The 69,135-nt window shown below is 54.8% G+C and overlaps 1 protein-coding gene across 1 annotated transcript; it reads left to right on the top strand.

Moving 5' to 3' along the window:
* Positions 1-14,576: 14,576 nt before the first annotated feature.
* Positions 14,577-59,355, top strand: EFNB1 (ephrin B1). Its single transcript, XM_066182138.1, has 5 exons — positions 14,577-14,784; positions 43,004-43,281; positions 56,450-56,542; positions 57,472-57,600; positions 58,539-59,355. Exons 1-5 carry the CDS (start codon positions 14,669-14,671, stop codon positions 58,925-58,927), a joined length of 1,005 nt encoding a protein of 334 aa, XP_066038235.1. The 5' UTR covers positions 14,577-14,668; the 3' UTR covers positions 58,928-59,355.
* Positions 59,356-69,135: the final 9,780 nt, after the last annotated feature.

Here is a 69,135-nt window from a genome sequence, read left to right as displayed (position 1 = left end):
CTCTTTCCTCTCCTGGATCATTTAGGGGGGCACCAGAGGAGGTTTCTGGCAAAACTCCTGTGGGACCATGTTGAAAGTCCTCTCTCCTGCTCACACAGGCTGTTCCCCAAATCCTACCTTTCCTAGCCAGGGATTAGCATTCCTGTTTATCCCTGGGCCACTCTTGCCTCACCAGCCTCGCCTGAGCAACCTTGCAGAGACCTTTTAGAAACCCCAAATATTGCAACTTCTCTGCCCCAAGCCTCATCCAAGAGCTCAGTTACAGCGTGGCTGGTGTGGACAGACCAGCCCAAGAACTGCCAGGGTTTGGTGCTCATCCCACTTTTCTCCTGGAGCACCTGAAGCTGGAGACTTGGCAGGTCTCTATCCCAAACAGTGCATGAGCTGAGTGACCTAGAAATTCATGGACATCTTCAGCTGCTGGGGCAGGAGGGATGATCCTTAGGATCACAGAAGCCCTCTGGGACTGTGGAGTCCAATCATGCCCCAGCACCGCAAAGGCCACCACTGACTGTGTCCCCAAGTGCCACATGCACATGCCTTCTAAACCCCTCCAGGGATGAGGGCTCCACCCCTGCCCTTGCCAGGGCTGGACAACATTTTCCATGAGAAATTTTCCATAATATCCAACTAAAACTTCCCTGGCAGAGCTTGAGGCTGTTCCCTCTCATCCTGTCCCTGTTCCCTGGGAGCAGAGCCCAACCCCCCCGGCTGTTCCCTCCTGTCAGGGAGTTGTGCAGAGCCACAGAGTTCCCCCTGAGACTCCTTTTCTCCAGGCTGAGTCCCTTTCCCAGCTCCCTCAGGCACTCCTGGTGCTCCAGACCCTTCCCCAGCTCTGTTCCATTCCCTGGACATCCTCCAGCCCCTCAATGCAGCAGTGCAAGAACAGCAGAAGGTAGAGAGGGAATTGGGAAAAGCTCTTTGGACTTGAAAAAAGCTCTTGAGGTGCTGCTGACAGTCCTGGTTCCTTTGGCCAACACCCGCCCAAGTCGGACAACTGGGAGGAAGGGGGTGGCCAAAGGGCCTCTTTTGATCCAATTTTTCTCCTTTCTTGAGTGAAGAGTTTGATGGGAATATAAAGTAAACAGAGGAGTCCTTGGGGCAGTCTCTGCAGGGCTGACAGGATCTGCTGGGGTTGGTGCTGCCCCAGACAGGGAGGATGAGGCGTGGGATAATTCCCAGCATCCATAAGATGTTAGTTTTCGGACTTCATCAATAAGACTCTTCTCCTGTGGCTCCCCAAAATGTTTATGGAAGAGATACAGGAAGGGAGGAAGATCAAACCTGCTCTGGCGAAGCCTCGCTGGCTTTATCTGTGGTTTATGAGGTGACCAGACCTTGGCGGCTCCGTTTTAACTTGTTTTGATCTGGCCGTGCTTTATGACGATAATTCTGAAATGTTTTGACAGGCACGAGCCTCACCCGTCTGGGCTGCTCTGCTGGGAGTCCCAGGGCAGTGATCCCACCGCCCAGCTTTTCCATAAAAACCCAAAAATTCAGAGGGGGAGATGATGATGCCTGTCCTGACGATGCAGCACTCGTGTCCACCCGGGAAGACTTGACTTGCTCATGGCCCTTCCCTCTGCTTGCAGCCTTTGTGGGGTTTGCTGGTGGTGCCTTTCTGAACTTTGGGAATGGTTTTTCCAACAGATGTTTGGGCTCTCAAGTTGCATTTTTGGTTTTCCCCCCAAAACTGTCTCTCGTTTGCACACATTTCGTTCTTTTAGTTAATAAATTCCCAGCTGCAAACCACATTTCTGGGAGGATCATTCCTTTGTGCTTCCAGTGAAAATGGGAACATTTCAATAAATCATTCTTGGGTTCTTTTAAAGTATTTTTTATGGACAATACTTGGAGTTGTTGGCTGGATTTGAGGACAAGTCAGATGTACCCGTCTGGAGGGGTGGTGGGGTGAGCTGAACTGGGCTCCCAAGGCCAAGTGAGATGAGGGAAGATGCCGGTGGTTCCCAGGGATCAGCAGGATTACATCAGAGGCAGTACCTTCCCCACCTCCTGTTTACAGCCCTTCCAGCCTGGTCTCCATCCCGGACTCCTCAGGAACTGGAGCCACACAGGAAATAATCATGGAATCACAGCACGGTCTGGGTTGAAAGTCACCTCAAATTCCATCTTGCCCCACCTGGGTGGGACAACCTTCCACTATTCCAGGTTGCTGCAAGTCCTGTCCAACTTGGCCTGGGACACTTACAGGGATGGGGAAACCACAGCTTCTCTGGGCCACCTCCAGGCACTGGAAGGGGCTCTGAGGTCTCCCTGGAGCCTTCTCTTCCCCAGGTGAACAGCCCCAGCTCTCCCAGCCTGGCTCCAGAGGGGCTCCAGCCCTTGGAGCAGCTCCGTGGCCTCTTCTGGACTCTCTCCAGCAGCTCCGGGTCCTTCCTATGCTGGGAGCACAGGGCTGGAGGCAGCTCTGCAGGCGGGGTCTCACCTGATCAGGGCAGAATTCCTCTCTTTCTACTTCCCATTCCAGGGATCAGTCCAGGCCTCGAGGGGATTCTGGGGCGCCCGGAGCCAAAGGGGCTCCAGCCTCGGGCTGGTCCCGCTGGGTGTGCCCAGCCCTGTTGCTGGAAGCTTGTCGTTGGCTTTTCCCAATCAAGGATACTGATTCCTACTGGGAATTAGGGATGTGTTGCCCTCAGCACGGGGTCTCCTCTGTTCTCACCTCTGGCGGACTATACCCGCCCCTCTTTGTCATTTGCCTTTCGGGGCAGAGTGCGAAGGATTAGAAGACAAGGGTAAAATTTTCTCCTGCTAATTTAGGTGGATTCCCTCCCCTCTTCCTGGGCGCTGCTGCCCATTCCCCTCCGGCTGTGCCCGCTGCCCACCCTTGGCAGTGCCCTGTTCCCTGAGCATCCCATGCTGTGGGATTTGGCATGTCCTTCCTGGGCAGTCCACCCCGGGATGCTGGGACAGAGGCAGCGGGTGGCTCAGCGCATCCCTGCACGATCCCAGCTGGAATAAGGACGAGCCCAGGTGGAAGAAGGATGGGCGGGCAGCGAGCCGCTGCCGCGTTTGCATCTCCGTGGGCGTTTTCTTCATTAAAATGCTGTGGGAAGAGGTTGCCTCTCCTGCCTCCGTGTTTGCTGCTCGGAGCTGGAAGCCAGAGCCTTTTGTCAGGGAGAATGGGAAGGAATTTTGGCAGGGAAGGCTTTCCGTGGGCTGCCGAGGGCGTGTGGGCACTGGCTGTGGCTGTGGCCTCTGCCCACGGAGGTACCGAGGCTTTGGCGGAGGGAGGACGAGGCAGGGGACTTTGGGCAGTGTGGGTTTGATTCGGGCCACCCCGACGGCAAAGCTCGATGTCCCTCTTAATGGCCAAACACTCTCTGTGTCTGCCACCTGCATTTCTGAGCGCATCTCTCTGAGCATCCCCCCTCCATCCTCCTTATCTCCTGGGGGTGGTTACCGCCAGGAATAATCATCTGCCTCAGAGTTGCTTTGATCTGTTGCTTCCGGAAAAGGAAAACACGCGTTTTCTCTCTTTATTTTATTTTAAGCATCGTTTATCAGCGTAGCAACACCTTTAGGTGAAGGGGCGTGCGGGCAGGACCCACAAACCATCCACCCTCTGAGGAAAAGGAGCCCTTGGAAGGATGGGATGACTCGGGATGAGGGCGGCAGGGACCCCCTGTGCCCCCCACGGTGGGAGGTTTCACACAGCCGGGCATCCATCGGGCTCCCGATGCTCTCCCGATTCTCTCCGTGCCTCCAGGCAGAGCTTACCGGCGCTGGACATGCCTTGGAGGCAGCGCTGGAATGGATGCTGCTCACTGAGCTCCTTAATTGCTTTTAGTTGTAGACTTATTAAAGAACAAGATTTAAATAACGTCGAGGGGGGAGGAAGGAAAAAACACCTCAATAAAAACAAGCTGAAGGAGGGAGCGGAGAAGCTTCCCGTGGTGCCGAGCGGAGTTACCACGAGGAGCCGTCAGCTTCCAGGTTTCCTATTTTTCCTCCAAATCTGCTTTGAGTTTTAAGCAAATCCCCTAAGATTGCCCATGAATAGTCATGCGGGAGCTGCCCTTGCCTGTGCTCCAGCCGCTATCCCAAAACGCAGATTCCTGGCAAAAAGGAGATGAGAAAAAGCACCAGGTTTTCCTTGAATATTCCTTTATTATTCGCGCAAGGCTTGCAGGCACTTGCGCTGAGATCTGATAAAGGAAAAGATTTGCCCAATTATGGAATGGAAACGGTCCCGGGGGTCGCAGCCAAGGGAGGGAGCGGCTCCCGAGGCTCCGCCGGCCCAGCCCGGGCACGACGCCCCTGCCAGGCAGGGAGAGCTGCCCCTGCCCCTCCTGGCACAGCCCGGCTAGTGTGGGTGTCGAACTCTGAGTGAACAAAATAATCCCGAGCACCCGGGGGAAATCCAGACGCCGAAAGGAGCCAAAACACTGCGGGGAAAACTTTCCTTGATGGCCCCTTGGTGTGCTCAAGGGTCGGGGAATGGGAGATGGATCACAGGCTCGACATGAGTGATGGAGGCAGATCATGGGATTCATCCCGAGAAAGCACCCTGGAAAGGGCATTAGGAGAGGGACTTGTGTCTCCTTGGAGCTAATTGGGATCACGGCGGGAGGTGGGACGAGGGTGCTCAGGAAGCCAGCATAAGCAGGTGGCTCATGGTGTGCCCGGGGGTTCTCGGTGGGATGAAGGGATTCACTCAGGGCTTGGAATTCACCCCAAATTGTCCCATCTTTTCTTGGTAGGAAAGACCTTTCCCCCAACGAATTTTCTGGAAGTTGCTTTGGACTTGGGTGTTGGGATTTCAAATATCAAAGAAATAAAAAGCCGTGAGTCAAGCGTTTCTTTCCACCGTATCTGGTAATTCTGCCAGCCATCCCCTTTCCGTGGAATTCAGGTTTTTCAGTGGAAATTCAGGTGGAAAATGGCTCAAAGAGGAGGAAAATAGCTAAAAAGGGGGAGAAGATGAGATGGTAAACGAGAAGGAAATGGGAGAATGGGATGGTGGCAGAGCAGGAGCTCCTGCACCTCTGGAGCCAAACGCTCTGGGTTTGGGGTCTCTTTCCTCTGTGCCGAACCCAAAACTGCCTGGTCTGATCCCAGAAATTCTTTTGCCCATGAAGTTGGGGGGGGGGGGGGGGGGGAAGGGAGTGCAGGGGTGTCCCTTGGCTCTCAGAGATGTCCCTCGGCCCACAGAGGGGTCCCTTGTCCCTTGGGTCACCAGGGTGTCCCTGGGCTCTCGGGGTGTCCCAGTGGAGCCAGGAATGGCAGCCGGAGCCGGGAACGGCTGCGGGAGCAGGCGGGGAAGGGGCTCGGCAGCACGGGGCCGGTCCCTGCCGTAGCTGCAGCTCGTTAAAGTCTGGCTGGAGGCGAGAGAGATCTCTCGATAAAGATGTGAAGCGAAGTCGAGGGTAAGTACAGTAATCTCCCAACTTCCCACCGGGGTGTGAGCGCCCAGGTTGTAAATACGCTGGAATCAAAGACTCATAAACCATGCAAATTGCTCGCTGTGTGTTTGTCTGTCTCCTTCCCATGTCTTTACCCCTCACCTCCTTCCTCCGAGTCTCTATCTCTCTATCTCTCCTCTATCCTTGAGCTGTGCTCTGCTCCCGACGAGCCTGTTCGGGCGAGGGAGGGACGATTTAAAAGGCATTTTTGTGGTTCTGGGCAGCAAGTCAAAAAAAAAAAAATCTGCTTTTTTTCCCCCCTGCCACCCTCCCCATTCCAGACTCAGGGACACGTCACCCCAAACCTACATAGCCAGCAAAATAAACATTAATTAAGATATTTCCAGTGATCTTCACTGTCACAAATTACCAGCCCCACAAAAGCAGCGCTGCAACTGCTCAGGATGTTCAGTTTATCCCTTTTTGCGATTGCTGAGAGATAAAACCGAATTTCTCCACTTTCCTCTTCTGCCTTTAGCCCATCCTGCTCCGCACAGGGAGCCATCAGCGGCACCACGGGGCTGCATCCCCAAAACCTGCAGTGGGGCGTGGAGTGATGTCCTAGTGGGAATCACGGAGCTATGATCCACCTAAATGGGAGGATTATACAAACTTGTGCTCTGTGAGAAACTGGGATTCCCTCCTGGGTCCTGGCGGGTTGAGATGGGGTGTGGGAAGCAGGGGGGCTGGGGTATGGGAATGTGAGGATGCAGGGATGCAGTGTGGTTGGGATATAGGGGTTCAGGATGTCAGGCAATGCAGGGGTGTAGGGCGAAGGGATGCAGGGGATTACAGGATTCAGGGAGGCAGGGATGCAAGGGCACAGGGATGCAGGGGTACACGGATGATGGGAAGTACGAGTGCAGATGTGGAGGGTGTGGGGATGCAGGGGATTAAAGGGGAGACAGGATGCAAGGGATGCAGGGGCACAGAGATGTAGGGATTCAGGGGCACGTGGATACAGGAATGCTGTGTCACAGGGATACAGGATTGCAGGGGGTACACGTGTGTAAGGGTGCGTGGGTGCAGGACTGGGGATGCAGCGATGCAGAAATGTAGGGATGCAGAACCACGTGGGTTCAGGAGCACAGGGATACAGGAGTGCAGAGCTATAGGATTGCAGGAGAGCAGAGTACAGGGGCACAGGGGTGCAGCAGTGAGGAGTCCAGGGGGGCTGGATCTCCCTGTCCCAGCTCCTGCAGCCTCCCGGGAAGCAGCGTGGGCCGCCCGGAGCAGGCCGGCTGCCAGGAGCAGGAGCTGGCAGGGCAGGGTGGGGAAGCAGGAAAGGGAGCCCCGCTCCTCCTCCCCTCGGGGAGAGCTGTGGCTCTCGGCGGGAGGCTTGTGAGTACTCACAGACTCTCTGGAGCCTCCCATGTAAATCCTGGCAGGACGCAGCCAGCTCTGAGCTCATTCACGTGAGATCACCGGCTCGTTCGGGACACGCGGGTGGGGACCCTGCCCCGGGGGGCTGCCCGCCGCTTGGGAGCTGGGAGAAGAGCTCAGCGCATCCAGCCCCTCTCCCACCAGGTCCCTCTGGCAGCAGCACCGTGCCCGTGTGGCCTCACACAGCGTTCCCCAGACTCCTGCAGCCAGCTGGCCGGATCTTGCTGTCACGCCAGGGTGCTGGCTCTGGTCCTGGGGGTGGCACGTGAGACACTGGGTATGGCAGGTGTGACAATGAGGACCTGCCTCAGCACTGGAAATGGAAGGTCTGGCACTGGGTATCAGGTGTGACCCTTGGGATGGGAGATGGGATGCTGGAGAAGGCAGGTGTGACACTGGGAATGGCAGGTTTGACCTTGGACACGGAAGGTCTGATCCTGGGGATGGAAGGTCTGACATTGGGAATGGCAGGTCTGACCCCGAGGATGGCAAGTCTGGCACTGGGAATTGCCAGTTTGACCCCGGGGATGGAAGTTGTGACACTGAGGATGAAAATTGCAACACTGGAAGTGGATGATCTCACCGTAGGGGTGGATGGTCTGGTCCTGGGAATGGTAGGTCTGGCCATGGGGTGGCAGGTGTGGCACTGGGAACGGAAGATCCGGCCCTGGGAATAGCGGGTCTGATGCTGAGGGCAGGAGATCTGATCCTGGGGACAGCAACACCTGGATTTTCAACCTGGCCAAGGAGCAGAGTTCACGGCAGGTTTGGGAGCAGCCCTGGAAGCGGCGATGCCTCGGGCACAACCATCGGCAGCTGCGTATCCCGGCACAGCCTCGGGCTCCCGGCACTTCCCGGGGATAGGACACAGCCCCAGGTCACCTCCTGCTCCTCTGCCACCCTCCACCGCTTTTCCTTTGGTGTTCGAACCCTGCGGGAGCTTTGTCTGCAGTTGCGACTTCCCCCGGCCGCTGCCGCTCCAAAGAAAACAGATCCGTGTGTTTGAAAATCTCGGCTTACACAGCATTCCTCCAGCTTCTGCTCCTTTCTGGGGCTTCTCCTTCTCTCTCTGCCTCGCTGACCTGAAAATGCACTTTGTGTTTTCCCTGGGAGAGGTGGATGAGGAGAGCTCCGGCATAGCTGCATATTAAACCCCACGGATTTTCCCGAGGTGCCGCTGCCGCTCTCCAGCTCCAACAACTTTTAAATCACTCGCCCCAGATAGACCCGATTAGATTTATTTTTTTTCCCCCCCGCTAACAAAATCATGGCGCTTCCTGTGCTCCTTTCTGGCTACTTAGGCCCCTTTCATGTCTCCCTGCCGGTGGAAAGGACGGCCGGCCCCGCACACCGGGATAGCGGCGGGAATTTCAGCGGGAATTCCAGGGACAAGCTGCTTATCTTCCCCGCCAGGTCATTAACGAGCTGGTGGTGCCTTTTGCAGGTCATTAAGAGAGATGTTAAGGAATGACCTCGGCAGTGTCCCCTTGGATATTCCCGCCTCCTCCAGCAAGATCTGCACATTGCTACCTCATATATATATGCACATTATATATACACAAATATATAATATATTAAAATACAAAAATTCCTGTATCACATGTAAATACATAAAATCCATGTATACCCACATACAAATATATACTAATACATGTATACCTGTATATCTATCTACAAAATTTCACACCTATATATGCATACATTAATATATATGTAGATATATGTATATCTTATACATATATAATTAATACATCAGTATCTATCTATATATAGATAAATGTATATATCTATACATATTCCTCGTGTAATCTCCCACTGTGCTGCTCAGGGCTGCTCCTTCTCCAGCCAATTTGAGGCATTTTCTTGATATTTTCAACAATAATGGTCAAAGAGTTAAAGGCACCTCCCCGGCAACATCTCACTCCTTGCCTTTGTTCTTACAAGAGTGAGGTGATTCGCTTCTGGTGGGGTTTTTAGGATGCATTTCTTGGTTTTCTGGAAATATCTGGATGCTTAGGACCCTTCTGTTGCACTCTCTCCATGTTTAGGGTGGCACCAGCTGCCTGCCAGGGATTTTTCTTGTGGCTTTTGTTGTCCCTTCCCTCTCCCTTTGTCAGCCCTCAGCCCCACTCTGTTCTTTCCCAGGGCACAGGCGAAGTCACGGATTTGCTGGAGATGGGGAATGATGTGTCCTGTCCTAGACAGCAGCGGGAAGGCAGAGCCAGGAGGGAATTCAGCCTCTCTCACCCATTTCTGTGGCCTCATTCATTGAAGCCAATATTCCTCCCTTCCCAGAGGTCCGGAGGAAAGGGAGCTGCTCCAGTGAGGATGTTTAGGATTAAACCTCTACTCCAGTTCCATTAAAGCTCTTGATTAAAGGGCTGTACTCCAGACAATACTTCCCTGACTTCCCAGAGCCAACAGCTGCTCCCCCAGCTCCCACTTTCCATCTCCAGCCCAACCCCTTTTCAGCCACCTTTGAATTTTTCCCTTTCTTTCAGGGTTTTATTATTTTTCTTTAATTTTTTTTAACCCCAAATTCATGAGTGGCCACTTCTGCAAGCGATAAAAATCTTATTCGCTGTCTCTGGTTTTTTTTTTTTTTTTTTTTTTTTTTTTTTTTTTTTTTTTCTTTTTTTTTTTTTCCTTCCCCTGGCAATTGTAGCTTGCAACACCTTAATTATCACGGCTCTGAAAACCGGTTAAAGATTTTAATACTTCCTTCCCCAGCCTATTATGCAGTGACTTCTCAGCCCCATAAAATGTTCCTCTGGAGCCCCATGGCCTCGTGCTGCTGCATTTCCCTGCTCTATCCTCCCCCGAAGGATTAAACACTCCCAGCTCCCCCTTTCCCTCTCCCCTTGGGGCAGGTGGGAAGCGCCCGGATTTCCAGGTGGAAAATGGGGCACTTTTTAATTGAAATCCTATGACACAGCCAGCAAAAATGTTGCATCATTTTAATCAGGCAGCACATCTGCAGAAGGTGCAAGATTCCCGGAGCCTGAGCGCGGGAATGATGGGATAAATCACGGGAAAGGCAAACCCTTGACATCACCTTCATTCCTGGTTTTGATGCTCTGATTTCTCTGCTTCCCTGGCACCCATCCTGGCTGGCTGGCTGTTATTCCATAGGTACAAGGCTCTATGGATGTCTCCGTGCAGCCCATATCCTAAAAAAAAAATTTAAAAAAAAATCTCTGTGTTGTTTTGTTTTGTTTCATAGTGATTTGGGTTAATCACAAATTCTGGCCCCATCTGTGCAGAAAAGCTCCTCGGAAAATTCTCCTTGGAAAAACTCTTTCCAGGGAGAGGGGCTGTGCCAGGGTGTTGGGGATACACGTGCCAGCCTGGTGGGAACTCATCCCTTTCATCCTAGAAAGCTCTTAGGGGGAATATCTCCCTGATCCCACGGTGCCTGTGGGATGAGAGAAGTTTATTCCCCACCGATCTTTTATTTAGGTGAGTTTTAAATAACTACAGCGCTTTCCTGGGGGAACCATCCCCCAGATTTCTGCACTAAGCACTTTCTTTTTCCTGGTGTTCAGCCGAATTTTTCTTTTATTTTATTTTTTTCCCTCTGTTTTATTCCGTCTTTTTTTTTTTTTTTTTTTTTTTTTTTTTTTTTTTTTTTTTTTCTTTCCCCCGCTCGGAAATTTCTCAGGTAATTTAAATGCGAAGTGCCTGTGGAATACATTGGGCTGCAGCTCATCACTTGATGAGGGGCTGATTGGGCTCGGAGAGACTCTGCCAGCAGGGAGGGAGTTGGGACAGCCCGGAATTTTGGGCATGATGCTGGGTGTCACCAGTCCGGTCTTTTTAGAATGGAGCAGGTGGGGGAAAATCAGCCAGATCATCCCCAAAAATGTTGTTTTAATGAGGTTTCAAGGGAGGTGAAGAGGGAGGAGAGGGAAGCCAAGAGTCTGAAATCCACAAAGCGTGGCAAGAGCACAGTGGGGTGTGCGGTAGGAGGGCATGGATAGGGCACGAGGCAGCTCCTGGGCTCCAAAAAGGTGAAAAATTTGGGAATTCAACAATGCCTTTTCCTGTCCCGCACCATTTGCAGGTGAGGAGTCTGGGAAGCACCAGGTCTGAGCCAGGGTGGCTCTTGGATCCCTCATGGAATGGGAATCTGGAGCAGCACCCCAGGATGTAGCAGTGTAGGAGCTGAGTCCCGCAAAATTCATGACATCCATATGGGAATGTCCATGCCAGCCCCAGGAATGCTGCAGCAGGGCAGGAGAAGGGAAGGGAGATGGAAAACCCAGTAACTCCTTATGGAAACACAAGGATCATCCACCATGCCTGGGATTTTGGGCATGCATGGGGTTTGTTGTCCCCTGGACCTGCTCAGAGCCCCCTGGCTCAGCCACCCAGAATATGGATCCCCTACTTTTCCCACCTGGACCCCAGCCCAGATCCCGGGGTCACTGGTGCACCAGAGGCAGGGAACCATTTCCCATTTAATTTATTGGTTTTTTTTTTCCCCCAAACCATCCAAGGAATCACTCTGGTTGCTCACCACAGATTACTTCCCATAGCTGGGTGGGAAAATCAGGTGCTCCAGTTCCCTGGGCAGGTGTTTCCTGCTGTGGGACAACACCAGGAGGGCTGGGAAGGAGTTTTCCTGCTCTCCCACCTCTCCAAGGTGTCCCACTGCCCTGGATGAGACCTGTTCCCGTTGCACGGGGCCTCTCCCACCTTACAAGTGTTTGATTTGGTGTCGCCGACACATTCCAGAGTGAGCAGAGGCCACAATCCGGGTTTTTTCCGGCGTGCCAGGTGTGGCTGTGCCGTGAAACTCTCCATAAAGTGGTGACCTTTGGAAGCTTGTGCCTGGCTCACATGTGCCCGGCTCACCTGCTCCTTCCCCTCATCCCAAACATCCACATCCCCTACAGCGCCAAACTGGTTCCCCACTGGGGCGAGGCCACGGGGTCTGATCCCAAAGTGTTCCCAAAGTGATCCTGAAGGGATCCTGCGCCCTCCTGGCTGGGGGAGGCGTTGGGCACAAGGGAGTTGTGGGGACACCATCCTCCTTTCCAAAGGATTCCCGGGCTCCCGGTCCCCACCTGAGCCTGTGCCGGGAGAGCGGCATCGCCATGGCAACGGGGCCTGATGTCATCGGCAGGGATGGAGGGGCAGGAGAGCGGGAACGGGCAGGGAACGGGCAGGGAGAAAAGGAACGGGAAGGGAATGGGCAGGGGGACCCAGGAAGGGGCAGGGAGTGGGTAGGGAGAGGGCAGGGCAAAGGCAGGGACAGCCAGGAGCAGGCAGGAAGAGCCAGGGATGGGCAGGAAAAGAAGGAATGACAAGGAATGGGAAAGGAGAGGGCAGGGAATAGGCAGAGAGACCCGGGAATGGGCAGGAAGAGAAGGAATGGGCAAGGAATGGGCAGAGAGACCCAGGAATGGGCAGGAAGAGCAGGAATGTGCCGGGAGCAGTTATGGAGAGGGCAGGGAATGGGCAGAAAGAGCCAGGAACAGACAGGGAATGAGTCAGGAGTAGGCAGGGATCCAAGGCCGCCATCCCAGGACACAGCCGGCCACTCAAATATATTAAAAAAAAAAAAAAAAAAAAAAATCACATTTTTGGTTGGTTTTCCTCTTCCTTCCCCTGGTATTTCCCTCACCTTTGGATAGGGATGGTGCTGAAGACCCCAGATCCCAGGCTGCTCCCCTTGCCCAGGGAGCCCCACACTCCACGTGCCACCCCCAACTCGGGGTTTTCATGGAAAAGACAGAAAAATCAAGTTTAAAACCTTGAATTTTTAGTAAGTTTTATTAGTATGAAGCCAAATTGACCTCTTTTTTTTGTATATATTTTAAAAATAATTTTCTCAATAGAAACAGAACTGACTCCGCCATTTTTTTGACTTTTTGAGCTTTAATTTGAATTATTTTAATAAAAAACCAAAGGGACTCCGTGTGTGTGTGGGGGGGGTGTTGGTTTATTTTTGTACTCCAAAGTGACTTTTTTGTTTGTTTTTTTAATTTTCTCAACACAAATGAAAGTGACGCCAAAATTTGTTGGTTTATTTATGTAGCAGAGAGGAACTGACTCGAGGTTTTTTTTATTATTACTATTATTTTTTTTAATTCCTTAATAAAAAGTGAACAGACTCGGGAGGGGGTTTTATTTTATTTTTATTTTATTAATAGAAATTAAACCAACTCCAAAGGGGTTTATTATTGTTCTTGTAATAAAAAGTGAAGTGACTACAAAGTGACTACAAAGATTTTCTTAATAGGAAGAAAATGAATTCTAGATTTTGGCTCCTCTCTCCCCACGGCCCAGCTAAAAAAATATTAAAAAATTACAAAGCCTCCAAAAAGTCCAGAACGCCTTAAAAAAAAAGCCACAGAAATAAACAAAACCACCCCATTTTAAATAAAATTTTAAAAGAATCCTCAAACTAGTCAAATATAAAAGAAATTTTTAAAAAGTTAAAAAAAAAGGAAGAAACGATTCTGGGGGAAAAAAAAAAAAGATTAAAACAAAGTTCTGAAGACTTAAAAAATAAAGAAAGCTTTGAAAGAAACTTAAAATCCAAAAAACCAGAAAAACTAAAAACCACCCCAAACCTCCAAAACCTAAAAAAACCCCCAAACCCCTAACAAACACCAAAGAAAAAAATCAAGAAGATTTAAGAGACTTTAAAAATGTAAACACCTCCAGAAATAAAAAAACAAAAACAAAAACAACAAAAACCTCAAAGAATTAAAAAGAAAATTGAAAATACTGAAAACTTTGAAATACTAAAAAAAATCCAACCGGATCAGAAAACTGAAAAAATACATGAAAAGGGAAAATTTTACAAGAGGTAAAAAGAAATCAAAAAAAAAATGGGGAAAAAAATTTTAAACCCTGCAAAAAAGTAAGAAACGCCCTAAATCTTAAAAACTGGTAAAAGGAAAAACCAAAAGGTTAAAAAAAATCTTGAAGCAAAACCAAAAAACTCAGAAATTACTTTAAAAACCCTCAAAAAAAAAAAAAGTAAAAAGAAATGAAAAAATCTTTTAAAAACATGAAAAAGTTTAAACACCTGAAAAACTCTCTCTCAAAAAAAAAAGTTAAAATAATTTTAAATCTTTGAAAGACCCTCCAAAAAGCCAAAGAAATGGAAAAACTTCATTAAAAAATGGGGGGAAAAAAGGAGCAAAACCTTTGAAAAACCCCCGGGAGAAAAAAAAAAAAAAACCTGGAAAAAATTAATTCTATTTTAAAATTAAATAACTTAAATACTCTCCAATCAGTTGGAAAAAAAGCCCCGAACCGGTCGAACCCCTTTAAACCCCTCCCAATCCAAGGATATTATGGAATATTTCGGTTCCGTCCCGGCCCCGCTGCCGCTTCGAGCACAGCCGGCCGCGTCCGCTGGGCGGCGCTGTAGGATCGCGGCTGAAGGGCAGGGCGAGGCCAAGCGCGGCGCGCAGCAAGGGGTTGACGGGCTCGACGGCGATGGGGACGGCCCGGTAGGGCGGCCGTGCCGGCGCTCTGCCAGCTCGTCCCCAACGCTGTCGCCTCTTCACCCTCCCCCCGGTAACCCGGTAGCAACGGCCGGCAACCGAGGGTGAGGGGGGCGGGGGGGCTTAAAAAGAAAAAAAGACCCTCCGCGCTCCCCTTAAGAACCCTTAATGGGCGTGCCCTTCCGCAAGGCCCCCCCCGCTCGTCTCAGCCATTGGCCGTCCGTCCGGGCTGTCCGCGACGCTGCCTGCGTGGAGGGGTAGAGCGGCTGCCGCGGCGGGCGGCGCCTCAGTCGGTGCGGGGCGGGCGGAGGCGGCGGGTAGGGAGCGGAGCGGGAGGAGGCGGCGGCGGAGCGTGATGGGCGCCTGACGCCCGGCCCGTCCCGCCGCCGAGGGACGATGGCGCGGCCCCGCGGCGGGCGGTGGCTGCTGGGTGTCCTGCTGGCCCTGTGCCGCCTCGCCGCACCGCTCGCCAAAAGCCTGGAGCCGGTGTCGTGGAGCTCCGCGAACCCCAAGTACGTGCGGCGAGAGAAGGGGGGGGGGGGGGTCGGGAGGGACGCGCCTTGCACCCCCCGCGGGGAAAAAGGCACGGAAACCGCGTTCTAAATGCGAATTTAACGGGAACAGCGAGGTTTTTAAGGAAAAATCGCGCCTGGAGGCTGCGGACGGCGGACGGAGCGACCCCCGGCTGAGGACGGACCCGCGGCGTCGCGCTGCTTTTCGTACAAAAAACCCCTCTCCTTTCCTTCTCTTCCCCCCCGTTTTTAACTATGCTTTTACTTCTCGCAGCTTTTCCTCTCTTGAAATCCGTTTTTATTTTTAAAAACCGCGTTTTGTTTCTTGATTTTTAAATTTTTTTTTTCATTTTTCACGCCTCCTTTTTTTTTTCCTTTTCTTTTTCTTTTTTTTTTTTTTTTTTTTTTTTTTTTTCACTCCCCGGATCGCCGCTTCCCTCCAGCGTTTGGATTTATTACCTTTTTTTTTTTTTTACATTTTTAATTTTTTTTTCTGGGTTTTCTCGTCCGAAATCGGCCGCGGAGGAAGGCGAGGGGATTCATTCCGCCTCCACCTCGGGCTGGGTCCGAACAAAGCGGGCGGTGGGGCTGCGCCGCCCGTATAGACACCCAAATTGTGTAAATTTATATATTTTTATATAAATCTGTGGACGTGGACGCGGCTGCCGTGCGCGAACAATATAGAGGGTCAGGAGGAGGAGGAGTGGGGGGTTGTTTGGTCGCCCCTGCACCAGGGCTGGTGGTCAGGATGGGTCGGTGGCCCTTGCTCGGCTTTATCTTGTACATTGTGGAATGTTTATTTATCTTACTCCCTTTCTCCTTTCAAAAAAATCCCTGCTTTTAGCCTGCTTCTCTTTTTTTTTTTCTTTTTTTTTTTCCTATTTTTTTTCCTTCCCCCCCCCCCCCCCACTTCTCAAGGCAAAAAATAACCCAGAAAATAATCCAAAGAGTTTTTGAGGGTTGGAAAGAACTGAAACAATTTGGACAACCTTCCTGCCTGGACACGTATTCCAACCAAATGTTTATTTCCTTGGTTTCTTGGTGGGGAAAAGGAACTTTGAAGGCACACTTTGAGTGTCCCCAGCCCTGGAAGCGCCGGGACGGTGGCTCTGTCACTTGGTTCTCCTCGATGTGTTTTTGCTTTCCTTTCTTTGGGAGTTGTGTCAGTCGGCTAGGAGCAGAGAGAGCCTTTTCCCTTAGGAATCGCCCCGCTGGATTCGTGAGCTTGGCGAGGGGCAGGCAAATTGGTTCCATAAAATAGAGTTTTTATTTGGGAAAAGGCAGCTGGAGGTGGAGGCGGCTCCGACTTAGTGGTGGAGGATGCCATGTCACCCCTCATCCCTTCCTTATCCTGGGTTTTCCTTAAGCTGCTGAGGACTGGGAAGTTGGGAGGAGGCTGTGGCCATCGGCTGGCACAGGGGTGACGCTCCAGGACTTCTCACTGAGCCCTATAGTGGTGGCCTTGGAGATGTTCCTCTCTGGTGGGGTGTCCAGGGGGAGCTTGAGGGATTCCTTGGTTTTTCCGAACTGGGAGCTTGGTGGTTTTCTGCTCCCAGTTTTTGGAGCTCAGTGGTTTCTGCAGTTGTTTCACCCCTAGTTCAGAGCTCAGAGGTTGTCTGGATTCAGTTTCCCCCCAGTTCAGGTCTCCGTGGTTGCCCACTCTGAATTCCCCCTGAATTCAGGGATTGGGGTTGTCCACCCTTGGTTTCCCCTAATTTAGAGCTCGGAGTTTGTCTGCTTCCAGTTTTCTCCCGGTTTGGATCCCGTTGGTTGCCCAGTGTCTGTTCTCCCCAAATTCAGATCTTAATGTTTGTCTGCCTGCAGTTCTCCCCCGGTTTGGAACTCGGTGCTTTTCCACCCTCGGTTCTCCCCCAGTCTGGAGCTTGGTTCTTTTCCGCCCTCAGTTCTCCCCTAGTTTGGAGCTTGGTAGTTGCCCATTCTCCATTCTCTGGGAATTTGGAGTTTGGCTTTTGTCTGCTCTTGGTTGTCCATGGATTTGGAGCTTGGAGTTTGTCTGCCCTGGACACAGCTTTCTGGGAATGTGCCGTCCTGCGTGGCGCTGCTCCTGTGGGTGCTTCCCCATCCCTGTATCCCCACAGGGACAGGAGAGAGTGGGAAGCGCCCAAAACGTCGGCGTTTCCACCCAGGAATGCCTCTGCCAGGACATGCACGGGCAAAATCCGTGGAAGTGTTTTGCCTTGGTGAGGACTTTCGGGGCCCGGCCGTGATCCCACTCAGATTCCTCCAGTTTGTGCCCCTGTGGAGCGACCCTGGGTCCTCATGCCCAGGATCCGTCTTTGGGATCCGTCACTGTCTCTCCCAGCTCTGTCTTTGCTGGCTGCGTGGCATCGGGCAGAGCCTCCTCAGGGCTGCTCCCAGCAAGCCCAGTTGAGAAAACCAGTCTGGTGATTGGTGCGCTGGGCAAAGTCCAGCTCCAGCTGGAGGAAAACTCATGCCCTTGGTTGAATTGGGATTATGTTCCAGATAGATCCATAAAAACCCTTTGCCACTGTACTTGGGCTTCCAAACCCCTTCCTGGGGCAGTGCCGGGGCTGTGCCAGCCCCCATCCCACTCTGCTGAGCTTTAGCTCTTGTTTTTAGAGTAAAGAGAGCTAAAGCCTTTAAAAATAACGTGGCTAAGTGGAATTTTCCAACGGATCCGAGGAGCAAGCGTGGTGCTCCGGGCCCGGCTGGCCTCTGCACGGTTGCTGTAAATAAGGAAAATATTTTCCTGCCCTTTCTGGGCAGCTGGGACCTGTGGGCTCCAGCTCCACCAGCGGGTCTGGGGCTCCTGGTGTTATCAGAGGGATGCTGATAACACATCAGATTGATGGAATGATTTCCTAATCAAGTTAAGTCAGGCTTAAGCTGTGTGCTGGGTTGGGAAGGTCAGCTCCTGGGTGTGTGTCCCAAAGCCAGCAGTGAAATCATCACCCGCTTCCCACTGTGAGGATGCTGGGTCTTGAAAGGGAAAAAAAAATAGGCCTAGGAATGGTTTTGTTGGAAAAAGTGATAATTGTCTCAAACCTGTGATTGGGATGAGCTCACCCTCGGAGTGAGCTTTCCCTGGGATGCCTGCAGAGCCCTTTGGAAGGGGGCTTGGAGAGGCAATATGGCTTTAATTTATTCCATCGTGTCCAAGGGGGGCTTTGGGGAAAGTGCCCAAGGGATTTAGTCGTCCCCTTTGCTGCGCAGCCGGGGGGTGGTGGGAGCATGCTCTCCTTGGACAGCCGGGAATTGCCGGAGGAGTTCTGGCTAAATCCTTTCTCAACTCCCTTGGCTGTAATTTGGGAGAAATATTGACCCTGGTGGGCTCCTGTACCGACCATTAAAGGGAAGCATTCCTAATAAAATATGGTTTGGAAAATTCATTTCAGGCTGGAATTCACCTCCCCAGAAAGTATTTTAATAAGGAGGTGGGGGAAATGGGACACATCATCCACGCGGCTCCGGAGAATGGCTCCTTTCGCCTCTGCTTTTCCCTCTTCCCCTTCCAGAAAGTTTTGCTCAGCTCTGAACTTGTTAAAAACCAAATAAATGCATTTATTTAAAAAAAAAAAAAAAAAGGTGAGGGGAAGAGGAAAAAAAAACCCCAGACAAAAGTCTAATCCTTCGTGGTATTTTTATTCTGCCTTTAATGACATGATGGTGTCCCATGGAATTCCGTAAGCGCTGGGGTTGAAGCCTGGCAGATCTTTTTTACGAGGGACAAAGTGCTTGTGGGAAGGCTGTTTCCGAGGGGAAAGGCTGGCCTGGAGCTCCGAAGCGGGGGGCTCGCACTTGTCGGAGCAGATGGAGTGGAATTACAGGAGCTGTGGGTGCAGGAGGTGCTTCGCAGTGTCAGGATTTGGGAACTAGGGAAAAATTGCTGCTTAATTTTAATTGGAAGTCGTTTCTGGCTTATAGAGACTCCCCTTTCCTGAGGCTGAGAATGGTTTTAAACTAAAAAGATGGGAGGTTCAGTTTGGATATTGGGAAGAAATTCTTGGCTGTAGGGGTGGGGGGGCCCTGGCACAGGGTGCCCAGAGAAGCTGTGGCTGCTCCATCCCTGAAAGTACCCAAGGCCAGGCTGGATGGGGCTTAGAGCAGTGTGGGACAGTGGAAGGTGTCCTGTCCACAGCAGGGTCTGGCGCTGAACCGGCTTTAAGTCCCCCTCCCAACCTAAAACATTCCAGGATTTATGATTCTGTGTTCCCATCAAGAGTCTCATGGCTCCCGTCTGCACCTTGGTCTTTCCAGGGCTTTGCTTCATGTCCAAAGGCTGCCTTGGGCAAAGCAAGCCTGGACAGCCTGCTTTTCAGTTGGAGTTTCCCTTTGGAATGGAGGGGACCCTTTGCTGGCCTTTGGGAGCCCACTCAGCTCCCTCTCCCCACAATGCAGAACCCACTGTGCCCAGCCCACATTTCGCTGGAGGCGTTTTCCCTCTCCCTGTGCCGGGGGGAAAGGAGCACCCAGGGCTCCTTGTGGGTCCTTTGGGAATGACTTCATTAACTTAAATTAAAAAAAAAAAGGGGAAGGCAGGGCTGCGGCTCTTGCAGTAGTCGGGTAAATACCGCTGGATTCCATAAAATGGATTTAACTGCTTCCTTTAAAAGAAAAAAAGAGCCGTGATGGGGTGGCTGATTGATTGTAAAAGGAGACGGAGCTTTCTCCGGAGCAAAACAGCTGCTGCAGCTCCTTGGATCCGCCTGGCAGTGGGGCTGGATGGGGCTTCCATGTGGCTTCCCTGCCATTTCTGACTGGGAAGGGCTGGCAGGGGGCTGATGGGGGCTGCTTCCCTCCACTGCACCTGAGCTCCTCTGTCGCTTTGGGGTCTCAGCTGTTCTCTGGAATCCTTTTCCCAAACGGGCTGGATGTGGCAGGGTAGGATGTGCCCATGTCCGTGGTGCTGTGGCCAAGTGGGCTGGGGGTCCTTCTGAGCAGCTTCACGAGGTGCTTAGGGGTCCCCCCAAACAGCTTCACTGGGGGCTCTGGGGTCCCCCCAAGCCTTGTCCATGTTTTTAGGGATCATAGAGTTCACAAAGAGCTGGAGTGCACGAGTAGCCCCTTGCATGATGTCTGTCAGGAGCTGTTTGGATTGCCCCCTGTAAACTAGAGGCTTAGCAGCGGGGATGATCCCTTGTTTCCACGTAGGATTTGTGTGTCCCAGCTTCCCCCCGGCTTTCCCATAGCTTTGTGCTCGCTGCCCCTGTGCCAGGGCACCCTCTCCTCAGCACAGCAGTGGCTGTGCTGATGGGAAGACAGGCTGCCCAAGAAGCGCTGGACTCCGGTGGGAAAACATCTTGGAGCGATCAGTAGCACATGCTACTTGGAGTCTGGCAGCTGGAATAGGGTGGGGAGAAACAAAGCTGATTCCGTTCTGTCTCTAATTAATGATTGCTGGGATCGGGGAACAGGAGCAGGACTCGCTCGGCGCTATCACAGCATCACATCTGGGCAGGAATGCATGGCCCTGCTGCGGGGCTTTTGTTGTGCAGGGCTGAGGGGGAGCCTAGTTCCGTGTTGCTGTTTCCCTATGCTTTTCCAGTTCTCATCCCCTGCTCTGGGTTGGGTAGTGTGGCAGAGACTCCTGCTCTGGAGAGCAGCAGGGGTGGTGGTGGTGGTTCTCCTGCTCGTGGGGAGTGTTGGCGCGCTCCTGGCATCCTTCTGGAGGGGTTTTCTTGCCCCTCGTGGGTTGTCTCTTGTTTGATGACCAGCTCATGGCTGTGCAGGAGCTTCAGGATCCCATCTGTGGTTGGAACTCTGCTGATGTGCTCAGGGCTGTGCTGAACCTCTGGATTTCATCTCCAGTTGGAGCATCAGAGCTCAGCTCATGGCTGTGCCAGAGCCTTGAGATCGTGCCTCTGGTTGGAGCAGTGGTGCTTGGCTCATGGAGTCTGAGGATCCCATCTCTGGTTGGAGCCCTGATGCTCTGCTTATGGCTGAGCCTTGGAATCCTGGCACTCCAGGCTCCCCCAGCCTGTCCAGGCTTGGTCCCAGAGGAGTTGGACAAGCTGGGGCTAAACGTCCTGCTCGGTGAGGCTGGGTTTGTGCACAGTGGGGTTTTCCTGGCCCCTGCCTTTCCGTGGAGCAGGTTCTGCTGGAGCTGGAGCAGAGGCTGCGGACGATCCCTGCAGCACAGCTCGGGGGCCTCCAGTCCCTCCTCCCTGGAGGATGAGAGGACAGGTTTGGGGGATTCCTCATGGTGTTCCAGTGAGCAGTGGCTTCTCTCTGAGCTCTCCCTGTTGGAGCCCCCGGGCGGGATCCGAGCCGGCTCAGGTGCCGGCGTGGCAGTGCCGCCCCGGCCGAGCTGAGCTGAGCTGAGCAGCTGCACTTCAAAAATGCCAGCTATTTATAACCCTGGGTCGGCTGCTCGGGAATAACCTTTTCCTACCCGCAGCCGGCCCTTCCCAGGTGGACTGCTTGCCCTTTCTGAGGCCATGGGACCGGGCTGCTCCAGGGGGGCTGTGTAAAGCCAGAGCTGGGGGTTTGGTTGGTGTCCAGCCGTGAGCTCTCCTCCGTGTTTTTCAAAGGCTCTATCCCTCTGTGGTGCTGTGCCTGCAAAGAGTTCCACGTGTGCCTTGTCTGCTGGGGCTGGGCTGTGGTGAGGAGCTTGGAATCACCTGGTTTGATGTGGATTGGCCCTTGCTGGTGCCAACGTGGAGGTGCAGGGGTGGGATACTTGGGAGACACCACACATGCTGTCCCAGCTCCTTCTGTCCCAGCAGCTTTTGGGCAGAGTTTGGGAAGTTCAAAGCCCTGGAGTGGGTACCCTCCCTAGCTGGGGGGTCCTGGCGGATTTTGGTGGCACCCAGGCCTGTGTTACTGCTGGTGATGGGACAGGAACATCCCACTTCTCCGCAATCCCTTTCCTTGCCCCTGGCATCCTGCCAGGATGAGCCCAGCCCTGTGTACCTGCTGCCTTGCCTGGCTTTTGCCATCCCACCTCTTCTGAGTAGGTACTTTGGGAAAAGCAAAGTGTCTTTTCATGACTTATGAGGTATAAACCCCCTTACACCATTCCTATAGATCCCAGAGTGTGTCCATGTTTTCCTACTCGTCAGGCTGGAAAGCGTCTGCGGTTCCTCACGCGGGGCTGAGGCTCGGCGCCGTCTCCTCTTTGCCACCGATTTTTCCCTTTTAACGGATTTCTGAAATGTGGGAGCACGGCCTGGTGTGCGGGTTGGCAGGCAGTGCTGGCGGCCTCAGGATGTGGAGGGATGCAGGGATGTGCTGGTGCTGGGCTCCGCGCTCTTTGTCTGGGCTTGCTGTAGTATCGCCGCCAAACGCGAGAGGGAGGGACGCAGCCCCTGCTCCCACTGGGATTTCAGGGGGCAAATCCTCGGTGGGGTTTGGAAGGGGAATGGGCACAAAGGCAGTGCCCCATTAAGGCAGGGTGGCCAGTGTTCCTGTGCGGGGGGTCGGGCGGCTCCCCGTGCCAGCAGGGATGCCGGCATGCCCTGCCTGCGGCCGGCCGGGAGCATATGGAAAGGATCTGGGTGTAATATCCCGGGCTGCTCCGCGGCTTTGCTGAAGAGGCCACTTCAGCAGGGGACGCGGCGTGGTTAGTCCTCCCAGCTGACACATCCCAGGCCTTCCTCCGACTTGAAAGAGCTTGAGTTTGCCTTTGAATCTGAGGATTTATAGCCCTTTTAGGCCTCTCCAATAAAAGCACGGCTCCCTCCTCCGACAGAGCCCACCGTCTCCCTCCTCCGGACTCATTATCCCGGGGATTTGTGTTGCTTGCTCTCGCTCTGTTGTTCGCTGCTGCCGCTTTCTTCAGATGTATGGCCGAGAACTTCAGAGCAGAAAAGCAGAGCTGGAGCGGCCATGGGGTCCGGCCCTGCTCCGGATTGGAGCAAGTATGGATCACCACATCCAGTGCTGTTCCCAGAGGAGAACCCTTATCTGCTGCTGATACCCTGCAGCTGGGGAGCAGCAGTTTCTCTTTGTTCCATGTATTCCCTCAAGGATTGTGAGCAAGCCAGGATGAGCTCCTGTTGCATGGAGAGCTTCAAGTGAGTGTCTGCTCCATGTGTCCATCCCATCTTCCTCATCCTGGCACATGTGGACGCCCTCAGCCTCACAGATTTCTGCTTCCTAGAGGCCCCTCAAGCCTCACACTGTGTAAAAGGAGGCTTAGGAAAGAGGCCAGAGAAACGACATAATAATTATTGTATTACAAATTGTTTCCTTTAATGGGCCCTGTCGGATCGCTCAGTCTGCTAAACACATTGTGCCCTCCCCCAGCCCCTTCCCACTGCTCCAGCCTCCCCTCGAAATCCCAGCCTGCTAGAAAATTCCTCCTGGTGAGGAGCTGAGGTGGTGGGATGAGGGATGGGGCTGCGTGTGCATCCAGCTGCTCCTTTGGTTCTCCGCTTGTGAGGGGAGATGGGTTGGCTCTGCTTCCGAGTGGGAATCCTTTCCCTGCAGTCTCTGCCTGTTCCCCATGCTCTGGAGTTTTGTGCTGTCCTGGATGTTGCATATTCCAAGGGCTTATGGCTGGTGGCACCCCCAGCTGATTCTCAGGGCTTATGGACATTGACTCAAAAACCTCTTGCTGTGCAAGGGCTCCCTCCCTCCTGTTCTTTCCTGGCGTTCCGGTGTGTGCTGGCGGAGGCTCCCAGGCAGCTTTTTGGCAGCTCCCAGCCCCGAGGGCTGCGGGGTGTAAGGAGAGGAGCCACTAGCGGCTCTGTGAATTTTTTCGTTGCCCCCCAAAGAATGAACGTGTTGGAATTAGGCAGCAGGTTACGTTTCTTCGAGGCCAGGCAGCAAATATGTTTTAAATTTGGCAGCCAACAGCGGAGAACGGGTGGGAGAAATTTTCCAGGTATTGCGTTACACTTTCCCCTGAAAGGGCTCTGCTTTGGGGCTGGGGATTAAAGGGAGGAGGGGGACCCCCTCCCTTTCACGTACTCGCAGCCCTGCTCCGGGGGTGCTGGGACTGGGATACTTCCATGGGTGCTGCCTGTCCTGGGTGATGCCTGCCCCGGGTGATGCCCATCCCGGCTGAGTCAGGCCCTGCTCGGGGCAGAGCTGCGCTCCAGGGCATGATTGGGATTAATTTCTGGGCTTCCTCCCTCTGGGTTCGATGGGAAATTTCCAGCGTGCTCTGGGCACCGCCCCGGCCTGCTGGGCTCTGCCTGGCCCCCCTCCCCTCCTCTCCTGTCCTCCTGTGATGTCTTTAATAAAGGCTTTATGCAAGAGCAGACCTGGGATCCACTCCCAGCACGGACCTGGGGCTTGGCCAATTAGTCAATTATTTCAAAAGAAGAAATTAAAAAAAAAAAAAAAAAAAGAAGATGTTATTTTTGTAAGGGAAGGTCTGGGCCATGGCTCAGCCAGCAGCCCCTCTCCTGTGGGAAGAGCTGGGGTGGGGGAAGGTGTGGGAGCTCTGCACAGCCCTTCCCTCTGCGACCACAGCCTGCAGTCGCTGAATTCCCCATGTCCCTCTCGTGTCCCCCCATGTCACCAGGACAGGGAGCTGCCCCTCACACCAAGCAAGGGAGGGGGTCTTGGCAGCTGCCTGTGCCCCCTGCACCAGGCTGTCCCTCCTAGCCTGTCCCTTGTCCCTGGGCAGCCAGGTGGGTGGTCCGTGAGTGTCCATCCCTGCCAGAGCTGGCACTGGCGCATCCCATTGTTCCCAGCTTCCTTCGCAGCATGTGAGGAGGAGGAGATGCGTCCCCAGGAGGTGGAAAGGACTGTCCCAGCGCCACTGAGGATGCACAGCCCCCTTCCCTCTCACTGGGCTGAGGAGGCCTGGCTGGATTGGGATTTTAAGAAGGCGCTTGGAGGTGTGAAGGGCTGGAGGCAGCTGGAATTTCCCCTTCAGCTGTGTTTGGGTTTAAGATTTGTATTATTCTTCTTTCATGGAAATTTTTCAAGGCTGAGATCTGGCTGTGCATCCTGGCCAGTTTGTGCCCCGTTTTTCCTGTGACCCCCTTTCCCTGTGCATCCCTTCCCCTGCCCGCCATTAGCAGTGCCTCGACTCAGCTAATTACTGAAATACTTGAGACAGCAACATCCTGGCAGAGCAGTGGAGGGAGGGGAAAGGAGAGGAGGGCCCCTTGCGCTTTCTGGACCCCCAGCCCTCTCCCACTGCTCTGTCCTTTTCAGCTTCATGCCTGCTGCTCATTTAACGGCAGTAGAAGAGCTTTTTCCTATTTTCCTTTTTTTTTTTTTTTTTTTTTAACTTCCTTGAGCTACAGGAAAACTTGGTGGGTGTAGGGGATGGAGGAAAGACTGCTTGTGTTGCCTTGGCTTGGTATTCCCTTCCTGCAGTGAGTGGTTCTGGGATGCAGGGATGGGGGGGTCCCACAGGAGTCCATTCCCAGGAGCAGCTCCCAATCCTGGTGAGGTTTAATGCTCGATTCTGCTTTTGATCTCTGCCCTGATTTGGTGAGTGCTGGGTGCTGTTCCCTAATTACCCCCTTCATGTGGGGCTGTGCTGGGTTTTTGTTCTCACCCAGTCTCTCCAGAAGAAAAACTCACCTTGTGAGGGCGTGTGCGGGGCGGGGGAGTCCACGTGCTTTCCCAGACCACGGAGGAATCCTCCAGGTTCTCCATATAGCCCTGGGTGCTCCCACCCACGGCAGGCAGTTTCATGCTCCCTGCCTGATTTCATAACATCCAAGAGAGGCACGAAAGTCTTCACAAGCCACCTCCCTCTGCTGTGTGTGGGGCTCGCAGGCTCGGGATGCTGGGCAGGGGTGCCCCTGTTTTAGGTGCTGGGGGTTTGCTGGATGTGCCAGCCAGCTGGAAAAATCCTGATGCCCATTGGCCAGCCTTTCTTTCTGGGTTTTCCTTTTGGGATGCAAGCTGCTTGTTCCTGAGCATGGTGTGGGATGAGTACAATGCCAAGGAGAATGCAGGGACTACCTAGCCTGGAGAGGGTGTGTTCAGGGTGTTGAGGAAGGGCTGTGGGATCCTCCTGGCTCCCGCTCTTCTAGACAAGGCCTGTTCCTCCTTGGTTTAACTCTTTGAGGATGAAGGCATGTGGGTTGAGGATGGAAACACATGGTTTGAGGCTGGAGGCGTGTTAGTTTAGGATGGAACACATGATTTGAGGATGCAATTGCATGGGCTGTGTTGAAGGCATGGGGACCATCCCACAGAGCTCCCAGAAGTTCATCCATGCTTGTAAAGCAGTTGGAGGTTTCTGGGGCATCAAATTGGGAAGTATAGTGTTGGAAGTGCTGCAGCACCATACCAGGGCACAGGCAAAGGACACAAGTTGTATCCCTTCTCTGAGTGGGCTTCTTCCTTAAGGTGCCTACAGGTGCCTCTCCCTGCAGTGCCCAGTTCTCCTGTGACCTGGCAGGAGGAGCCTTGCCCACTGTACCCTCCATTGGGAAAGTTTCCACTGCCTCGTTGGGATGAGGGGGAAAAATCCCTTTCCTGGTTTGTGACAGATTGCTGATACTGGGAATGGTTCCTTACAAAAGGAGTGGGTGACAGATATAAGAGCGCTGGGATAATTGCTTCCAGATGCTGCCTCCCCTTGTCTCCGGGGCTGTGTGTGTTCCAGCGTCCTGCCAGCTCCAGTGAGCAAAACCAGGGAGTCATCCCAAAAAACGGGGCTGGCTGGAGCGGTGTCAGACAGCTCAGAATGCAACGACTCCTGATGTCACCCCAGCTTCTGGTGGCCAGTGTGGTCCTGTGTGGCTGCGGAAGCAGGTGGGCTCGCAGGGACTCTCACAGTTCTGCCAGCCCCTAAGCTGGGGCTTCAGGAGGAATGCCGAGCGCTGCGGGGCTGGGATACGCTCTGGAATTGGCAGCGCTGGCTGCATTGTGCACGGCAGGCGGCTCTCCCGAATCCTGCCTGCCCTTGTGCCATAAACACGGCGTTTTTGGCATCTGGGCTTTCTTGCAGAGAGCCTGGTTGCTGCAGCAGCATTAATGATTATTTATTGGCTCCTAATGCCAAATAATGTCAACATCTGGCTGACGCAGCGCACGCATCCCTCATTCCATGAGGCGTCTCTGAGTGCTCGGCGTTGGGTTGGCGTTGGGCTTGTGCACTTTAGGAATTAGAAGGTAGCAAATGGTGGGGTTGTTTGGGTACTCCCCTGAAGGGACAGATTCTTGAAGGCTTCGCTGCTGTCCTTCTCCTTAATTGCTGCTCTGCGGCGCCGGCAGGACCAGCTCAAAGGGAGCAATGAAGCGTCGGCACCGGCGCTCGGCCCAGGGCCCCGCCAGGGGAATGCTGCTCCCTCCCCTCTGCCGGGATGGTGCCTCTCTCCATGACATTCCCTGTGCCTGGCAGCTCAGAGCTCCACTCATAACACCTGTGTTAAGGTTACTGTTCTAACCTTCATGTACACCAGCAGTTGATGCAGGATTTTTACCAAGGTAACTGCCACAGATGTAAATTTAGCTGATTATAAAGGTACCAGGGAAGAATAGGGAGGAAAATGGCTTTGCCGCATGTTCTTGCTGATGGACACTGGCTTTTTACCTCCCTGCAGCTTTCCCTGCTTTCAGCCCCAGACAGAACTTGGAGGGAAAGAGAAAGGAAAATGTGAATGGAGGAAAATTTACTTCTCCTCTGATTCCTGTGTGGCTTCTGAAGGTGAGAGTTGAGTCACTTTGCCTGGAACCAGCTCAGCAATTCCACCTCGTCCCCAGAGAGTGTCTGAAGTCACGCAGGGAGAAATAATGCTGGGGGTTAAAAATAGACGCTGACAATAGGAAGGGAGGACTGGAAAAGCTCCTTGTCAGGCAAGGTGGACAGAGCCTGGTGAACGGCGTTAGAGCTGTGCACTGCTAGGGCTGGGCTTTACTGGGTTAAACTGGAGTTAAACCTCGTTTGCACTTTGAGTGAATTTCAGTCTAGGGCTTGCGTGTCCATCCCGCAGCCTGAGGAAAGCACTTCTGCTTTTAAGGGGCTTGGAAAAGTGAGGGAAGGATGTGGCACTGCTGGGGACAGTGCTGGGGAAAGAAAGAGCTCAGTAAATCTGATTTGCTGGAGGAGTACAGGTGGGACAAGGCTAGGGCAGAGCAGGGTCTGGACTGGCACCTGTGAAAGTGTTCCAGCTCCCCTGGCATTTTAAAGGCTCATCTGCAGAGTGAAGCACTTACACTCGATCCACTCAGTTTGCAGTTGGGATGTGCAGTTGTGACCCAGCCGGGAGCGCTTTGTCGGGGTCTCCCAGTGCCACCAGTGGCCTCCGTGCTGGGAGCAGGGTGTGCTTGGCCGGGGGGACAGCAGAGCAGGATGGTGGCTCCTGCAGCCTTTAGACGAGGCTTTTGTTGAAGCTCACTGAAACCATCTGTGGCCACCGGAGCCTGAGCAGAAACCCCGGGCGACAGCGGAGGCTGGGGCAGTGAGTCCCCGTCCCCGCGGAGGGGACACGGCCAGCGCCATCCCCCGGGGCGGCCGCCAAGCAGCAGGCGGGAGATGGGGTCACAGCTCCCGCTGGAGCGGGACCAGGAGCGATTCCGGCCTCTCTCTTAGTTTCCAGCTCTTTTCTTTCTCTCCTGTTCCTTTCCCGCTGGCAGCTCGCTCGGCCCTCTCCTGGTGCTGCGAGGACAATGGGGCTGCGAGGTGGGGCGGGAGGGGGACGGAGATGAAAGGGGAAAAGTAAAATCGAAGCATGTCTGGAAGGGCATTTTGATGTAAATGGGACTTTTTGATAGACTTTGAGAGACACCGGCAGAAAGGGCACCGGCCCCCTTCGGCGCGCTGAGCTCCGGGCTCAGCTCTTTCATTTCCTCAGGAAAAGGGCATTTTTTCACCTCCTGTTGGGTGCAGCCACGGTTTCTCCTGGTCCTCTCCGCCCCCATCGCTGCCCGTGTCCTGGTGTGGAGCCCTGTGTGCGTGTCTTAATGAGCTCCAATAATCGGAGCTCCTGTTCAGATGGTGAAGACAGTGGCCGAAGCTCAGGAAAAGCTCGCAGCCCATGGGCGTCCGGGAGGGCCCAGCTCTATCCCACCTTCCTCCCCCCAGGCAGCTCCCTGAAACCTTCCCCCTCCCCGGGGAGGGCGGTGTTTGATCCGATCACTTGCTTTTGATCCCAGCCTTTGTCCTTGGCACCGTCTCGCAGCTCTCGCGTGTTGGTGGAGATGTGGCCTCACCGTGAGTCATCCTCCTTCCTTTCTGCTGCTGTTTTATTTTTCCCTTTTCCTTCTCCTAAGAGAGCATTTAGTAAAAGGAAGCAGCGCATTCATCCAGGAAATGGGAGCACAACAAACGCCTGCCGTTTATCCTTTCAAAGGCGTCTCCCTTGAGCTGTTGCTACTGCTGTGACAGGCTGGGGAGAGAGGCAGCTGCTGGTGGGGGGCCCGGGGATCCTCTCCTGTGCATCGTCCCCGAGGTCCCTGGTCCTTCCTGGCCACCGGGAGCCCTCGGGGGGTCACCTTCCCATGTGCTGGCAGCTCCTGACCCTGCCAAGGTGAGAGGAGGAGAAACAAGGACAGAGCTGCTCCCTGGAGAGAAGTCTGACAGGTTGGGGGGCTGGGAGGGGGGCCCAGGAAGGTCGGTCGGAGCCGGCATCCGTGTCCCTGTGCCGGCACTGGGGAGCCCAAGAGGAGCCCTGTCACTTCTCATCTCGGAGTTGTCACCTGAGCCCGGGGCTGGGCTTGTGTCCTCCGCACACCTCCCCGCTGCTGCCTTCAGTCGTCTCACACACCGAGCTGTCAGCAGCCCAGAATTTACTGCTGGCATAAACCCATCAAAAAGCCAAACTGTTGGTCGGTAAAAATGGCAAAGCAATTGCAGGGAAACTTGTTTCTTGCTCTGACAACTTCTGAGTCAGTCCTTTAATCTCTAATCTAGGTTTATGGTCATTTTATTGAAATGCTGGGCTCTGTGGAAAACTGACATGTATGACCATCATAAACCAGGAGTTATGGGAGCCTGGAATTGCCTTGATGGTCCAAGTGTCTGCAGGAAGCATTTTTAAAATCTGTAATTGGGATTTATTGGCCATTGTGGCTCAAACTGTCAGGAGAAAATAAAATAATCAGCCTGGGGTTTTTTTTTCCTCTTCAGCTTTTGAGTCTTTCCACATATTCTTAAATCTTTCGGTGCCTTGCTTCCATGCTTAATTGCCTTGTAATGGGGGGATGTGGATGAGAGAAGGGAGCCCAGCCCTGTGGGTGCCCTGGCTCCAATCCTGGCTGTGCAGGCTTCCTGTGCCCTCCTGCCTCCATGTCCTGCACCTTGTGGTGGCTGGGATCTCATCAGTGTCCTGTGGGATGTGGTGGTGATGGACACATGGGGGATGGAGCAACAGGCGAGCCTGGAGGAGGCCTCTTGGCTGGTTCCTCATCTGGGCTGGCTGGTTGGATGGATGAGGAGATTTGTGGGTTGGTGAGGTGTTGCTGGAGATGGACGTAGCAGGAAATGTGTGGTGGGCTGGCAGAGGGAGAAGAGACACTCCAGTGTCCTGCCAGAGCCTGTGTCAATCAAAGCATCCATTGCCACGGTGTTAAAACATGCCAACACCAGAGCTTGAGGCCAAGGGCACGTTTTGTACCAACAGCCCATCTAAGGCAGTGCCATGGAGGGGGCCTGGGCGATGCTGGAATGGGCCGAGCCCCACATGGTGTTCAGCAAACCTCAGGAAGGACCTTGGTGTTTCCCTCTCACTTCTTTTGTTTTTTGGATGCGTTGAACCGACTCACATTTTGGGGTTTTTCTTCCCAGTCTGTGAGTGACTCCTGTGCTTTGCCTGTCCATGTCCAATGGGGCTTGGACTCACCCTGGCTATGGATGGCTCTCATCAGTGCTGCCTTTCCCTGGCTTGCTGGTGTGAGATGCACCCAGCAAAACTCCTGCCCCTTCCCCGTTATCTGACATTCCCAATTTTCTCTCCATTAACTTGTGGCCGCAAGCAACACCCGGCAGTGCCAGGTCCAGAGCTACCCTGGGATAATCTGCTGGGCTTGATAAATATCTCTGCTTCCGTTTTGTTTAACAAATATCTCCTTTAATGGCACAGCTTTTTGTTAAGCTTCCTCGCATTATCATCCCGCTTAATCATGCAGGGTGACTTCTAAAAGTACTTTTTTAAAAAATGCCACTTTTTATCCAGGTTTTAAAATTGAAACTCATTTTTTATCCAGAGGCAGGATATAAATGAGTCTACTAAAATTAGATTAATCCTAATAAGAATGTCAGTTATCATTTCTGAATACATTAATTTTTTTTTTTTTAAATTTTACATGCCTCTTTAGCTATAATTGCTGGTGTAATTTCTTACACAGACATGGTGTGTCCTCATGGTTGACAGAAATACTTAATGCAATGTCGACACCGCACTAAGTTCCAAATTAGTGTGTTGCAGACACTGCTGATGGTTTGAACTTTCTCCTTAATAAGTTAAAAAAAGAGAAAGGCAAAGAAAAAAAACACCTTACATGCAAAGAAGACTTAAATGGATTGAGAGAGTTGGAGTGAAGTGGGATAGTTGAAAGCTGGAGCCCCGTGAAGGGCTTTTCTGGGAGGGGGAAGCAGGAAAGGGATGGAGGAGCTGGAGGTCGGGGAGGAGATTTGGATACTGGTGAGGGGTTTGTGTGGGTGAGTCCTGCCAGGGGCTGCAGGGCAGGACAGGGTGGTCCCACAACAGTACTGGTGCTGCTCACTTGGGATTTTTTCAAGCCGGGATAAAGGACCCACTTTTCTAGGGGTCACCCCAAAACCATTGCTCCAAGGGTTGGTCCCTGCTCTCGCAGCTCCGGTGGGTTTGAGGATTGCTCTGTGCTGGGGGCTGGGGACCGGCTCTGCCTGCCGAGTCAGCGGGACAGGCAGACACCAGCCTTGGAATAAACTCCTGTTGGATTGGTGGCATCAGCCCTCTCAGCTCCCAGTGTGGTGGCACACACTGAGTGGGGCGAGGGCCGCCGCTGGGAATGCTGGAGCTAGCGGGATCTTGGGACAAGGCTCTGGAGGATCGCATCTGGCAGCAAAGCGGGGGGGCAGGATGTGGTTGGGGGAGACTTTGGTCTCTCCTGCGGCTCTCGCCAGTTTTCTTCCATGAGTGTGGGTGGCAAGGCGGAGGATTTCGTCTCGGGGGGAGGATTGGGAACACTCCCTGTCCGCAGGCAATTGGAAACTGCTGGCGCTGGAGCGGGACAGGCTGGGTGCTCTGCCCCCCTTCTCCTCCTCCTCCCTGAGCCCAAGGGCTGGGTTATTTTTAGGTTTAAACACGAGCTTTGCTTAGTGCCTTGTGAAAGCTCCCTCTGGGAGTGGGAGCCGTGTCTGGTGACATCCTTGGAGATGGAAAGAAGCACCAGTCCTGAGATCTCCAGTTCTGGCAGCGCCCATGGCACCAGAGCCAGTGCTGGGTTCTGGTTCCTCTCCTCTCCCATTCCCAGCCAGAAGTTGTACTTTGGATTGAGGTTCAGCTGTGCATATATATCTGCCCTAAAAATAAAAGCAACTACAAGCCAGATCTCTTTGTACCGGAGGAGGGATTAAAACCTGACACTCCTGTGCTCTCTCTCCTGGTCCCTCCCTCAGCTGCTGCTCTTCCCATCAGCTTTCACCTGGGTAAACTGGGAGCAGTGGAAGGGCTGCTGTGGGGGAGCACAAGTGGGTCCCAGCTCCTTCTTGTGGTGAAACCTTTAGGAGGATCTTTTTGGTGTAGATATGGAGAAAATTTGGGCTGTTGTGCCAGAACAGTACAATAAAGAGGGGTGTGTGCAGCACTGGGAAGAAGTTCTGGGGTTAAAGGGGCAGTTTCTGCCCTGCCAAGCGACATCCAGAGCCGCACTGGAGGAGAAGACTGGATCCAGCTTTCCTGCAGAGCTGGGTCTCCAGGCTTTGGTGATGGCTCAGTTCTGTGCAGGAGGACAGGAGGGGAGAGAACAAATAAACTTATGAGGTCCTGTGACTCATCTTTAGCTTTTTCTCCCAGACCTAACCCGGCCCCATCCACCCCCATGGAGTGTGGCCAAAGGTCTGGGGCAGCTGAGTGCAGCGAGCTGGTGGTGGGACTGCTGTGGGAGTGAGGAATTTGGGGTGACCTGGTTCAGCCTGTAGAAGGGAAGGCTCCAGGGAGACCTTGGAACCCCTTCCAGTGATTAAAGGGGCTCTAGGCCTCCTGGAGAGGGACTTTGGTTGAGGATGGGACAAGCAAGAATGGCTTTTCACTGCCATGGGGCAGGGTTAGGTGGGATATTGGGAAGAAATCCTTCCCCGTGAGAATTGTGAGGCCCTGGCACAGGTTGCCCAGAGAAGCTGTGACTGTCCCTAGATCCCTGGAAGTATCTGAGGCCAGGTTGGACAGGACTTGGGGTAACCTGGGCTAGTGGAAGGTGTGCCTGCCCATGGCAGGGTTGGAACTGTATGGTCATCAAAGTCCCTTCTAGCTGGGTTGGGCAGCTGTGGGCAGATGTGCGTATGGCCTGTGTTGGGAAGGAGGGGTTGGGAAGCTCCCCCAGTGCCAGTGGCAGCCAAACAAGTTCCCAGTAATGACGCCAGGGCTGAGGTCTGGTGATTTGCAGCTGCCTGGGAAGATGGCGCTTCCAGACAGGAGCCAGAGCTGGAATGCCAGAACTTGTTTGGCCACTCTGGGAGCAGGGGGATCAAAGGGCCCGGTGTGAGTCAGGGCGGCGCGGTGGGGGTGACGCTGCTCCCCTGGGACCAGGGGCTGGCAGGGCTGGCGAAACCCGGGAGACCTGTCGGGGCAGGGCAGGGCATCCCACAGCCGGGACTGGGGAACCCTCCGCAGGGTTTGCTCCTCCCTGCCCAGTTCCTGACATTGGGATTAATCCTTCAAACCGCAGCATTGCATCCCCGGGCTGAGCCAGAGCCCCAGGGTCCTGGATGGGTGCTCTGGAGCTATCACCCAGCCCTCAGTGGGATCTCCAGGGATCAAAACCTGAGCCCTGGAACACCAAGAGGGGCTCCCGGGTGCCAAGGGAAATCCAGGAGACTTTGTGGTTTCTGCTGATCCCCAGGACATGTGTGGGCTTTGTTTTTCTGGTATTTCTCAGAAATATGGGGGAGGCTGGTGGCTCCTCTCCCTTTCTTTGGAGGTGGCCAGTGAAGTGGGAAGCTGAGGGATTTGTGGAGCCCTTCTGTACCCCTTGGAATGCAGTGGCATGAGCCCCCAGTCACTGTCCCATGGGGAGATTTGAGACTCCTGGCTGCAGACTGTTTGTGGGATGCAGGGTTAAGTGGGGTGTCAGGTCCTGGGGTTCTGGAAGGAAAGAGCTCCCTCTCTCCTAAGGCCCAACTACCAGTTGTAACTTCAGCTCTTGGCTCTTAGTTTTCAGTTCTTTTTTTTTTTTTCCAACTGAGATGGAAAAGTGAGAGGTGGGAAGAGGGGGGATCTTGGAAAACACTGGGGTTTGTGTCAGGTCTGGTGTGCTGAGCCCCCCACCCAACCCTCCCCTGTGCCCCCAGCCCTGCTGTGGGAAGGGGGTGCTCGAGTTTGCCTCCTTTCTGTCCCGACTGGGGTTGATCTGCATGAGAATGAGCGGGGCTTGGCGGGGAGGGCTTGTCTTGGGTTCCTTGGGCATATTCCTGCTGCTTTCCTTTCCAAGTGGGCGCCTGGCCGCCGCCGCAGGCCCTGCCAAAGTAATTCTTTGCTTTGGAACTGGGAGACGAAATCTCCTCCGTTTTATTTTGGAGGGGTCAGGGAAGGAGTGGGAACCCCGCTGATCCAACCGTGTTCCCTTTTAACCTGCCTCTCCCTCTCTCCCCCTCCCGGCCCCCCGTCCTCCGGATGAGCGGGGCTGTAGCCAGGGCACGAGTGGCCAAACCGAAGCCGGAAAACACACGGAGCTGAGCGGGAACATGAGCTGTTTCCGATGGATCATTTAATAACTGCAGCATCCCGGGGCTGGGATTGTGCCGCTCCTGGTGCCGTCAGGGTTTTGTGATGCCTGCCGTGTGCTGGGCTCTGTCATTCTGCCTCCATGTTCTCCCTATGGGTTTTAGGTGGTGTTTTTTGGGATGGGGGTCATGGTGTAGCATCCAGCTACCAATCTCTGTTGGGGTAGGGATTGGGGTGCGGGTAGGAGAAGGTGAGTGCCCATTGCCCACACCTCGGCCCCACCGCCGCCGCCCAGCCTCATTGTCTCACTTCTCTCTCCATTCCTACGCCAATTAAAGCGCCGTGTTGCCATTCATGGCCCTTATGGTTTTGTTCAGTTGTCTGTCAGCTCTTGTCAAGCCCTGTCCCCTTCCCCTCCCCCGTTTCCAAAAACAAAACCTCTGACAAACCCCCCTTTGAATCCCCTCTTACCTCACTCCCAGCGTGGGGCCCCATTGCCGGGGGATGCCGGCGGCGGCGGCGGGGAGACCGCTCCCCACGCCGCCTTTGTGGGCCGCCGCCGCCCCCCGGCCCTCGGCCTCCTGCTTCTGCCAGCATTAATTAGATAACTCGGCCCCTCTTGATTCCTCCGAGGGGAGAGCTGGACGATCCGACTCCAGGGAGAAAATATGGCTTTTCTTCCTCTGTTTTTTGGCCGAGCCCTTGGTTCCGTCGCTGCTGGAGGTGCTTATTGTGCTGGGAAATAATGGGGTTGGGGGGGCGGGTGGGTGTGCAACGGGGATGAGCCTGAGGGACTCCCTGTGTTCCTCATTCCCTGTCCGGACCCCAGGCGGGCGTGGGCGGGAGCCCAGGGTCCCCCGAGCCCATGCCAGCGGCTGCAGAGAGTGCTGCAGGTGGCAGCAGCAGCCTGCGCCAGTGCTCTGGCCCTAATTAAATCTACTCCAAAATCCCTCAATTAGCAGCAGGTTTTGTTTCCCCCCCTCGCTAGGTTTGCATTGAGATCATTCGGGTGCAGTGTCTGAGTGCATGGAGTGTGCGCGGACCTGGGAGGATTGAGCAGCACATGGCTGCTCCTGCTGCTGGGAGCCTTCCCTCTCCTCCCCCTTCTCTTCTTCCTCCTCCTTGGGGCATGAGGGTGGTCAGCAGCTGTCCCTGGAAGTGATGGACTTGGCATCAGGATACATCCTGGCCAAGCCCACGATGGGACAAAGGAGAATGTTCTCCTTTTGTGGGCGCTGCCATTGGTGGTGGTGATCTGTCATCCTCCTTGGGGCTGCTGGGGAGTCTGGCACTTGGATACTCTCCCTGGCCATGCTGTAATTATGGGGATAGCTCCGGGAGAAAGCCCTTCCTGCAGCTCTGCCATGGCACAGGAGGACTGAGTCACTGGGGCCAGGGATGTCACCAGCTGTGGTGGCAGCTGCTGGCTGTGAATGCTGAGGTGTGGCTGGCATTCCACAGCATCCATGCCGGCTTTCCTGGATCCTGTTGACCTGTTCTCCCAGCATCCTGATGGCTGGAACCGTCCTCTGCTCTTGGCCGGTGGTAACCTTGGTGTGACTCTGCCCTAGGAGAAGGGGTATGGACTGCAGGAGGGGAAAGCAGACCTGTCCACAAGCTGCAGGTTTGCAGTTGAAACCAGGATCCTGCTCCTGACTTCCTGCTTGAGAAACCCAACAGTCATGGGTATTTTCCTGGAAAAGTGGGCTCTCTGGTGTGTCCCTGAGATGCTGGGTGAGAGCTTGCTCTTCATAGCTACAGCAGTGACTGAGTGCAACGTGTGAACAGAGCTCAAGGAGCTGTAATGACACCTTTTCTGCATCCCACCTTCCCTGAATCCCACCTTCCCGGCTTCCAGGGCTGCTCAGAGTAAGCAAGGTGCTCTCTCAGCCTTCAGTGTTTGAGGCTGCTTGGGGAAAGTTATGGTCCAAAGTGTTGAACATGGGGCTCCTGTTTCCCAAATCTGTGTGGAGTGGCCTCTTGGCCATTGCCAAAGCCATGGGAATCTCCAGAGCCACAGGTTTCCCTGTTGAGAGGTGCTGGGAGCCATGCTGTGAGTGCGATTGGTGTTTGAGCATGGACAGACTACACTGCCTTGGGCATCACTCCCCCTTTCTGGGCAGAGAGGGGTGGTTTGGGTTCATTTTCCCTGGCACTTGGTGTTTGCATCCTTTCTGCTTAATTCCAACCCTGGCTTGACCGTGACCCAGGCTCCGAGCTTTCCGGGGTGTCTGTGCCAGGGGGACACTGGCTTGGGCGTCTTGTGACTTCACCTCAAAAAAGGTCAACCCTGGCACCCGGGGGTGTGGAATGGGGGGGGTCACCAGCTTGCAAGGAGCCTCCCGGCTGGCAGGGAAGCAACAAAAGGGTTTTGGGGAGCAGCAGAGTTGGAAAATGGCATCCCAGAGCTGGGGGGGCCGGTGAGCGTTGCCATGGAGACTCGTTTATGCCTCACTGATGCGTCGTGTAAATCCGTTTGGAAACGAGAAGGGCCTTTTGTCTTTGGGAGGGTTGAATGGGCCTCATTAAACCCGAGATGAGGAAAGAAAAAAGGCCTTAGAGTGTATCTGGGAGGGAGACTGGACAGAACGGCCCCGGGGGGCTCAGCAGAGGCTGTTCCCTCTCACAGGGATAGTGAGGAACTTAGGGGGCTGGAAAGTGAAAAATATCTCCTTGAACAGCGAAGACCAAAGGACTGGAGGAGATATGAGCTGCTTTCAGACACCTGGAATTGCTGGTTCTGTGTGGCCACCTCGGCTCCAAAGGATAGAGCAGAAATAGAAGAGGGCTGCCGAAGGGCAAGGAAAATAATTATCCATAGATTAGCAGGGGGAAAAAAGATGGCAGGCTCTTCTAAAGGAGACTAATAATAGAGGAGCACATGAAAGGAGTGGGATCTGAGAGCGTGGGGGTTCGTGTGCTCCTATTTACCCTCTTGTGGTGATGAGCGGCGCGATGGACGAGCGAGAAGGCGACAGATACAGAGGGAGAAACCTTTTCATTCCTCTTGTAATTAACTTCCTTCCACCGAGTATCTTTGTTCCCAAGAGCTGAATGGGAGTCAAACAGAAGAAAGGGGCTGTGCCTCTGCATGCTGGCACCACTTTGGGGAAGGGCTGTGGATGTTGGCGTTGTGCTGGGATCAGGTGGGCCTTTGAGATTAGGGTGTAATTCCTCTGGTTTGATTGTCTTCAGCTCTGGAGAGGTGAAGTGAGGTGGGTGGGGGCTGCACTGTCTCACTGATACCTCCTGGTGTCAGCAGGAGAACCTCTCCCTATGACAAGGGGTGTCTGATGTTCTCAGCTCAGCCTCCCTGAGGACAATGTGGTTGTCCCTGTCTGGTAAACCTGTGTCATCCCACTTCACCTAAGCTAGGTTCCAGTTTTTACTACTGACCTCTCGATTCTCTTTCTTGGGGAAAATACAGGTTTTGGCAAGGGCAGGGGTGGCTGGGTGTCACCAAGGGAGCTTTTGATGGGGCTGTGATGTGGTTCTGTGACATAGAGGTCTGGAAAACAGCACTGGGGACAGGACTGCTTCTTCTGGCCAGTGGCAGAGAGTCCCCAGTGCCTGGGCATGGCTGCTGTGTACTAGGGAAGCTTGGATGAATGAGGCAGAGAGGGCAGGATTGGATTTTTGTGTGGCTGGGCACCGGCAAATCACAGGGTTCAGGATTGTTTTTTGGGATCCCAGAGCCAGTTTGAATATGGAGCTTTGGCTTTTTTACTGGATCTGGCCCCTTCCCATCCCTTCCTTCAGGAGATTCCCAGTGGGTGGGAGCTGTGTTCCATCTGGAAGGACTCAGATGCTCTGTTGGTGTGGAGAGCTTGGCCCATGGGGGCTTCAGCTGCCCAGACGCCAGGAAAATCTCCCAGCTCCTGCAGGTCTCGCTCTGCCAGGCATTGTCAGCCTTCCCTGCCAGACATACTCGTCCTCCATGTAAGATCCAGTTATTTTTGGATTTCTTTGAAGCAAACAGCATTTAGCATATGTCATCTTATATGTATGTCAGCATCAGCTTTAGAACATCTTCTCCAAGGAGAAGGTTCTTGGGAAATGTTGTTCTGTTTCTGCCAAGCCTGAAATCAGGTGAGAGGAACCGTATGCTGTGGACGTGGGGAAAGGTGATGCTGCCCCGGAGATTCTGTGGTTGATGTGGTGCAAGGAATGCCTGGATCCAGAGGGACAGCAGATGGAAAATATGTCAACCCATTCTCTTAAAAAATTGTATTTTTAGGCCATTTTTTGGTCTTCCCTAACCAAGAGCTGAAGGATTGTTGGATTTTAAGGTTCTGGATGACTTATCTGCAGGACGGTCGTGTCTGCAGGATTGCTGGGAATGCATTGGCTCATCCACGTCTATCCATGCATGTCTCCCACATGGAGGAGAGGTGCCTGCATGGGAGGGGGGTGTAGAGGAGTGGGGTATCATTTCCAGTATGACTCCTGATCTTACTCTGGCCAAACTTGCTCTATTTTCCTCCTTATCTTGTGTTCTTCCTCCATCTCTGGGATGCCTCCGGGCCCTGGCTGAGTCCATGGCTCTTCCAGCAGGTCCCACCTGTAGTCCCCGGTCACTCCATCAGATCCTGCATTTTGGACCCCCAGGGGGAAGTGAGGGGGGCTTTGCAAGGGACTGGGGGCCCCACCAGCAGCCCCCCAACTCAGGGCACGGGAGAGGCTGCACTTTAATCCCATCTCCCTGCTCCGGCATCCCGTCATCCTGCTGCCAACAGAGCTCCCGTTGTTTACCCAACTCGGAGGAATCGGTTTACAAGGCTCACAAATCCCCTTTTCACCTTTCCCATCAGAAAACACCTCCCGAAACAATGAGGAAATTGGACGCTGCCACCTGATCGCTCCCAAGGAACCTGCGGGGCCGGGAGCTGGGGGCCGGGAGTGGCGCTGGGGATGCCTGGCTGGGATGGCCTGGATGGTCCCTTGGCTCTGCGGGTGGGCAGCCACGGGTGCCACCCAAAAATCACCTCAAGGGCTTTAAGGGATGAAGCTGCCAGCCCTCTCCACCTGCTCAGCTGGCAAAAAAACACTTGTTTTAAGCTTTAATGGCTGTAGTTAGTCATTCCCACCCCCTCGGACGCCCAGAGAAAGGATGCTGGGATGTTGCATGTGAACTGGTGATGGTGCCAATCACAGGATCCCAGAATGGTTTGGTTTGAAAGGGACCTTAAAGCTCATCCAGTTCCACCCCATGCCATGGACAGGGGCACTTTCCACTATCTCAGGTTTCTCCATGCCCCATCCAACCTGCCTTGGACACTTCAGGGATGGGGCAGGAATAAAGCTGGAGCCCTTATCCTCCTCCCACGTGTTGGTCAAGGTAGAGGAGAGTGATTCTTAATGCTGAGAGTTGTTTCAGCATTAAGGTTGAACTCAGTTTTAGTTTTTCTCTTTTTTTTCCCCCTTCCCACCTTAAAACAGGGATATCAGGTTGTATTTTCCAGAGGAACAGCAGATTCCCCCTTCCCTCCCTGAAATTACAGTGGGTGCTCTGAGGGCACAATGAATCTCCCTATTAATTTAAGAGCTGCTCTGTTCACTCCTCCGGGTTAAGATAAATGTGAAGACATGTCCTTGTGAAGACAAGTCAAGAGTGTAATTCCTTTTTGTCTTCAACCATCCCTTGGAACTAAAATTCCTTGTCTCCAGAACTGGCTGAAATCCTGCGTTTAGGCAACATGTGACAATTTTTGGCCATTTTTTCCTCTCCTTTTCTTGTGATAAATGGTGCTTTTCACTCTGTATTTTAAAGGAAAATTTGCCAGAGAACCAGCCTCTGGCATGGTGGGAACTGTTGTTGGTCTTCCCTAGGATGATCATCACAAGCTGTTCTTGTGACAAAGCAGAATTTTTTGGGGAAATAAAGGTCTCTCTGTGTGGTGAAAAGCTGGAAGAGCTGTGTGAGGGGTTTGAGGCACATGCCTCAGGTTTATCTCCTCTCCTTGTGCTGCCCAGGCTGTCCTCTGGAGACAGCCCTGCTGTAGGAGAAGAGGGGAAATGGAGGAGAAAAAAATCAGGAAAATTGGAGGACAAAGGGAAAACCGTCTGTGTGCCGATGGGAATGCGGCTGGTGGGGAGCAGCGGTTGGAGGGAGCAGTGCAAAAGCTCCACGCAGAGGGAAGTGCCTCTGTCTCACTCCATGTTTGTGTGGATCTGGAAGATGTTCCTGGGGTTATTCCCAGACAGCAGCTGTGTGCTTCTGGCGCTGAGACTGTGCGTTCGTGGAAGAGATTTGCCTCCTTGTTTTATCCTTACAAAAACCAAAGGTAGGCCTTGGTCCTGAAGGTCCTGAGACGAAGAGGTGCCAGCAGGATGTGGTGCTGGGAGGTTCTCAGCTCCCTCGGTTGCTTCATGGCCCCTCCCCTGCTTACAAATCTGTTTGGCCTGATCCCAACAGGCTGGTGGCCCAGGGACCGGTTGGTTTGCAGGTGTTGGCCAAGGTTTTGGCCACAGAGGTGTGATAGGTCCTCCTGGTATGGAGATGAGGGTGGATAGGAGCCTTCTCCTCCTGCTCCAGCGGTGCAAGACATCTGCTTGACTTGTTTGTGGCTTCCTGTTTGGCATCTTCTGGGCAGGAGGGAGCTGGCAGGGGCTGGAGGAGGGAGCTTGAGTCACTCCAGGGTCCTGTGCCAGGAAGCCTCTGACTCAGCCCAACCATGGAGAAAGGAGTGTGGGATCCAGCTGCCTCTTGGGGTGGGAACCCGTGCAAGTGTTCACTTGCACTGCGTGTCTGCGGCCGGGCGGGGAGGGAGGGACAGGGGCTGCTCCTGCCTCCTGCTCCCGCTCCGGCCTTGCGTCAGGTCTCCGGCCGTGGGTGGGGAAGCCTTTATCGCTCCCAAATCTTTGGAATTGCGTGCTGGCCATCGGCCAGGTGACCTACTTGGTGGTGTGAAGCAAAGCGTGGCTCACCTGCTGGCAGTGCCAGGATGGAGGCAGGTTCTGCATCCCACCTGCATCCCTAAAGACCCTCCAGGGGCCAGGTTTCCCACTCTCTCCTGGTCACCTTCTGCCCGAATCATGACTTGTACAAAACACCCTGCCGTGTGCTGCTGTGCCAGTAGTGCTGGGTTTGGGATGATCCCAGCTGCCCCACTGTGCTCCTTTGGGTACTACTGGAGCTGATGTGTTGGAGCTGCAGCCAGGCAGGAAGGATGGACCCATAACCTCTCTAAGTCCAGCTCCATGATAGGGCTCTACCCGTCATCCCAGTGCCATGCCCTGGGTGCCTGGGATGCTCCTCTGACCTGGCAAGCTGCAAGTGAGGTGCAGATGATGTCTGCGTGTCTGCCCTGCTGCTGCAGCTGGCACTGAGCTCCGGAGCCTGTGCCAAAGGCACTGGGGTTGCGTGGGCTCCGGCTCTGCCTGCCTGCTCCCAGCCCAGCCTGTGGATCTGCTTGGCTCCTGCAGCCAAAGGCCTGGTATTGGTTCCAGCTCTGTGGCTTCTTGCTAAGACTTGCATGGAGCCACGGAGCAGGTTGGTCTTCTGTGTTTGATCTTCCTTCCATGGAGCCTGCAGCTCCAGCTGGAGGAGCTGGCTGGGGGAGAAGGTATTCCGGCCCCCATCCAGTCTCCGGGGTGGGCTGGGGCAGGGATGGGCTGTGTCCAACAGCAGAAGGGGAAGCATGGTCGTGCAGCCTTGGCAAAGCACTCACTTTGCGTTTTGCTTTGCCCAGATTACGTGAGGGAGTTGCAGCAGAGATAACTCTGCAGGAAAATCCATTCCCACCTTATCTCCCATCAGGAACGTGTTTAGTTGCCTACATCAAAGCAGATGATCTGCTGCTTCCCTCCTTGCTGCCCTAATCCTCTCCTTCATGCTGAAAAAACCTAATCAGTGCCTTGCCCCACCATAACAAGATCCGAATGTTAATTATCAGCATCTTACCTTCCTACCCTTCCCAATGCCCTGCCTTCCAGCCCCGAATAGCTTTCCTCCCTTCTTGCTCCTCTCTATCCGGTCCTCCCACGCTCCTGGGCACGCTGTTGAGCCTGGCTCGGTAGAAGTTGTCCTGCAGGATGCTTCCTTCCCTTCCATTTAAGGACAGGAATTCCTCAGGGAGCTGGGGCGTGGACGGGATCCCTCCCTGCACCCCATTGTCAGGACTTCTCCCTATGCCTAATTATTGCCTGTCCCTGCAGGAAGCTCCTTGCCTGGCCGTCGGGCAGAGCCGCGGCGTCTCCCAGCCCTTTGTGGGAAGGCACATTCCTGGTTGGATGCCAGGCTTTGGGCCGGGAAGGGTGCTCACCCTCACCATGGCGAGCGGGACTGACCCAAGCCAGCCCTGGTTTTGTCAGCAGGAGCCTGTGCTGGTTCCATGCACAGGCTGGGATGGTGAAAGAAGAGGAGAACTTGGTTTCAGTGTCAAAACCCATCTTACGGGGGGGAACAGCAGTGCTGAAGCACAAAATAAAATAATGGTGTTAGAGTGGGGTGGGCCACGCTGATGTGACCTCTCCTCCAGCACGTGGTAACCTCTTACCCTCTTCTCTTCCAGGTTCATGACTGGGAAGGGGCTGGTCATCTACCCAGAGATCGGGGATAAACTGGACATTATCTGCCCCAAGGCGGAGCCGTCCAAGCCTTATGAGTACTACAAGCTGTACCTGGTGAGGAAGGAGCAGGCAGATGCCTGCAGCACCGTCATGGACCCCAACGTGCTGGTGACGTGCAACCGGCCCGAGCAGGAGATCCGCTTCACCATCAAGTTCCAGGAGTTCAGCCCCAACTACATGGGCCTGGAATTCAAGCGGCAGCAGGATTACTTCATCACATGTGAGTCGCCCTCCTCTTCCTCGCTGCCAGCCCTGGCTCGGGAGGGCTTGGGCGCCTGGAGAGTGTCACCAGGCACTTGTGTGTGACTTGGCCGGTGCAGAGAGCTGACACGGTTGGAAAATATGTCCCACTGGATGGGAGCAGGGGGAGGAATGTGTCACTGGCCGAGTGGGTCACCAGGCCCTATCTGGCTGCTGTGCTGTGTCCCCTGCCCTGCTCATGGCAGGGAGCAGGAACACATCCCCATCTGGGGTCGGCCCTGGAGTGCTGTCATGCCTGGAGCCTATTTCTTGCTGCCGTCTTTGATGGAAGTGTTGCACGGTTCTGGTTTGGTGCTGGGGAGAAAGAGGAATGGTGATGCTTGTCCTTATTCCTGGGTGTTGCCTCCAAGAGCAGTCCCAGCACTGGGAAGTGCTGGTGTTGTCCAGTGTGTGATGAGATGTGATTGAAGTGTCTGAAAAATTCTGCACACTGGCTTGTTCTGTTTGTGTCTTGGTGCACCATGGCATTTTATGGAGGGGAGAGAGAAGGGAGCTGGAATTTCTTCAGGGCCTGTGGTCTGTGCATGCAGGGGATTGCTGCACAGAAATGTATCCTGCTCTGGTATGGATGGAGGGGGAGCTCAGCCATGTCTGGGCAGCGCTGCCAGCTCTCTCTTTGTCCCCTGCCCTCCTCCTCAGCCTGGCTGTCCCCGCCTGGCTGGGTGCACTGCAAAGGGCATGGTGGCCACGGCTCAGCTCCCCTCGCTGTGTGCCGTGGGCTCTGCGGCGAGCGGCCGGCACAGGGGTCACTGCCTGTGTGGGAGCGAGCGCCCGGCCGTGGGAGCGGTGTGTTCCCGGCTGGAAACAGGATATTTTTAGCCTGGAATCTTTGGGAGGGGGTGGCAAGGCTCTGGCGGGCAGTGGAGATGGGGGGGCTGTGCTGTAGTGTGCTGTGTTGAGGCTGCTGGTCTGGATGTCCCCAGCGAGCCTGGCTGGGGCTGTTGGAATCTTGCTGCAGAATAATTTGGAATAAATCTGATGCAGGGGAAGCAGCCGGGCCTAGCTCTGGCAGGTCAGCCTTGAGCCCTCGTCACTTCTGTCATGGCAAATTTTGCTGGGTGGTGACAGGGGCTCGCAGTGGGCTCTGTTCCCTGTGTGGCTGTGGAGATGCCAAAGTGGCTCCTGGATCATCAGCCAGGGAAGTTTCCCTAACAGGAGGGGTGACAGCAGGGACGACCTGGCGCCACAACCTGTGGAGCCAGCTCGGCTCGGCGCTGGCAGTGTCCGCGGACTCTGCAGGGCTGAGTCACTGTGGCAGGGCCAGGCTCTTCCAGAGCAATGGTCACTGTCACTGTCCAGACATGGGGACATGTGCCACTTGAGGGGCACCAGCTTTGAAGGCAATGGGGGCAGGACACCCTGGTTCCAGCCCAGATGGCTGAAAGCCCTGGCACAACTTCATGTAGGCTCCCATCTCCGTCACCGCAGCTGGCACCAGCCTGGTGGCTCTGGGAGCCCAAATTTCAGCCCTCCTCAGCTGTCGTTCAGCTGATGGAAAGCTCGATTGAATACCAGCTTTGCCTGCAGTGGGCAGAAATTTGGAAGAGAGGCCAAAGTGCCAGACTTGGGTCAGGCAAACATCTTGAAGCACTCGGTCAGGGGCTCCTCTGTGTTCAGGGGTCAAGTTCAAGCACTTGCATGGTCTTCAAGCTAAAGAGGGCTGAAATTGGGGTCCTCTGAGCTACAGCCCGTGGGACTCTCAGGCTGCAGAGAGCCCTCAAAGACAAATAGGTTCCCCTAAATGAGCTCAGAAGGTGAACAAAGCACCAAGAAGAAATATGGGATCCCTCTCATGGTAACCAAGTCCATCAGAAAGGTGGAGGCAGAAAGATTTACCAGCCTCTGAATTACCCAAATTTTATGGAGCTGTTTTGCATTTCACATGAAAACTGAAGTGAAAATCAGCCTCCTGGAGCTTTGGGAGGTGCTTTCACAAGCGGCTGCCGGTGCATTGCCGACTCCAAACGCGGCTCCTGCAGGGCCCCCGTGGCTTTGAGCCGATGCCAGCTCCCCTCCAAGGCTGCCAGCACACCTGGGTCACTGCAGGTGACCGGCTCCAGCTCACTGCGGATGCAACAGGACACGCAGCCGGGATTTTGTAAAGACGGCATAGCCCAGCTTGGGAAATCCCGGCTGTGCGTCCCGTCAGATGTTGGGCTGAGCCTTTTAAGCTCATTTTTAATATAAAATCCTGTTTATCCTCTTGTTCCCAGTTTCAGGCTGTATGGGGATGCAGTGAGCAGGGTGCTTGGAGCATCCCTGTGGCATGCCTCCCCTCTCCTCAGGGGGCTGGCAGTGCTCTCTGCCCCTGCCTTGGACCGTTTCTGACTTTAATTTCTCTTGACTCCTCCAAGCTTTGATGCGAAACCCCTCAGAGCTGGAAGCTGCCAGCTGAACTTTGGCCCCTGGGTGGGCTGAGGATGCTCCTGTGATCTGGCCGTACCCTCTGCCGAGCAGCCCCAGGAGTTCTTTCTGCCAAGAAATAAAATAGCCAAAAAAACAAAGTCAAAACTCTCCTGAGCAGACCACCCACATGTTGTCTTTCCCGCCCCCCCCCCCCCCCCCCCCGCCCCAACCCTCCCCAGTTTTTCTCCCCTCCCTTTCCCCAAGCTTTGCCTGGACAGACAAAGGGGTTTTTTTCTTTTTTTTCATTTCTAAGCTGGGGAAACAACACTGAAGCCGAGGGGAACGGGGCGTATGCCACTCATCCCCCCACCTTCCCCAGTGGCTGGACAACCTTCTCACTGGAGCTGGGGGGCTTCCCGGGGTCCCTCCTATTCAGGACTGCTCCTTGCCATCACTTTGGATGTGCCAAGCCTTGTTTAGGGACACTTTTATCATGGAGGGACGTGGCCCCAGCCCTCGGCTTAGCAATGAAAAGGCTTTTGAAAGCTGCTGTTCCCTGTCCCCATCCTCTCCGGAGCCTCACACCGACCCCCTCCACAGCAGCTCCAGGCTTTCCTTAAAAGCATCTTTGCTCCTTGGGGTGGATTAAGAAAAGGTGATGCTTACTCCTAAGGCTTTCCATAAAGAACAAGATGCAGCAGTGTCTGCCTCCAGGTCTGCACTGGGGGGGCATGTGGGACTCCAGCAGGACATGGGCACCATCCCCAGGGTGAAGAGGGTGAAGAAGCTGGGAATTTAGGAATTCTGTGTTTTATATCATGTTGGGCTGTGGTTTCTTCCATTCCTGGTCTCCCAGGTGTTTTCCTGCTTGCCTTTGGTACCTTGGTGGGATTCCCTGTGCCCAGTGTCTTGTCCCCTCTCTACAAAATACTTCCCACTGGAATAGCCTTCCCCCTTCCGGGTGCTTGCACTCTCGGGATGTCGTGAACAGCTTCAGCCCCACCACGGCTTATCCAGCCCTGCAGGTTCAGCTCCTTCCACCTCCCCTCCTAATTCACTCCAACTCCTAATTGTGTTTGCTGCTCGTCTTTGAACTTGCTCCAGTTTTACTATCTCTGGTAATGAGGTGCCTGGATAGAGATCCATTAATCCCTGTGTCCTGGCAGTAGGGTGACATGAGGAGGAGCTCCCGCAGTGGCTCCCTGCTATCCCGGAGCTCTGGATCAGAGAATCAAAGAATGGTTTGCGTTAGAAGGAACTGTTAAATGTCACCTAGTCCATTCCTGGAATGTCCTGTCCCTGGAAGTGCCTGAGGCCAGACTGGATGGGGCTTGGAGCAGCCTCGGCTAGTGGAAGGTGTCCCTGCCCATGGCAGGGGATGAACTGGATGGACTCCCATAGTTCCCAGTTCCTTCTCTGGTTTTTGGGGCTGGTGGTGGTCCTGGCAGCCCCTTCTGTATTTAGTGGAGTATGTCACCCCAGGCAAACTTTGCTCATCCTTGGGGCGCATTTCCAGGCAGCTGTTTGCAGATGTGGTGGTGCTGAGGTGTTCTTCCAGGTGTTCTTCCTCAGTGTCTGATCTGTCCCATGAGCCTCTTTAAAGCACAGAGCCCTTGTTTGATGGCAATGCTGAAGGAAAAGCAAGGTCCTAGTAGATGTTTCCTCATAAATCCGAGGCATTTGCTGTTTATTGTGAGTCCTTAAGCCCTTCAATCCATTTTTGATGTAATAATGTCCGTAATCCAATCCAACGCTTCTTGGCAGTGGGATGCAGTGAGAGCAGATCTATTACCCTGAGTGTTGTGTTAAAGCCCTTGTCTTGCATTTCTGTTTTTAGATGCAATTAGTCTTAACCTGGCAAGAGTTATTTGTTGTAAACCATCGCTGCTGCTGTGATGCGGCTTCGTCCCTGGGCCACGCTCAGTCAGCGTTTTCCTGCAGCTCAGCATGGGGATGGGGGTCACCTGTACCCTGCCAGCTGCCAGGATCATCCTTCCTCCTTCCTCGGGAGCTTTTTTGGGATATGTTGCCATACTTGCTTTTCTGGCTGTGCTCCTCCAGCTTCCGTCGGTTTGGGAAGCCTTCAGCCCGTGCCAGTGCATTTGTGTGGAGCAGCTCGTGCTCCTTCCCACATTCCTTGGGATTTGATAATTCCCTCACTGGTTCCTTGGGCTGGGGGCTGTGCCAGGGGGTCTTTGTCATCCCGTCAGCTCTTTGCTGATGCCATTTGAATGTGGCCACTTTCATGTGCTCCTCATCCTCCTTCCCACAACTTGTTTGGTGGAGGGGAGTTGAAAGCCCAAGGGCCGTTTGATGCCACGATGGGAGCTGTGAACTTCTGCTTATAAAACCCCAATTAAGCGGCTTCCTCATTCTTCACCCAAACGGGCCTGGCTTGCAACACACCCGGACCAAGCACAGGCGGCCTGGTGGCCTCCATCTGGTTTTGGGGCTTTGCTCCTCCATGCCCATCCCGCTGGGAGCCGCTGGCAGAGGATGGTGATGCCGCGTGGGAGCCGGAGGCCGGACACAAACTACTCTAACGGTGTCCTGCTCCCGACTTCAAAGCCTGGGCCCTGGCCATGTCAAACCCTAATAATGGCCCTTAGACAACACGCGATTCCTTGTCTTGCAGGCTTGTCTGAAGAGCGTGACCACAGTAAATGTGATTTTGTTGAGCCCTGTCCCTTAAGCCTCTGCCTCTTTTCTCTTCTCCTCCTCCCTCCTGACCTTTTCAGCTCAGTGCTGTCCCCGGACAGCCCCTGGCAGCTGATCTCATGGCTCAGCCTTTCACGGCCCTAATAGGGATGAAAAGCCCCCTCAGAAAGGGCCGGTGTCCCGCGCCCGGCCGGGAGGTAAATACCCCATGCTTTGATCTGCTCTGGGGCCAGGGGGGCCCTGCCTGCCACAAATCCCCGCCCAGGGGTTCCTGCCTGCCACGACTACCCACCCAGGGGTCCCCATGCCCGCTCAACTCCCTAGCTGCTGGGCAGCCCAGCTCTGCCTGTGGCCCTGGCACAGCAAAGGCTCTGGAGATGTGGACTGGGTGCTGTCTGCCTGGGAAATTGGGCTGGCTGCATCCCAGGGTGCTCTTCCCCAGGAGAAATGATTTCCAAGAGCATCTGTAGCATTGTCACAACCCCTTTAGAATTGTCACAACCCATTAGGAGAAAACAAAACGTGTTTAACTCCTCAGTGCTCCTGAACACTGAGATGACAGTAGAGATGGCGTGCAGGGGTGATGGCAGTGAAGAGGTGACATCTTCCCCTGCATCACCTGCCTGATCCTGCTCTGTCCCCCTGTTCCTGGGATGGCTCACACCAAAGCAGGTTTTTTAGTGCATCCCATCTTCCATTTCCTCATCCTGGCTCTTTCAGCCCCTGCTCCTCCTGCTGTGTCTGCAGGAAATCCCAGGGCACCTCCTGGAGCTGCAGCTGCATAGATTGTGGTGGGCCTGGCTCTTCAGTGATGGTCACTTCTGAGGACTTCCTCTGGGACACTAGAAGAGATTAAACTTGTCTGCTTTTGGGTTAAATGTTGAATAGGAGACTCTCAAGGCAGAAGGAGCTTTCAGCTTGATGAGGAATTGAAACACATCCTGGCGTACTGGTGTGTCTGAGAAGCTGTGCATGGCTAAGTGCAGGCAGCTACTTTCTTGGCATATTTTTTTGAAAAACCATACCATCAAGACCCTCTTCCTGGGCTTTTCTCCTGGGACCCCTTCTGCAATCCACTGTTCCTGTGGTGCTGAGAAGAGGCTTGTTGGCGTCACTGCAGCTCTGAACTGGTGTGGATGGAGGGGTCTGAGATGGTGGGTGCTGGGTATGTGAGGGTGGGTGCTGGGATGTGGTGGTGGGTGCTGGGATGTGGTGGTGGATGCTGATGATGGTGGGTGCTGTCTGTCAGACCAAGAGCTCACTGGGAGCTGCAGGAAGCACCTCCACGCTTGGAACTTGAGATCTGCAGGGTGCAGAGTCTGACGTTCATGAACTGTGACATGCCACCTTTTTCCATCCCTAATTTTTAGGGATCTCTGTCTATCCACCCCTCAGCCAGGCCAGGCCAGGCGGTGTGTGGCACCTTTAGTGGGTCAGCTTTCCAGGGAGGATTGGTGTCATCCTCCATTTGAAGTCTCTTTGCCCCGAGATTGATGTTTTTGCTATTGCTGTGTAATGCCTGAGCTCTTTGATCCCACCTGGCAGTGTGGAGTGGGAGTTACACACCTCATGGAGAGGGGGCTGCAGGAGCAGTGGAATCTGGAGGCAGCTGCAGTGGGATCAGCTCTAATTTAGGGGTAGAGAGCCCCCTTCCTCTGTCCATTACTCACCCAGGAGGCAAATCCTTGTCTGGAGAGTCAAGGGTTTATGTGGCATCTGCTGGAAATTTCCAAACCGTGTGACTCAGGGTGTTGCTGGAGATTGATCCACGCACTCGTGTCTGCCTGAAGCAGAGACCAGCTCCTGGGGTCCTGCCATGCAATCCTCAGGAGCAGTGGATAATCTCCTGCTCCAGTTGTTGTGGGGTGCAGCACTGGGAGCCCCATCTGGTCCTACTCCAAGCCGGGCTCAGGTGGGTGCATGGCCATGGTGGTAGCAGTGTCTGGGCTGGCTCCTCTTGCAGGCAGGGGATTATTTGCAATTCTGGGCCAGGAGTTTCACTGATGTCACCTCCCCAGTTCCAGAAGTTCCTGGTGGTTAAGCAAAGTTTGCCTATAATTGTACTGGGGTTTCCTCCTGGCTGTCCCACAGCACCCAGACCTGTTGCCTCTCCCCACTGCCTGGCACCTCTCTGGCTCCCTGCACTCTCCCAGGCACCTGGAGCTTCCATAAGATCTACACATGAATCAATCCTTCTTTCAGCCTCTCTGTCCCTGATAACGAGCCCCTGGGAATGTGGCCATGGATGGAGCCCAAGCTCAGGTGGGCAGCTGGCGTTGGCCTTGCAGCTGGGAAATGGCACTGTCTGTCTCCATCCCCTTCTCAAAGGACTCCTCAGTCATCTCTGAGATGTTTTTGCTACCTAACAGGAGAGATTTACACCTTGTTAAAAGGCAGCAAGTGCTTTCCTCCCCTCCTGCTCCCAGTGGGGCCCACGACTGATTCTGGCAGAGCATCAGGTGGGAAATTATGTGGCAGTTTCATCCTGACCTGTCTCCAGTTGCTTGGGGCGACCACAGAGACCTACAAATCACCTTCCTCTCCCAATGACGCGCTCTTTCTTTGGAAGGGTTGGAGAGCCTTGAAGACAAAGGGTTTATTTAGGACCATGGTCCCTCTGAGCTGGGCAGGAAGCAGGATGAGGATGCTGGGAGTTTCCACAGCTCATCCACATGGACAGTATTGATGATAAAGGGCTTGAGTGAGTCACCAAGCTGTGGTCATGCAGCAAAGATGTGCTTTCCAGCCTGGATGAGGTTCCCCGCAATCCAGCAGTGACTCTTAATTATGATACTAATTGAGGTTGGATATAATTTTCCACCAGAAAGCTGTTTTAATGGGAAATTAGCTTTTCACTTAAGCATTACTTGGGTTAAAGTGTCTTTTTCCAGTGAGTACTCCAGTGTCTGCCTGTTCTCCCTTTGCCCCAGGAAAGAATGGGAGAGAGTGGAGCTGTAGGTGGTGAGGATGTAGTGGGTGGTGTCCTCTCTTTTTCCGGCTGTAACTGTGTGTGTCCCTCTGCTCTCTGTAAGAAATAGGGTAATTTAACCCTTTAATTTGATTTTGGGGGTCCTGACCCTGACTAGGGAAAACCGACCCCCATCCCAGCCAAACCCCCTGTGATGGTTTTCATTCCTGTTTCCAGCAGTGCGTTTGAACTGGGGATTTTCCCACTGTGTTTGGTGGAGCAGGGAGTTGTGAGATGGCCGGATTCCCAGTGCTCCATGGGCTGGCTGCAGGGACAGGCTCCTCACCTGCCCTGTACAGCTGTGGGGAGGGACACAGCAATCCCAGTTGGCTTCATGGCATGGTCCTGGGCCTGGCAGTGCCCTGATGCCAAGGAGTAGAGCAGAGGTGGCCCTCCTGCAGTCAGCAGTGCTGGTGGAGCAGCCCCCATGGCCCTTCTCTTTCCATGCCGGACCGTCTGGCTGGAGCAGCTCTGGAGCTGGCAGGAGTGGCTGTGAAACCCAAGCCTTGCACCTCCTGCACCGTGCAGGAACGGGACAGGGCCGGGCTGGCTCACACAGGCATTTCAGGGGCTGCAGGGCCCCTTCCCGGTGCAGCTGCCTCGGGAAGGCTGGGAGAAGGCTGGAAGAAGGCTGCCGGCCCCGCTGGCAGTGTGACAGCGTGGGGTGAGCTCCCTCCACACGGCCCCTGCCCCAGCGCTGGCAGCAGCCCCAGCCAATGTGCTGGAGCTCAGGGAAGGGGCTGGGGGAGGTGTGCGGGGTGGGGGGCTCGTGTCCCCACGGTGGGGCTGGCTGGGAAGTGACGCTGATATTAATACTAATAGTACCAATAACGGGATGACATGAGCCGGAGCTGCGTGGCCCTGGTGGCTGGGAGGAGCGGGAGGGGCAGGAGGAGGAGGAGCAGGGGCTGTAACCAAGCCGTGCTCCCCGGAGGCCCCAGGGAGCTGGTGTGCAGTGGAGCAGGCGGGTGCCTCTGCTCCGTGACCTGGAAGTGGCTCCGTGTCCCCTGGGGTGCCAGCCCTGGCTGGGAGCGGGGGATGGAGCTCAGTGCCCGTGGTGGGTTGGGCTCCAGTGGAGCACCTCTGTGTCGGTACCGAGGGGGTGTAAAACAGCCTGAAAGGTCTGGAGAGGGGAGGTGGCAGGAGCTGGGATTTTATTTGAAGTGCAGTCTGCTTGTGGATTCCTGCAAGGATCTCTGGCAGTGTCCGAGCACGTCAGAGATGTGGGAGACACATCTCCAGGGTGACCTGTGCCAGGAGGGGCTTTCAGCCCATGGGTGTCCAGGCTGGGCTGAGGCTGCTTGGCACCAGCTGCCCCTTGCCAGGGTGCGCCCTGTGGCTCCAGTGGGATCAGGATCAGGCTGTGGGACTCCGGTGGGATGCTGCCACCTCTCCTGAAGTGCTGGAAACACGAACCTTGTGCAGGTCTGGGGGCGAGGGGGGTGGTGGGGACTGTGGCCGTGCTGTGGCCACGCCGTGCCTGGCTTGGGCTGGAGCAGGGCTGAGCTGCACAGATGGAAGAGTGATTAAGAGCAATAAAAGGAAAGAGACTTGGATTTGCTACAGTCTCAGCACATTAATTGTGCTTTGGGGCCCAAATCATAACGCAGCCCTGCTAGAGGGAATCCAGCAGAGAAACCAAACATCTTGCTCTGGCCAAGGCTGACCATTTAAGAGACCCTTGCCTTCATCTCTTGCCAGGTATTACTTCCAGCGTCTCCCATCTGCCAAAACCCGAGTTCTCCTTTGAAATATTTTTAGGGGAGGGAGAAGAGCTCTGGTAACAGAGTGCTGGCGCTGAGGAGGCAGCAGGGACAGCACATGGCATTGCTGGCTTGGAGATGGGACTGTGGGGTTGTTGGGGGTCTCAGCCATCTGTCCCAGCTCTGTGGTGTGTGTCACTGGGCTGGATGGGCATGTGGGATTCCAGGAGTGGAGGTCCTGCCTGGCTTCCATGGTGGCTGAGCATCTCCTCTAAATTGACAAGCAATTACATGGTTAATGGTATCACTGTTAAATCCTCATCACTCAGCAGCCCGGGGCTTAATGCTCCATTAGGGCAGAGGCATCTGATGGCTCTCAGGGCTGGGAACAGCCTTTGGAAGTCCGCCTTTGGAAGTCACTGGCCAGAGGTTATTTTTGCTCTCCCAGTCCTACAGCCAACCTGCGAATCCTTCCAGAATGGAACAGGGCAGGAAAATGCTCCTGTATGCTCAGCATTGCTGGGCTGGCTGGATTGAGCCTGGCTGGTGTGGCGTGGGGAGGTGACAGTGTTTTTTCAGACCTGCCATTTCCTCTTCCGTGGGTATTCCCAGCTCCCTGCCTGGCTTCCTTCATCGTGTCACAGCTCTGCCTCCTGCTGCTGCCCTGCAGCTGCCTCTGTACAGCTCGGGGCTCTCCCAGCTCTCCTGCAGCCTCTACCATGGTTATGGATTTAACGTTTTCCTCTGTGGGTTGCTGACTCTGGGTTCCATTGACGGCTGAGCATTGGTGGCATCACCACAGCTCGCCTTAACCATGGCATTTAGTGGCACAGGCACCCAGAGAATCCATCAAGTGCCACCTGGATCCCAGTCTGGATCCACTGAAGCTGGGCTGAGCTGAGCCTGGAGCCTTCCGCTGGGGCTTCCTCCACTGGGAAAGCAGGAAACGGAGCAGGAGGAGCAGCTCTTCATCCCTGAGCTTCACTGGGAATTGCACTGGAGGAGCCTTTCCCAATGGATCAGGGTCCTGCTGCTCTCACATCACCCTGCCCTACGTGTTCACGTCAAACTCTCTGGACTCTGCACCATTTGGATGGATTTGGGGATTTAGGATTTTGACTTTTGGAAGCCCAACCAGCTGCATGGAGCATCCAACTTCACTCCGGTCCATTGTGGATTTACAGGGGATGTGGAAGCTTGTGTCCTTGTTTCCAGAGGCCATTCCAAGACCATCACTGTGGGTTTTACAAACGTTTTTCCTCTTTTTTTGTTCCCTCAAGCAACTGTTCCATTTTTCTACCTGGTTCCCTCTTAAAGCTACTTCCTCCCTCATCATTTCCATGGCCAGAACAAGAAGAAACTTTATGTCCAAGTGTGGGGTGGGAAGAAGGATGCTCAGCTGTGTCCCTTTGTCCATCCCTGTGGTTCCAGCTGCTCCCTCTGTCCTCTTTGGACCTTTAATATTTTTCTTGTATGTGGATGGAATGTCTCCATAGTTATTTGGAGGAACTGCTGCCTTTGTGGGATCTTTTGGTTTCCCCCACGTGAACCACACTTGCTTGTTACCTCATTTTGTTATAATTAGTTAATTATTTATAAATCAGACCTCGTGAAGCCTCACGGGGACTGGGTTTTACAGACTGCTGCCTTCTCCCTCAATGGATGAGTCTCTCTGAGACGCAACAACCCATAGCGTGGAGCTGGAAAGCAGGGAAACTGTTCAAGGAGCTCCTTCAGGGCTATGAGCTGGGATGTATCTGCTTATTTCACCCCCAAACCGGTGCCTCCGGCCTGGGAGAACTGGGCTGCCGAGCTTTCTGCTGGAGTTCACTGCCGATGTGTTTTTATGGGGAGTCTGAGCTCAGGTCCATCCTGTTTGGATTCCAGAGAACTCGTGCAGGCTGTCGGGGGCGTTTCTCCACATTCCCAGGCGTTTGCATGGGGCTTGGTGCTGACAGTGCTGCTGTCGGAACGGCTGCCAGTGGATCCCAGCTGGATGCACCATCCCAGCTGGATGCACGGCTCCATCCCGGGAGCTGCTGGCAGGGGGGACCCCACTGCAGGATGGGTGATAACTCAGCAAATGGCCCAAGGACTTTATGATTAGAAAAACATTTGCTGGAGTTTCAGGCGAGAGCCTTGATGGCTCAGAGGTGTTTGGAAAGAGCTGATGGACTTGGAGCCTGCTTCCCGGTGGGATTTGGGTGCTTTCCAGAGTATCCCAGCAGGGAGGCTCATGGAGGCACCCAACCTCCTGCTGTGGGAAGGGGAATGTAGAAGGATGACCTTGTTCTGTACTCCAGCCTCTTCCTGTCCCCTCACCAACACCCAGCAGGGTCCAATGGATTCATCCCAAATTTCTGTCAGTCACCTGTTCCTCCCAGTCCTGTTTTTTTGTGGGATGGAGGCAGGAATTGGGCTGCACAGGGAACCTGAAACCCCGGGGCTGAGCTTTGGCCTTGAGGCTCAGGGAGGTGTTGGCTGCGCAGTGCTGGCCAAGTCCTGTCTTGTGTCTGGAAAATGATCCCTGGACTCTGTGTTTCTCCATTAGCATTGCCTTCCCCAAGCTGTTGCTGAGCTTCTTCTGGGTTTCCCTGCGTCCCTGAGTGAATTGATCCCTGTGGTTCGATTTGGTGGAGCACTGGGATGATTTGTGTTTGCTGAGATGGAGGGAGGTGATGAGGTGGGAACCATCCTGGTCCCTGGGCAGATCTGGCTCCATGCCAGGCACAGTGGCCACATCCAGGGCCAGTTTTTTGAGTCTGTTTAGCAGAATCTTCCATTTAGGTGCTGAATCCTGAAATCCTTGTGTTTGGGTTTATTCTCTCGTGTCCCCCTGCCCTGAGCCCCACAGAGGGCTGGAGGATGGGGGACCTTCCCTGTGCTCCCATGGGATCCAGGGGCTGAAAACTCTGTGCCAGCTCCAGCAAAAAGTTAATGTGAATTTAAGTGATTTCTGCCCTGCAATTAGAGCCCCCAGAGCCCACTGGGGCTCTGAGTTTACATTCTTCACCAAGGCACAGGGTGTAATTAGAGATGTATAATTTAAACTGTGCATATGCAAGTGTTCCCATTCTGCACCAGGAGCAAAGGAAATTATCCAGGAATTAAAGGGGGAGGAGGGTGCAGGCGTGGAGAATGGCTCACTTGTGTGGATGTGGCAGTGAGAGGAAGCTGTAGGGATCATGTCCTCACTTCTGCAAGCAGCTTTGGGAGGGGCAGGAGCTGGGAATTCGGTGGGCTCCAGATTGGGGTGTGAATATGGGGGGTCAGGAGTGAATCCCTGGTGTAGGAGGTGCCGGGGGAAAACTGGAACCTGCTTGGCAGTGCCAGGGGACAATGGGGTCCTGCACAGTAATGCCAGGGACCAGCAAAGAGCTGCTCAGCAGTGCCCTTCCAGCTCCTAGGAGCCTGTTAGGGACCTGTCTAACATTCCCTCTCTTTTCTTGCAGCCACTTCCAACGGCACGCTGGATGGCCTGGAGAACCGGGAAGGAGGGGTCTGCCAGACACGCTCCATGAAGATTGTCATGAAAGTGGGGCAGGGTGAGTCCTCCTGTTCCCTGGGGTCTCCCCCTGAACCAGGGTCCCTGTTCCTCTGGGGGATGTGGGAGCTCAAGATTCCTGGGAAGCTGAGGCCAGGCCAGCTGCCCCTGGGAGCACTCCTGGGTTGGTTCAACAGAATTGCATTTTTAGGATCTTTCTTCCTGCCATTTTTCTCTTGCCAACATGGCACACGTGCAGAACACTGGGATTGAAAGGGAGTGGTTGTTCCCAGTTACCTTGTGGGCTGTATCCCAGTGGGAAGTGAGCTCCACACAGGGCCCATGAGCCCTGCAAGTGCCTTGTGGGGGGCTGGAGCAGGCAGTGCCCCTGTGACTTCCCGGGCATCCAAGGGGAGATTGTAGCTGGTCAGGCATCAGGGATTGGGCTTGGTGGCTCTCAGCTGTGGAGGCCACCAGGCTGTGTGGGCTCCGGTGGCAGTGGGACACCAGGATATCACCAACAGGCTTTCCTCCTGGAGCTCCTGCCCCCTACCACCTCCAGCCCAAGCTGCTTCCCAGCCCCAGCAATGCCCTGGGCTCGTTTTGGCCCCAACTTGGACGCGCAGCTCCCGATTCTGCTTCTCATTATTGTGTTTGCACGTCGGGGCCAATATTTATAATAAACAGGCGAAACCGTGCTGCAGCCTTGGCCTCCTGCCTGCCCTTCCCTTCCTCCCGCTGCCTGAGCAAGAAACCTGTCCCAGCCCACGCACGGGAGCTCTGAAAACAGCAAAGCAGGGAATTAGGGTGGGGACATGCTTCTCACAAGCCCTGGAGCAGCTCAGCCTTGCTCTGTTGCTCTCGGCATCTCCCAGTGCTCCTGTGCCCCCGTGGGAGTGGTTGACAACTGGGGGCACTTCTTTAAGGGGGGAACAAGCTTTCCAGGTTGGATCAAGGCTTCTCTTCCATCCCTCCCCTGCCATTTCCCAGATCCAAATGCAGTGATCCCAGAGCAGCTGACAACCAGTCGGCCAAGCAAGGAGTCGGATGACACTGTGAAAGTTGTCACGCAGAGCCCACGCAGCAAGGTCCCAGCAGTGGAGGACCCTGGCAAGCCAGGTGGGTATTCCAGGGATCCCCCTGGAGAGGGATAGGGCTTTGCCTGCTGTGGGGCCAATGAAGCCCCCTCCAAGCTGAGCTTGTTGCTTGGATCCCAGGGACACCAGACGCCCCGGATCCAGGATCTGGATGGGTTTGCCATAAGTGTTGTGCCCACTCTGCTGCCCTGCTGCTGTCCCAAGCCCAGGGTGCAGAGTAGCTTGGGTTTGTTTTCCCAGCTCCTGGCAGAGCTTGGCAGGGAAGTGCTGTTTCAGCACTCTTCCTCCTCCTCCTCCCATGTGTTCCTCACAGTACATCTGGGAGGGCCTGGAGGAGGTGAGGTCCTCGGGTGTGAGAGCCCTTTGAAGGTGGTTTCCTGAGTTCCTGACCCCTCTGAGAGCAAAGTGGAATCAGATGAAGCTGGGAAGTCTCTCTTTTCTTCCTGCCTGGATCAACCTCTGAGCTGCCCCCACAGGGGCTGTGGCTGCCCTGGCCCAGGGGTCAGTAATTGGAGACTGGGAGGGTCTGGGTGTCAGAGCCCACGTTCACCAGGGCATCCCAGTCTATTGCGGGGGGCAAAGGCTCCCCAGGTCTGGAATAGAGTAATCTGGAAATGTTCAACACTCTCCTCCATAGGCTGGGAGATGGGAAGAGGAGCAGGGGTGCAGGGTGGGGGGCAGGGCGTGTGGTGTGGATGCCTGGGGCTCCTGCCTGCCCTGCCCAGTCCTTCACAGAGATGTGTGGGTCTGACTGGGGTGGGAAGGTGGGGAGCAAGTGCCATCCCCTTGGAGGTGAGGGATTTGCCTCCCTGGGAGCACAGCACTCAGTTGTGCTGAGTTTGGGGGGCAGAGGGGGGCTCCAATGGGCAAGTCCTCCCCCTGCTCCACAGGTGTGATCCATGCATGGACAGGGCACAGGTCTGGCTGCCTCTCTGACCCTCGTCTCCTCTTGCCTTGCAGGCTCCGTCAACCAGGACGGGCAGGAGACCCAAGGTCCCAGCGATGGCTTCCTGAGCTCCAAGGTGGCCGTGTTCGCGGCCATCGGCGCCGGCTGCGTCATCTTCATCCTCATCATCATCTTCCTCGTTGTGCTCCTGATCAAGATCCGCAAGCGTCACCGGAAGCACACGCAGCAGCGAGCCGCAGCCTTGTCCCTCAGCACCTTGGCCAGCCCCAAATGCAGCGGGAACGCGGGCTCGGAGCCCAGCGACATCATCATCCCCTTACGGACTACAGAGAACAACTACTGCCCGCACTACGAGAAGGTGAGCGGGGACTACGGGCACCCCGTCTACATCGTGCAGGAGATGCCCCCGCAGAGCCCAGCCAACATTTACTACAAGGTGTGAGGAGCAGCCTGGGAACGGCCGATGCAGCAGCGCGGGAGCGCCGGGCGCGGGGCTGTCGCCGCAGGGAGGATGTGAAACGCCCCACCCCCGGCACGGCGCGGGCAGCGCCGGGAGCGACGCCGGGGAGCGAAGGGCTCGACGCTCACGTGCTGATTCTCCCCTTTGTATTTAGTTTTGTAGTTCTCAGCTTTTGTAATCCCGAGACTCTGAGGGTGAGCCTTCAGCTTCCTCCTCTTCTTTCTCCAGACTGTGGCCGGCCGTGGGGGGCGGGCGCCGTGCCTTTCCGTGCTCGGGACACCGCTGGCAAACCCGGAGACTCCACCCCTCCCCTTTGTGGTTTGGGATTTTCCCGCGTCACCCCTCTGGCCCTGCAGGAGGTGCCCACCAGCACCGCAGGGTCATAGAGCCTGGAGCGACACCGGGGCCTCGGTCCCAGGAGCAGCAAGCACACAGGGGGATGAGGAGGAGGATGCTTTGCCAAGGTCCCAAGATGCAGACAACTGTGCAGGGAGGAAGCTGGCAAACCCGATTTACTACTACTATTATTATTATTATTATTATTTTAATTTTTTTGTAACATTTTTATTTTTGTGAATTCCGGGCAGGACTCTGGCCCGCTGCCTCCGGGCACACGCCATCACCACCTTCCAGCACGTGATCCCGCCGGCCATGGGGCAGATCCCATTCCCCCCGCTGCCCATGGAAACTTTTGTGTTCGTAGCTGTTGACTCTTGTTTTAGTCTCTTAAAAAAAAAAAAGAAAGAAAAAAAAAATACTATCTCCACCCTGTCTCAAGCGTTCAGTGCGCGAGGGGCTGGACACTGCTCCTGTCCCACATGGAGCAGCCATGGCCTGGCAGCTCTTCCTGACCCCTCTGGAGCATCCCACTGTGGAAAAAAAAAAAACCTTTGGCAGTCTATTGGGCTGGGTCTTAGCCTGCTGGAAGCAAAGTAGGGGGTGGCAGAGATAAGCTGCAGCCCCCTCCCAAGATGGGCCTCCAGCAGGTGGTTGTCCTTGGAAAGGAGAACTGGAAAACAAAGATTCCCGACCTGCAGCTCATGCCAAGGTGTCAGGAGGAGGCTGGTGCTTGGGGCTGGAAGCCCCCAAGAGGCTGGAGCACCAGGCTTGGCTTGGCTGGGAGCTGAGCCAAAGGCTTTTCCACTCACCTAGTTTACCTGAAGAGTCCAGTGCCCCTCGGCAGGGCCTGCTTTGGGGATCAACCCCTGCTGTGCCTGTTCCCCGCCCCGCTCCTGGCGCAGGAACATTCCCTGTCCTGCCACCTCCCGGGGGTCCCACAGCCCGGGCTCCCCTGCCCTTTCCTTGCCCATCTTCTGCCCAAAACTGTAAGGGGTTGAGCCTGTCTGGTGGGATCATTCCCAGCTTTCTCTTCCCGGGAGGAGCCGCCAGCACCGCGGCTGATGCCAGTGAGCCCGGTGGGGCTGGCGGTGCCCTGTCACTGCCTGTCCTCGGGCTGTCCCCCCTTCCTTACTTTCTTTTCCTTCCAGCAGTAGCTGCTTTTGCTCAGGGAGCAGGAGTGGGGCCAGCAGGGCTGTTCCCACCTGGGCTGTTCCCGCCTGTCCCCAGGGCCCCAAATCCCGCGTTAGGAAGTGCCCAAAGAGCGAGAGAGCTGCTCTGCTAAAGTGCCTTGACAAGGAGCGGGTGGGGGCGGGGGCAGAGCAGGGATGGGGATCTGTGGCCTGGGGGGGATGTGGTGGCCCTTGGGGATCTGTTGGCCCAGCTGCTGCACTGGGGTTTGGCCCTGAGTGGGATGGGAGCATCCTGTGGTGTCACGTTTTTGGGTTTGTAGGGTTAGGGCAGGAGTTTGGGCTGGAGCGGAGTGGGGTGTCCCAGCTCCCCTCCTGCCCTTGGCATCCCGAGGTGGTTCTGCTTCCAGGGCCCCAAACCAGCTGCTTCCCTCGGGAGAGATGTGTCCCAGCGGGTGCTCCCCCCACTTCCCTATCCCAGCGCTGCTTCCCTGTGTAGCACCTTCCTTCCCTGTCTCCTCTGTGGGATCCACTGCCCATCCTGGCCTGGGAGCTGCCCGCACCAGGACCCCCATTCTCTGATGGGGAAATCCCAGAGAATTGTGTCTTAAAAAATTTCCCTTTCCCTCTTCCCTCTGCTAAACCTTAGCCTGTGTTTCCCAAAGGGGGCAGAGTCCTGGCTGGGTGGTGGTGGCAGTGGTGATGGTGACAGTGACAGTTCAATCCCTGGAGAATAGTGTCTGGAGTGGAGGGGGATGTGGGGGGGGGATAATGTAGTTTTAGTTTGGTTTTGGTGGAGAAGGGACAGAGTCTGGCCACAGGTTGTACCAAGTGATCTGACTGTGCCAGTGGCTTCTCATGGTGGCCGTTTCCAGCTGAGGTCTCCATCAGTCCCACTCCTGCTGCTGGGAACAGCTGCAAAACCTTGTAAATATGTGAAGAAAGGGTGAAATCAGAACTCTTGGTTTTTGCTGAGCACCTCGGGCTGCTGGGTCCTGGATCAGAGTATGTCCCTTGGGTTCTTTTCATGGAAAGCATTGAAATTCGGTGGATTTTTCCTTTCTTTATGATTTTTTGTTCCCCCCCCCTTTTGTTTGTGTAAATACTAGTCTTTTTTGGAAAAAATAATGTAAAGATGTTTTGTATAAACTCCGAATTATTTTCTGGTTGCTTTTTCTTAGAAAAACAAATGAGAACTTAAAAAAAGATGAAAAAAAATGAAATTTTAACCACAAGAACGGGTGTAAAACATTGTCATAGAGCTCAGCCCAGAGCCTGTGGGCTGTGCTGGAGTGTGGGAACTACCGGGATTGGGACTGGGGACCTGCCCTCGATATAATGCAGGATCAGGTGGGCTCCAAGCAGAGAGTGAGGTAGGAATCTGGGATTCTATTCCATCCCAGAATCTGTGGCCCATTCCCTGTGAGTCCCAGAGCTCTGAGCCCTGCCCTAGCCATGGGCAGAGACTTGGGGACACGTGGTGACCTAAAGGAGCATAAAATTTATCTGCTTTCTTAACTTTAACAAAAAAGTCTCTGACTTGGGGATATAGAACTCAATGCAACGTCCTGAAATCCTGCTCTGCTTTTCTGTGCCTGTGGAGCTGCTCCCGGTGCAGATCCCTTTCCCAGCTATCCGTGTTTTCTGTTTGCCTATTTTGGTTGCCAACTGGCACCTCACCATGGCCCCATCTCTTCTTGATGCCTGGGATGGGGTGGCTTCTCCTCAGCTGTGCCCACTTCAGTGCAGGGTCCTTGCCCAGGGGTGGTGGCCGTGCCTGGAGCCACCTCTGGTGTCACGTGGCACTTGTCATGGGCAGCTGGAAGGCATCAGGGGGCCCCCAGTCGCTCCCAGGAGCCAGACTGTGAACCTGCATTATATCGACAGAGGGTTCCTGGGAGGTTCCAGAGGTGCTGGAGTAGGGATGGACATCCCTCTCTCCATCCCGGCAGCGCCGCGCCCCTGCATGTCCTCACGGCGCTCCCACATTTCAGAGCTGTGCCACCTCCACATCCCACAGCGTCACATCCGCGCCGTCCCCTGCTCTGAGAGGCCTGGCCCTGCCATCAACCAGCCGGGGCTGCCGCTGCCGGATTTTCCCTGTCCACCCTCCACTGCCCTTAGCCAAGAGGTGGATACGGAGCTGGAGGCTGGATGTGTTCCTGGTGCAGGGCACACGGGATGGGGCTTGGGCTGAGCGGGAATGGTTGGGCACCGTGTGGGGAACTGGGCAGGGAGGGAACAAGGCCCCTCTTTGCTGTCATCTCCTCAGCTGCAGGGGCACATCCTCGGCATCCCCGTGCTGGTTGATCCTCCTTGGCTCCTGGTGGGGCTCCGGTGGTGCTAGGATCCCCTCAGCTGTGTTCCCGGCACTGCAGATTTTCTTTTTTGTGTCATGTTCCTGGTTTTGATTCCTTTCGCCTTCTCCCAGCTCTCCCGCCCAGTAGCATATCATCGGCATCGGTAACAGCTCTGTGGCAGCTGAACTCCATGGAGCCGTGATGGAACCTGATATATTGTTAAATAAAAGGGGTTTTTTTCCTATGGAATCCTGGCTGTGTCCCGTGTGCTTTATTCCTGCCCCACGTTTGAAACTGCAGCCTGAGCTGAAGAGATCTGGGAAAAATTGGCTGGGACAGATTCTTACCAGCTGGTCCTGGAGGGGCCTGATGGGTTTGGTTTGGTCAGGAAAAGTTTGGAGATTTTTGTCCAGTATTTACAGCATGGACTCAGGATTGGATGAACTCTGGGTTGGACATGGTTGGGCACTCCATGGATATGGCTGGACCTGATGATCTTAAAGGTCTTTTCCAGTCCAAATGACTCTCTGTTTCCAGGCTCTGTCCCTGCAGCTGGAGGCTCCTGGGGGCCACTGGATTCCGCTCAGGCTTGAGGGGCTGCTCCTGTGCTAGAGCAGGCAGAGCCTATTGGGAGCTGCTGGTGGGTGACACAGGACAAGGATATGCCATTCCTGGCAGGAGTGAACCTGCTTCAGACAGGCACAGGGAAAAGCATGAAGGGAGTGAGACCAGCTCCTCCTCACCCTGGAGTTGCTTTAGGAGAGGATGGAGTCATGGAAGTTCCTACTTGGTGCAAACCATACCTGCTCCAGTCCAGGTTTTCCTGTCAGGAATTGTGGGTGCTGGATTCGGGGGTGACCACAGGGGTGTTGGGAGGGAATGGGTCTGGTTCATGGGATCTCAGAGTTACAATGGGGCTGAGGCACCAACCAAGAGAGGTTGGAGAAAACTCATCCATCCCGGAGGGGTTCCATCCTTGGAGCACAGCGGGATAGTTCAGAGCTGCTTGGGCGCAGCCAGAACCTCCAGGACCATGCCAAGAGCCTGCTGGAGCAAGCAGGGAATGCCGGGATGGGGGTCGGGATGGGGGGGCCCCGGGGTGCACCAGCCGGGCTCAAATGTGGTTTGCTGGTTTGAAAATCCTCCCTCTCTGCGTGCTTTGATCCCAGTGGGAATGAAATGAGGCTTTTAATTCTAAACAGCTTCGCTGGGCCCTGATGCCCGCAGGGAGAACTGGAAGTGCCAAACGTGTTGGGACCTGCCAGCAGAAGGAAAAGTGCTTTAACAGGTTCCTGGAACCCACCCCCGGCCGGGAGCGGGAGTGCGGGAGGGTCCCTCTGGCTCCGGGGCTGCTCCGGGTGGGATCAGCAGGGACTGAGGGGTGCAGAGCCTGCCAGCCCCACGGGATCACTCCTGGCGCTCCACGTCTATCCCGAGGCAGCTGCAGAAGGGGTTCCAATAGGTCAGGGATGTGCTGGAGCTGCTTCTCCTCCTGATCCCACCCCAGTGCAAGATCCTGCAGAAGTCCCCGTGCTGGGAAGGGTTTGGTTGGAAGCACTCTTGTCCCTGTCTGTGGTGGGAGGGGACATCAAACCCTGCTGCCAGCCCCCGTGGTGACATGGGAGCCGAGGCTGAGGCTGTGCAGCGGCTCTGCTCTGCTCCCAGGGGCCGGCTGGCAGTGAGGGATCGGCAGGATCCTACCCGGGAGCCTCTGGATCTGGAAAGTTCATTAAAGCTGCAGACCTGCTGATGGTTTTGGATGTCCATCAGGACTGGAGGAGTTATTTTAATTATTTCACATAAAGGAGCTTTTTGTCGAGTTTATTAACTCGCCCTTGGCCGGATCCCATTCGGGAGTGGGGCGACTGCCAGGCCAGCAGAGCCAGAGCGTTTGGGGGGATTGGGATGCTGGGGTTAACCATGTCCCTGGTGCAGGAATGTTTTGGGGATCAGGGTGCCAGGGTCACCTCAGGTGCAGGAGTGGTGCCACTGTGTGCCATGGCCAGGGTGGAACCCCAATGGAAGGAGAGTCCATACGGGAAGAACCTGTATGATCTGGGTAAGGGATGGGAAGCTCAAAGCCCCTTGGAGTAAGATGAGCAGGGAATGATGGATCGACAGCACTTCCAGCTCCAGTTTGAGACTAGGCTCAGATGGAGGTGGGATACTGGGGCTGCTGTGGGGCTCAGGGTGAGCTCTGGTGTGGGGGAGCATGGGGCAGGGACACTCCCAGGATTCCTGGAACCTCGGCTCCATGTGCTGGGGTTGTACTGGTGGCACTGGCGCTGACAGGGCGCTCTCCCTGTTCCACCCATCCTCTCCCTCCTAATCCCAGCTCTGCCAAGGCACTGCCATCCCTGGAGCTTCCTACTCCCCTCAAGGCCCTGAGCAGCAGTTGCTGCTGCCCAACCATGGATGAGCTGGCCCTGGGAGGCAGCAGGGATGGAGCTGGAGCACCAGTGCCTCCAGCCGCTGCTCTTCCCAGCCTTGGCTGTATTCCCTGGATCTCAGCAGGGCTGAGGATGAACAGGACAATGTATCCCAGGTTTCCTTTCCAATATCACAGCCCATTCTCCAATTGCTGCAGCCTCATTCGCCTTTCCCAGCCCACTCAGCCTCCTCCTCTGGCATTTCCACTCCAAGGGGAGCATCTGAGGCCCCCAGCCTGGAAGGGGCTGGGTAACAGCAATTCCTGTTCACAAACTTTGGCTGGGCCAGCTGCGGCCGCCAGAATTGGGAAGTTTATCCTTGTTTTCCCTGCAGTATATCCAAAATAACTAACAGGTTTTCCTGGTCGAGGCGCTGGGCTTTTCCCACAGCCAGGCTCTCTGCTGCATCCACTGGCTTGCCTGCACCTGGTTTCCAAGGAGAGGAGCCTGGAAGATCCATTAGGCTGTCGTGGAATGCAACGAGTCCCGTGGGCTCCGTAATAAGAGCAATAACGGGAATGCACTGGGGGGCTGTTTGTCACAGGGATGGGATGGGATGGGAAGGGATGGGATGGGATGGGATGGGATGGGATGGGACAGGATGAGGGCAGGTAGGGGATGAGATGGAGATGGGAATGTGGACAGTGTTAGATGCTGAATGGGATGAGGAGAAGGGCGAGGAAGAGGAGGGAAAGAGCACAGCTGGTGCTGGCAAGGCAGCGGGTCGGTCTCCAGCGCTCTCCCTGTGTTCCTGTGTCACTGCCAGCCCCATCCCTGTGCCAGGGCAGCCATCTGTGCCCGAGGCGGAGCAGATCCGGGTGGAGCGGGCCTGGCGCCGCTCGCACAAAGGCCCTGCAGTCGGACCCAGCGAAGCTCAAGTGCTCAGAGAAAAGCGTCACGCGCTGCCAAGGTTTTTCCTCCGCAGGCAGGCCCGGAGCCAGCGGGGATGGTTGCAGCCTTTTTCCCCCTGGCAGTGCTTCCAGCATCCTGAAAAGGTTCTTCTCTGGTCATATCCCAGCCAGCCGGGATGTGCAGGGGCTCTCATGAATGACCTCCCTGGGTTTGCCAGCAACCCGCTGGGATGACCATGAGGAAAAGGCTGGGCTGGAGGGGTCACAGGGCTGGAAAAGGCAAAGGAGCGTGCTAGCAAGCCATGGGGGGATGAGGAGGAAACTGTCCCAGTGAAACAAGGAGCTTCAGGATAAATCCTGCAGGTTTTGGTTCGTTAAGAAGGAATGAACACGGCTCTCCAGCAAACATCAGTTAATTATGTGCAAGGTTTTAATGTTCCTGAAACGCAACCCTTGGAGAGGGTCCCCCAGCTGCTGGAAGGGGGTCTGAAGGAAACACAGAGCTTTTCCTTTTGTTTTTGATGGAGGATGAGAGAAAAATGGGAAATATCAGTGCTGTGGCCACCCTGAGAGCTGCTACTGAGCCAGCTCAGGATCCCACTAGTGTTGGGGTGTTCTGCCTCTCTGCAATCCCAGGAGTCTGACAGGGGCTTGTCCTGCTTTTCAGCAATCCTGGGACCCCAACAGGGGCTTGTTCTGCCTCTCAGAAATCCCAGAACCTTGTTGAGGAGGTTCTCCCTCTGAGCCAGCCCAGGATCTGGCTGAGATGTTGCCCCATTTCAATGGGGTCACTCTGTGCTTCTCCCCTGTTCCCCAGGGCACAGGGAATAAGGACACCGTGACTGCAGGGTGGATGTGTCCTGGGGAGGGGGGGGGGGGGGGGGGGGATGTGATCCAGGCTCCCATTGCTTCATCCCACCCCATGGAGGGATGTGCCTGAGCCTTTGTCAGCTCCCCTGTCCCAAGGCCAGCACCAAGAGCTCAGGGATGGGATTTGGGCAGAGCCAGGGCAAGCTGGGCTCCTGTTCCCATCCTACAGCTCCTGTTCCCATCCCAGCAATCGCCTCCAGCCTTGGACCTGCCCTGGCTGGGAAGGGCTGAGCGAGGCTTTGGTTTCAGCCCAGCTCCCCCCTAATTCCTGCAGCCTGGTGTAATCCTCCCCAGCGAGCCCAGCGCCAGGTTCCTGCTGGAAATTGGCTCTGGCTGTGGCTCTGGGGTCTTTGTAGGGAAGCTGAGCCAGAAGGAAAAGCGAGCTGGAGACTCCAAAGGGCTGTGGGGGGGGATCTGCTCTCCTTCACCTGGGGGCTGGGGGAGCTCAGGTGGGGACGTGGCCCAGCTGGTGTCTGGAGTGGGGTGGAAAAAGTCCTGAACCCTGCTGAGAGCTTGGATGGGATCATCCCTGCAGCAGGGGGCAGGGGATGGGGTGCTGTGAGGTGCCAGCCCTTCCCAGCAGCAGGCATAGGAATTCCTGGGGTGCCCAGGAGGTGCCGAGCTGGAGATGGGCTTCTCCTGGTGCAGATGGAGGTGGGAGGGATACAGGGAATATCTGGGGAGATGAACCAATGGGTCAACCCGCAGCCAGGAGCACAGAGGTGGCTGTCTGGGGGGTTATTTCCCTATGCATCAACGAAGGAGCTTTCCTGCTACCCCAGCAGGGAAAGCTGCCCTTGGAAAAATGGGGTGGAGGGCTGCTGTCCCCGTGGGACCCCCTGTTGGCCCCCCAACTGTGGCTGTGCTAATGCCTGGCTCACCCTGGAGCCAGGGCTGCTGGAACTTGGAAGGATGGCAGCTCCCATCCTGCATCCATCACTTTGTCCTGGCTGGAAACAAGAGAACAGCTCGTGAGGAGCATGCAGGACAAACTGAGGCTTCCCACTGCTGGATGTAAAATGGGATTGGCTATTGACTATGGACTTTACAGAGCTAGCCTGGGGAGACCTGCAGGGACTGGATCACAGCAAGGGTCGAGGGGAAAGGGTTTCCCAGGGGTTGGATGGAAAGGCTGACTTCATCCCAGTGGGAGAAGGCAGCTCTGAGAAGGCAGAGGTGGGTTCTGCTGGGATGTCCATCCCACCTCCCCCCAGCCGCAGCCCTGCCAGAGCCTGACACCTCTCCTTGCCCTCCCTGGGCTTCCAACAATAATCCCGGTGCCGGCTGGGCTTTGCTGCTCTTGGACGCGGGAGTGGGGCCGGAGTGCTCGGCTCGTAAGGCGATCTCCCTATATCCCGGCAGCCGGAGCAGCCGAACAAAGGCGCAGTGTCTGCGGCCCCCCGGGTCACCCGGAAACACGCCCCAGCCTGGGGGGAAAGGGTTAAGGAAGGCTGAGCCTCCAAACATCCCGCGATCCTTCCCCAAACCAACAGAGGGGTAATTAGCTCCTAGTAAATGAGGAAGATGAGCCTGGGTGTCCTTGGGGGGTGCAGAGGGCTTGGGGGGCAGTGGGGTGTGGGGTGCAGGGGCAGCGAGGCCGAGGGGGCTCATCCTGAATCTCAGGAAATCCCAGGCTGTGAACACCTTACTCACAGCTCAGGCAGAGGCAGCGAAGCCTGGGGAGTGGGGATTTTATTCCATGTTTTATCGTAGGATCACAGAATCACTAAGGCAGGAAAATCCCGCTGAGATCATGGAGTCCAACTGTTCTCCCAGCACTGCTGTGTCCCCAAGTGTCACTTCCACATGGTTTTTGAACACTTCCAAGGATGGTGATGATTCCATCACTTCCCTGGGCAACCTGTTCCAGGGCCTGACCATCCTTTCAGCGAAGAAAATCCTGCAGGGTTTCCCAGAGTCAGTTTTGCACCTTCCAGATGATCCCAGCTTCTGGAGGTGGATTTCCCTGTGCATGTGAGGGGAATGCAGGAATTCCCACCAGGAATCCCATTTGGATGTTGGAACCCCCTCATTCAGCTGGGGATGGGCAGAGGGCTTGGCAGGAGCCAAAAAGGCTCTCGAGGAGCAGCAGTGGGTACCGGGCATGCCCTGCCGGGAGATGCTCCATGAGGTGTTCCATGGGATGCTCCATGGGATGCTCCATGAGTTGCCTCCATGGGATGCTCCATGGGGTGCTCCAGGAAATGCTCCATAGAATCCTCCATGAAATTCTTCATAGCATGCTCCATGGGATGCTCCATAAGATGCTCCATG

Source organism: Chamaea fasciata, unplaced genomic scaffold (assembly GCF_029207755.1).
Source record: "Chamaea fasciata isolate MVZ Bird 193981 ecotype frontalis unplaced genomic scaffold, bChaFas1.0.hap1 SCAF_4, whole genome shotgun sequence".
Classification (NCBI taxonomy): Eukaryota; Metazoa; Chordata; class Aves; order Passeriformes; family Sylviidae; genus Chamaea; species Chamaea fasciata.
Note: the sequence above shows the minus strand (reverse complement) of the source record. Positions and strands in the feature narration are given on the sequence as shown.

What these genes read in the sequence shown, in the direction of transcription:
- EFNB1 (XM_066182138.1), top strand. Translation starts at nt 14,669, where the DNA reads ATGGCGCGGCCCCGCGGCGGGCGGTGGCTGCTGGGTGTCCTGCTGGCC. An exon ending in TGGAGCTCCGCGAACCCCAA is followed by an intron (nt 14,785 to 43,003) that starts GTACGTGCGGCG and finishes CTTCTCTTCCAG; the next exon opens with GTTCATGACTGGGAAGGGGC. An exon ending in GCAGGATTACTTCATCACAT is followed by an intron (nt 43,282 to 56,449) that starts GTGAGTCGCCCT and finishes CTTTTCTTGCAG; the next exon opens with CCACTTCCAACGGCACGCTG.